This window comes from Felis catus, chromosome B3, assembly GCF_018350175.1.
Source record: "Felis catus isolate Fca126 chromosome B3, F.catus_Fca126_mat1.0, whole genome shotgun sequence".
NCBI classification, from domain to species: domain Eukaryota; kingdom Metazoa; phylum Chordata; class Mammalia; order Carnivora; family Felidae; genus Felis; species Felis catus.
Genome location: NC_058373.1, coordinates 31,166,958 through 31,236,784, shown reverse-complemented (window position 1 = coordinate 31,236,784; position 69,827 = coordinate 31,166,958). Strand labels below are relative to the sequence as shown.

Sequence of the window (69,827 nt, the reverse complement as noted above, 5' to 3'; positions counted from 1 at the left end):
GGTTATCTATTGCTGCATAAAAAATTACCCCCCAAACTCAGCAGGTTGAAACAAAAACATTCACATCTTACACAGTTATTGAGAGCTAGAGATCCAAGGGCAGCTTGTGGGGGGGGGTGGTTCTAGCTCAGGACCTTTCCTGAGATTGCAACCAAGATGTTGGCTAGGTCTGGCAGATCTGCTCCCCTGCTTACTCACATGTTGATTAGAGGTCTCAGTTCCTTATCACATTGGATGTCTCCATAGATGTGCTCATTACATATCAGTGGGCTTCCCCCAGAGCAAGTGATCAGAGAGAGAGGGAATGAGCAGGAAGCCAGGGTGCCTTTTGTAGCCCAGCTTCCTCTGAAGAGAAATTAGGTTTTACTTCTTGAAGGGAGCAGTGTCAAAAAATCTGTAGATACTTCAAAGCCACAGCAGAAAGGGGGTGTTTGGGAGGCAAATTTAGGAGGAGGGGCAATCAGGAATCAATATATTGAAGCAAATATGTGGCAAGACCTTAAATCAGGAAAGCCGGATTTATTTCCTGGCATACAGAGAGCACTTAATAAATTTTGCTAAATGGGTGCATGCATGACAACTTTTCTAAGATCGTTTTCAAGACTTTGGTCATGAGCACAAGAGCAGCCGCCACTTTAGAGGGCTCTCCTGAAGGATGCATGGGATTATAGCTATCAGAGCTCTTTGCAAATTTAACGTGGCTAGGCAAAGAAGCCTGGAGGGGAACTTGGCCTGAGAGAGAGCTCGAGGGCTCTGCCTTGGAGGAGTCCCTGCCCAGGCTGGGTTCCTCTTCTCTAAAATGAGTCTCAAGCCCTAGGGCAATGCTCTAATTCCAGCTTCCCATCTCTGTCTCCCCACCCCCAGCCCAGCTTCCTTAAAATGTCTCATCTCTAGTTATTGCTTTTGCCCTTGGGCCAGCCACAACAGCCTAGGAGTTCCAACAACAGCCAAGCCTCTGCCTTCAGGCTGCTCCTTCTGTGCTGGCTCTGGCCCTACAGACGGAGAATAGGAGTTTGTGGTTCAGACCCAGTGAACATCAACCTTGCATGAAATTCAGTTGCTTTCCTAGCATCAGGCCAAGATACCTGAGTCCCAAGAGGAAGACGAGGAGAGGGGATATGTGGGGCCTAGAATAAGTGAGGAGATAGGAGTGTAGGAGGGGGAAGGAGAAGCAAAAAACCAACAGAGCTGTTTCCCCATCTTCCCAAAAGTTGGATGCTGCCACTACCCCCCCCCCCCCCACCCGCTCCCAGCATCTTCCTTCCAGACTCCAGAGGCAAGTGTAGTATAAAGCCACTCACCTGGGCAAAGTTAAGAGTTCCCAGGAGAGTGAGTGCTGGTCCTAAAAGACTTCCCAAGAGCCTGCAGTGATCCCTGAAATCCCCATTATTGCTTACACCTTTGGAGCAGCTTTACCCTCAGAAGAGAAGATTATACTTCTAAGGGGGGAATTGACCCTAAACCAAAGAAACAGGATGCTTGAGAACCTTGGGGGTAGGAGGAAGGTAGAGAGCTGATAAGGTGAGGGAACAGTTACCAATAACAGCTGACATTTACTTAGCACTTAACGGCGTGCCCGACACCGTACTCTGCACTTACCACATACTAACTCGTTTCATACAAGCAGCACTACGCAGTAGCCGCTACCCATGTCATAAGTAAGGTAGAACCAGATCCAGAGTCAGACAGCCTGGCTCCAGAATCTGTCCTTGACCAGGGCACTTGACCCCCTGCAGGAGGAAGGGCAGCAGGGCTGAAAGCCATCAGCTTTAGGCATCCTAGTTATCCATAACGAAGTTCCTGGAACCCCCCGGGCACGGTTCTGCTCTGCCAGCGCTTGCCTGGGATGGGGGCACCAAGGCTGCTCTTCCTCCTCCAACCTGGAGGTTCTTAGTTTATGCCTTACTAGAATTAAAACTGTCCTTCAGGGGGGCGCCTGGGTGGCGCAGTCGGTTAAGCGTCTGACTTCAGCCAGGTCACGATCTCACGGTCCGTGAGTTCGAGCCCTGGGTCGGGCTCTGGGCTGATGGCTCAGAGCCTGGAGCCTGTTTCCGATTCTGTGTCTCCCTCTCTCTCTGCCCCTCCCCCATTCATGCTCTGTCTCTCTCTGTCCCAAAAATAAATAAACGTTGAAAAAAAATTTAAAAAAAAAAAAAAACAAAAAACAAAAAAACTGTCCTTCAGGGATACACTTCAGGGGTGTGAATTTTTCTACAAATTGCAAAATGCTTGCTCATCTGACACACAGATGCAGCTAGTGCAGCGGTTCAGGGCATAGACTCTGGAGCCCATTCCCTGGGTTTGAATCCCCAGCTCTGCCACTTGCTAGCTGTGCCCTTGGTCAAGTTTGGAACCTCCCTGTGCCTCAGTTTCCTTCCCTGTTAAATGGAAATGGCGATGTTGGTGGTAGTAGTACTTACCTCCTGGAACTGTCGGGTTATCCTCCCAATACTACCATGAGATCATCACTCCTGCTTTTCAGAGACAGGCTAAGTCCCTTGCCCAAACACTCAGCTACTGAGCAATAAAGCTTGTAGGCAAACAGAAGGTGTGATAAAAAAAAAAAAAAAAAAAAAAGAGAGAGAGAGAGAGAGAGAGGCAGAACAAAATGGTAGCCTCCAGGGGCAGCCAGGACTGTTGGGCCCCAGCTGTTGACAGGCAGGAATTCAGGCCCAGTGGTTTTATTTGGCTTGTGTGTGATTTAACGCTTTGGCTTCATTTCAGTGGGGAGTGACTGCATCAGCTTTTTTGCATGCTACATATAGAGAGCACTTCTCCCATCATATCCTGTTGGAGTCAGGCTTATGAAAAACGATGCCATTTTGTTGCTGTAGAGACATCTAGGGTCTGGAGCGCTGGGAAGGAGCCAGGAAACAGTTCTCTCTTCCCTGGGTCACCTCTCTTCCTGGCAATTGCCCCCTTCCTCTCCGTGGTGGTGAGAATAGAAACAGCTCTTTCTACATGACACCCTGTCACCCCATTCCCCTGTCCTACCAGCCTAGAACAGAGCCCCCAAATCAAGCTGGATGAATTGGGGCTCCTTCCAGTTCAGGGAGCTACCTGGTCAAGTCCCTTGATGGCCGTGAGGGTTCCCTGTTCTTACCAGGTAATTAATTTTGTCTTTCCTTCTCTTGAGCAGAAGATGAAGTTAACCAAGTGTGCCTGCTGTCTATTGTTCTGAAGTAAGTCACAAGGTGCCCTGTACATACTGTCCCGGAAGATTAATTGTATATATTTCAACAAGGGAAAGAGCATATTTTGTTTGCAGAATTTCTGGAAGAACTCTCTCTGCCTAGAAATAATGTGTATTTGCTGATTAATGACCTTCCTGGTGAACCTGCCTCAGAAAAGGTAATAGAGTTAGGAGTGGATGTCACTAGCCCCTGTCATTTCTGCCCTCCAGGAGAAGTCATGAGGACAGGCAGATCTCTGAAGCACTTTTTTTTTTTTTTTTAATTTTTTAAATGTTTATTTATTTTTGAGAGAGAGAGACAGAGCACATGCTGGGGAATGATAGAGGGAGACACAGAATCTGAAGTAGGCTTCAGACTCTGAGCTGTCAGCACAGAGCCTGACGTGGGGCTCAAACTCATGGACCGTGAGATCATGACCTGAACCAAAGTCTTGGATGCTTAAGTGACTGAGCCACACAGGTGCCCCTGAATTACTTGTCTTTTGTGCCCACATATCTTCACTGTGGGTTGGGGGTACACACTTTCTGCCCTGAAGTCCAAGTGTTTTCAAAAAAACAAGTTGAGGGGCACCTGGGTGGCTCACGCGGTTAAGCGTTTGACTTTGGCTTAGGTCTGATCTCACCCGTTCGTGAGTTCAAGCTGCGTGTCTGACCCTCCCCCACTCCCACTCTGTCTCTCTCTCTCAAAAATAAACATAAAAAAATAAAAAAACAAGGTAAAAAATTTCATGTTTTTGCGTTACAGTTTCATGTCCCAAAATGTTATCAACCTGTTTCAGCTCCCTATTTCTGGGTAACAAATCACCTTAAAACTTCATGGCTAAAAATAATAATTTATTATTTCTTTTAGTTTGCTTTAATTATTATTATTATTTTTTTTTAGAGAGGGAGAGAGAGAACAAATGTTTTTTTTAATTTATTTTAATGTTTATTTATTTTTGAGAGAGACAGAGTGTGAGTGGGAGAGGGGCAGAGAGAGAGACACAGAATCCGAAGCAGGCTCCAGGCTCCAGGCTCCAGGCTGCCAGCACAGAGCCCGATGTGGGGCTCAAACTCACGGACCTGAGCCAAAGTCAGACGCCCAACAAACTGAGCCACCCAGGCACCCCTAGAGAGAACAAATCTTAAGCAGGCTCCATGCTCAGGGCAGAGCCCAACACAGGAGGGTCCGTCCTTGGGATCATGACCCTAGCTGAAACCAAGAGTCCCACGCTTGGGGCTCCCGAGTGGCTCAGTCAGTTGAGTGTCCGACTATCTCTTTTTTTTCATTTGAGATAATTTATTTTTTAACAATTTAAATGGTTTTATTGTGCCTTTTTGATGCTAAGGATACATAAGATGAAAAAGACATAGTTTTTCATCTTATGTGTGAATGGTTTAAACTGCAGTGAGAGAGATGATTTTTTTTTAATTTTATAATTTTTTTTTTTTTAATTTACACCCAAGTTAGCATATAGTGCAACAGTGATTTCAGGAGTAGATTCCTTAATGCCCCTTCCCCATTTAACCCATTCCCCCTCCCACAACCCCTCCAGTAACCCTCTGTTTGTTCTCCATATTTAAGAGTCTCTTATGTTTTTGTCCCCCTCCCTGTTTTTATATTATTTTTGCTTCCCTTCTCTTATGTTCATCTGTTCTGTGTCTTAAAGTGCTCGTATGAGTGAAGTCATATGACATTTGTCTTTCTCTGACTAATTTCGTTTAGCATAATACCCTCCAGTTCCATCCATGTAGTTGCAAATGGCAAGATTTCATTCTTTTTGATTGCCGAGTAATACTCCATTGTATATATATGCCACATCTTCTTTATCCATTCATCTATCGATGGACATTTGAGCCCTTTCATACTTTGGCCATTGTTGATAGTGCTGCTATAAACATTGCCTCTTCGAAACAGCACACCTGTATCCCTTGGATAAATACCTAGTAGTGCAATTGCTAGGTTGTAGGGTAGTTCTTGTTTTAATTTTTTGAGGAACCTCCATACTGTTTTGAAGAGTGGCTGCACCAGTTTGCATTCCCACCAGCAGTGCAAAAGAGATCCTTTTTCTCTGCATCCTCACCAACATCTGTTGTTGCCTGAGTATTTAATGTTGAGTGTCCGACTCTTGATCTCATGGTTCTTATGGTTCATGAGATCGAGCCCCACGTCGAGCTCTATGCTAAAATCATGGAGCCTGCTTGAGATTGTCTCTCTCCCTCTCTCTCTCCCCCTCCTCCACTCATGCACACACTTTCCTGCTCTCTTTCGCTCTCTCTCTCTCAAAATAAATAAATAGGCATTAAAAAAAAAAAAAAAGCTCAACCAACTGAGCCACCCAGGTGCTCCATTATTTTTAATGCTTCTGTAGTTTGGACTCTGCTGAGCATTTCTTCTGTACCACATCCTGGGGTCATTCACTCCTTTGTGTTCAACAGGGAACTTGACTGGGGCTAAAATACTCAGTGTGGCTTCCCTCACATGTCTGGTGCCTAAGCTGGACTGGTTGGAATGGCTGGGGTGCTGGCTGAAATTCTCTCCATATTGTCCCAAGTGTATTTCTTTAGTGGCTTGATCCCCAAAAGATGAAAATGGGGGCTGCATTGCCTCCCTGGCCTCGACCTCAAAGTCACACAGTATTACTTTCCCTGCATTCTGTTAGTCAAATCAAGATAAATGTCCAGCCTGGATTCTAGCAGTAGGGAAATAAACTGCACCTCTCAGTGGAAGGCCTGACCTGTAGTACAGGCAGGGGAGATGGCAGCCATTCTGTGGACAGTCTACCACATCAACTAACTCATGCTTTAAAACAAGACCTCATGCAGGTCTGTGTGGCCCACAGTTGCAATTTCTACTTGAAACTTTTAAGGAATTCACCTGGAAGTTCTTCATGACCAAGAGCTTTTTTTTTTTTTTTTTTTAATTAAAAAAAATTTTTTTAATGTTTATTTTTGAGACAGAGAGACAGAGTTTGAGTGGGGGAGGGTCAGAGAGAGAGAGACAGAATCCGAAGCAGGCTCCAGGCTCTGAGCTGTCAGCACAGAGCCCAAGGTGGGGCTCAAACTGTGAGTTCATGACCTGAGTCGCAGTCGGACACTGAACCGACTGAGCCACCCAGGCTCCCCATGACCAAGAGCTTTTTTTTTTTTAATTTTTTTTTTTTTAATGTTTATTTATTTTTGACAGAGACAGAGACAGAATGTGAGTGGGTTAGGGGCAGAGAGAGAGGGAGACACAGAAGCAGAAGCAGGCTCCAGACTCTGAGCTGTCAGCACAGAGCCCGAAGCGGGGCTCGAACTCACGAGCTGTGAGATCATGACCTGAGCCAAAGTTGGACGCTCAACCGACTGAGCCACCCAGGTGCCCCAACCAAGAGCTTTTTAATGGCTAGAAGAAGGGGTGAGAATAGCCTGGGAAGGAGACCCTTAGTTTTCTCTTGTGTTTATGTGGCCTGTGTTCATTGGAGGAGAAGAATGTCAGGAACTAGGCACTGCCCATGCCAGACAATTACTACTTCTTATTACCCTGCTTTGGGACTGCTTCCATTTATTAGCCTGAATCCCAGAGCTGCCCAGTCATAACCTGGTGGGAAGAAGGCCAAGTGATCGCTGACATCTTTTCTAATACCTTAGTGGGCTTACCACCTTTGACTTTAGCCTGCTAAATCATTGCAGGATTAAAAGAAAATTTTTTTGGGGGGCGCCTGGGTGGCGCAGTTGGTTAAGCGTCCGACTTCAGCCAGGTCACGATCTCGCGGTCTGTGAGTTCGAGCCCCGCATCAGGCTCTGGGCTGATGGCTCGGAGCCTGGAGCCTGTTTCCGATTCTGTGTCTCCCTCTCTCTCTGCCCCTCCCCTGTTCATGCTCTGTCTCTCTCTGTCCCAAAAATAAATAAAAAACGTTGAAAAAAAAAATTTAAAAAAAATTTATTTTTGCACGTGCACGAGAGAGAATGTGAATAGGGGAGGGTCAGAGAGAGAGGGAGACAGAATCTGAAGCAGGCTCCAGGCTCTGTGCTGTCAGCACAGAGACCAATGTGGGACTCAGACTCATGAACCGTGAGGTCATGACCTCAGCTGAATTGAGACACTCAATGGACTGAGCCATCCAGGCGCCCTAATCATTGCAGGATTTTAATCAGGCCTATATTGATTATATTAGTAATTTGGAAAGGTCACACAGAATGCCAAGAGCCCTCTGTTCTAGTTATCAGTTGCTGAATAACAATTATCCAGAATTCAGTTGTGTAAAACAATCATTTGTTATGCTTAGGAATTTAGACAGGGCATAGTGAGGATGCCCTGTCTTTTCCATGATGTCTGGGGCTTCAGCTGGAGGACTTGAAGGCTGGGGACTGAAATAATCTGAAAGTTTGTTCACTGGCTTGTCTATTGGTTCTTGCTGGCTGTCAGCTGAAAGCCTCAGATCTCCGTGGGTCTCTCCATGTGGTCTTTCTGCTTGGATTAGTTTGGGCTTCCTCACAGCATGGTGATCAGATTCCAGGGTGAGATGCAATGACAGAGACAACCAGGCATAAACCATACTGTGTTTTACGACCTAGCCCTGGGTGTCACACAGTGTCACTTCTGCCACATTCTGTTTATCAAGGAAATCACTAAGGCCTGCCTAAGTTCAAGGGGAAAGGAAGTAGACTTTATTTCCTGATTGGGAACGGCAATGTTCTGGGAGAGTATGTGGGGCTAGAAATATTTCTGTGGGCGTTTTTGGAGAATGTAAACTGCTGTGGCCTCAAAAAGGAACACGAATGATAGTGAAACTCTCATTACCCTTTTGAAATATACCCAGAATCTGAACACTCATCCCTTCTCTGACCTCCTCTCCTACTCCCCCCTCACTCATTCCACTCAAACATCACCAGCTTCTTTGCTTTTCCTCAAACACGATGAACATACTTCTGCATCAGGGCTGTTGCAGTTGTTGCCCCTTCTGCCTGGAAGGTTCACTCCCTGACTCTCTCCCTCATATCCTTCAGGCTCTGCTCAAATATCACCCTCTCCAAGAGGCCTCCCTGACCACCCTAAAATAACATTCCTCGTCCTTCAATCTCTGTTCTCTTCTCTGGTTTTATTTATTTATTTTTGTCATGGCATTTGTTATCACCTGACATAACTATATTTGTTTATTGCCTTCTTTTCCCACTAGAATGTAGGCTCCACGAGGGCAGGGACTTTCTTCGGTCCCCAGCTGCATCTCTGGCACTCAAGAACAGTGTCTGATACTCAGTGCACAGTAGTTGTTGAATGAATGAGTGATGGGCTTCTCTGGATGTGAAGAGTCAGCATTCCACCCCCAGGACATGGTCTAGAGCAATGAGTGGTTCTCAAAGTGTGATCCAGGGGAAGCCTGAGGACTTTTTCTTGGTGGGGGGAGACCATGAAGTCAAAACTATTTTTATAACAATGCTAAGACATTATTTGCCTTTTTCATTCTTATTATTTCATGAGTGTACAATGGAATTTTCCAAAGGTTGCATGAGGTGTGATACTGCAACAGATTTTTTTTAGCTGTTCTTTTTTTAAAAATAGCATTTTTTAATGTGTATTAATTTTTGAGAGAGAGAGAATGAGCGAGGTAGGGGCAGGGAGAGAGGAGGACAGAGGATCTAAAGTGAGCTCCGTGCCAACAGCAGAGAGCCTGACGTAGGGCTCAAACTCAACAAGCTGAGATCATGATCTGAGCCAAAGTTGGACGCTTAACCGAGTGAGCCACTCAGGCGCCTCTTTTTTATTAAGTTTATTTGTTTATTTTGAGAGAGCATGCACACATGTATGCGTGTGTGGGGGAGGGACAGAGAGAGAATCAGAGAGAGAATCCCAAGTAGGCTCTGCTGTCTCACAGAGGCTGAGTCAGAACTCCCATCTCACAAACTGTGAGATCATAGCCTGAGCTGAGACCAAGAGTTGGTCGCTTAACCAACCGAGGCACCCAAATGCCCCTATTGTAACAGATTAAATGCAGAAGCAGATATGGGACTTCAACTGTTTCGTATTCATGCAGACATTAAAGAGATCTGCAAAACTGTAAAACAGTGCCACACTTCTCACTACTTTTTTTGTGTGTTTGTTTTGGAAAATAGAATTCTTTTAAATAAATATATATTTTTATGTTATCATGTGATGAGTTTATTGTTATTTTAAATGACTTTATGAAGAAACATTTTTTAGATTCCCAATTTTAATTTATAATACAGCAAATCTCGGTAAATCATGCTTACAAAGTGCTATGGTGTTAGGAATAATTTTTAAAAATGTAAAACAGGGGCACCTGGGTGGCTCAGTTGGTTAAGCATCTGACATCAGCTCAGGTCATGATCTCGTGGTCTGAGTTCGAGCCCGTGTTGGGCTGTCAGCACAAAGCCCACTTCAGATCCTGTGTCTCCCTCACTCTGTCCCACCCCCACTTGCGTTCTCCCTCTCTGTCTCTCAAAAATAAATTAAAATATATATATATTAACAAATTTAATTGTATTAGCTTACAATTAAGTGTAATGGATTAAAAGAAAAGTAATATTCAACTCATTCAGAACTCATCACTTTCTAATAACTTTATGACATTTTACTATTCATGCTCTTGAATTAATTTATGCTTCTCATATTTGTGTGATGGAAATACTATAGGAAGGTGCATTATGGTGTATCTTTGCCCAACACAGCATTTAGTAACATCATATTGGCAGCTTGAAATCAGCCATGGGAGAAGTACTTACATCACAGAAATTGACAAACACTACAAATACAGAGCTTGGGGGCCCCTGGGTGGCTCAGTTAATTAAGTATCTGACTCTTGATTTTGGCTCAGGTCATGATCTCAGGGTCGTGAGATTGAGCCCCATGTCGAGCCCTGTATCAGGCTCCTTGCTGAACGTGGAGCCTCCTTGGGATTCTCTCTCTCCCTTTTTCTCTGTCCCCCCCCCCCCTTCTCTCTCTTAAATAAATAAACATTGAAAAAAATACAGAGCTTGATTTATTGTTTTTTGTTGCCGTTGTTAATTATCTCTGCTCATTCATCAGTTATAACTGTAGGCTGCTATGGATAAAGGACAAACCAATGAAAGTATTCTGTGAGACTCAATTGGCTATATGGAATTTACAATAAGATTTTATTGTATATTTTATTATGCTTGTTATGTTATACATCCTTTATATCAGTAAAACTTACAATAAATATATATGTACATTTTTTCCCTGAAGAGCTGGTTGTTAAACATTTACCAAACACATGCTCAGCTGAGGTCCCCAGTCCCTGAGACTGGCAGTGGGTCGTGGTGTGCAACACAGATGTGGGCCTGCTCCTTCAGCCCTGGCCCTGAACTCAGTCTGATGGGGAGTCAGAAACCTAGGTAACAACACAGCACTGGGTGGCAGGGAAGGAAGATGCTGAGGTATTTAGTCCAGGGAGGTGTACAGAGAATCTGAGACTCGTGTGGGCACTCAAGGGATGAGTAGGAATCAGCTAGCCAAAGGACCAACATGAGCAATGCCCAGCTGTTGACAGAAACAATAGGGACAGAGGATGGGAAGTTGAGGGACCCAGGGTGTGGTATACCTTCAGGTAGGATAGAAACCTGCAGGCCATGCGAAGGTGGGGAAAGACCAGCTTTTACTTGACAGTGTCTTCTGGAAGAGTAAGAATTTCTGAGCAAAGGAACAAGGATGGGAGTCGGATGAGGGGAAGAGAGGACGGTGTGCGTGTGCTTAGAACTGTAAGCAGTACTGGGTGGCTGGAGTGTCTGTAGGGGAGGGTGTGCAAGAGGTGAGGCTGAAGAAGTGGCCAAGGGTGAGGTAAGGAGGGCTGTGAGCCAAGCCTGGGGAGAGGGTATGTATCCACAAGAGCAGTGGGAAACCTCAGGAGGGTCCTACATAGGAGAGTGGCACGATTAAGATCCCTGTGGCTGCTTGCAGGAGAATGGCTTGAGAGGGTATCAGGTGGAGAAAGACTGGAGGAGGTGATAATTTTGGGGACACTACCACAGAGATGATGGAATTGGGGAGTGGGTGTGAGGATGTAAAAAAGAGAATTGATTCTGAAGGTATGGGGAAGCAGAATTGATAGGACTTAACTTCCAGGGGTCTGGCTTAGAGGACAGAAGATTGGCAGAATCATTTTTTTTTTAAGTTTATTTTTCAGAGAGAGAGAGAGAGAGAGAGAGAGAGAGCGAGTACATATGAGTAGGGAGGGGCAGAAAGCAAGGAAGAGAGTGAGAATCCCGTGCAGGCTCTGCACTGTCAGAGCAGAGCCCGAAGTGGGGCTTGATCTCATGAACTGGGGGCTGAAATCAAGAGACACTTAAATGACTGAGACACCCAGGCAGGTGCACTGCAATCATTTTTGAACACTACTGGTCAGTTATTTTGTAGAATGTCCCTCAGTTTGTTTTTTCTGATTTTCCTGTGGTTAGACTAAAGTGCATTTTTTGGCAAGAATATCACAGAAGTCAATCATATCAGGAGGTACATGATGCCAATATGTCTCATTACTAATGATAGGACCATTCTTGGGGACAGGATCACTGGAGGAAGAACAAATATAGGGAAAGATCTGGGGTTCCAGTTTGGGATAGAGCTGGAGTGCAGAGAAGAATTCAGACCGTAGACAAAACTCCAGGAGTATCAGGCACCACAGATGTGGCTGAGGACTTGGGAAGGGGTGAGATTGCCAGAGCAGAAGGGTCAGGCTGAGGAGGGGGAGGGTAGACCGTGGGGGTAAAAGCAAGACTGGCTTTGCAATATATCTTAGTGGTCAAGCAGGTGAGGACTGGAACAGGTCCTATGGATTTGGCATCTAGGGGCTCAGCCAGAACCCAAGGTCACTACTGCCGAGGCCAGGATCAGGCTGGGATTTGTGAAAGGCATTTTTTTTTCTTTTGGCAGTTGGTAGAAGCAATTTTGGATGGGTAATTCTGTTTTGTTTTGTTTTGTTTTTCGTTTTTATAAATGACAAGATCATGCCCAGGGCCAAAACCAAGAGCCAGCTGCTTAACCAACCTAGCCACCCAGGTGTCCCAAAGTGTTTATTTATTTTGGGAAAGAGAGCACGCATAAGCTGGGAAAGGGGCAGAGAAAGAGGGAGTGAAAGGATCCCAAGCAGGCTCTGCACTGTCAGCTTAGAGCCCGATGCTCGAACTCAGGAACTGTGAAATCATGACCTAAGCCCAAATCAGATGCTTAACTGACTGAGACACCCAGGCGCCCCTGAAAGGGCACTTCTGTTCTAAATTGACAAGTAAGCAGTGGGTGTTGCATGTTCAGAGCTGCTGGCTAGGTTATCAGAGGTGGTGGTGAGAAGATGAACTGTGTGTAGGCCAAGGGGGTACTCAGCACCCAGTACTTACAGCTGCCAGCAGAGCAACCTAGCGGTGGAAAATTAGCTCTTGCAAGTTTTAGTCACTGCAGGCGTGGGTGCCCCCAAGTGGTCTATTGGAGGCACTGATTGTAGAAGGGAAGCACTGAGGAGTGGCTGTTGACTAGGGCTTGTTACACAGCCAGAGGTTGGGGGCTGGGAATCATCCTTGTTTCTTAGATGCAAGCTGCTCCCAGGATCCCCATCTTTTTAAGCTAACAATACTTTACTGAGTTATAATTTACATACAATAGAGTACGCAGATGTTAAGTTTTCAGTGTAATAATTTTTGACAATTTTATATAACTTGTATCTACCACCCAAAACAAGATCAGGAATATTTCCATCACCCTAGAAAGTTTTCTTCTGTCACTTTCTAGTCAGTCTATCTCCCAATCAGCAACCACTATTCTATTTGGATCACATTAATTTTCCCGTTGTTAAACTTCAGATAAGTGGGAATCATAGAGTGCTGTTTTTTTGAGGGGGGAGGCACTTATTTTGCTTCATATAATGTATTTTAGATTCATCCATATTGTTTGCACATATCAGTTACTTATTCATTTTTATCCTTGAGTCATATTACGTTGTATGAATATACAATAATTTGTTTATCCATTCTCTTATTGATGGCTGTTTCCAGTTTTTAGCTACTATGAATAAAGTTGCAATAAATTTCCAAGTCTTTTGTGAACCTATGTTTTTATTTCTCTTGGGTTTATACTTTGCTAGGTCAAACTGTAACTCTATGTTTAACTTTTTGCAGAACTGCCAGACTATTTTCCAAATTGGCTAAACTATTTTACAATCCTGCCCACAGTGTATGAGGGTTCTGATTTCTCCACATCTCCATTAATACTTATTATCTGTCTTTTTGATTATAACCATTCCAGTGGATGTGAAATGGTGTTTCATTGTGGTTTTGGTTTGCATTTCTCTGATGACTAATGATGGTGAGCATGTTTTCATGTGCTTATTGACCATGTGTATATCTTCTTTGGAGATCTTTCTTTCTCTTTCTTTCTTTCTTTCTTTCTTTCTTTCTTTCTTTCTTTCTTTCATGTTTATTTCTTTTTCAAAAATTTTTAATGCTTATTTACTTTTCAGAGAAATACAGAGACAGAGACAGAGTATGAATGGGCGAGGGGTAGAGAGAGGGAGACACAGAATCCAAAGCAGGCTCCAGGCTCTGAGCTGACAGCACAGAGTCCAATGCAGGGCTCAAACTCACTAACTGTGAGAGCATGACCTGAGCTGAAGTCAGATGCCTAACCTACTCAGACACCCAGGTGCCCCTAAAATGTTTATTTCTTTATTTTGAGAGAGAGAGAGAGAGAAAGAGAGTTTGAGTAGGGAGGAGGCAGAGAGGGAGAGAGAGAGAGAGAATGGATCCCAATCCCTGACTCAGGGTTCAATCCCACAAACTATGAGATCATGACCTGAGCTGAAATCACAAGTTGGACACTTAACTGGCTGAGCCATTCAGGTGCCCCTGTGAATTCTTCATATATTCTACATGCAAGTCTTCTATCAGATATGTGATTTGTCAGTATTTTTTCCTATTCTGTGGGTTGCCTTGGGGAGTTTCTAGTCTGGTTGGGGAGAGAAGACAAACACAAGGAGCAGGGTGGTAAGGAGGAGGTGTGGAGGGGAGAGGCACTGTATGGGGAGACCTAAGGTGAATTCTCTGAGTTTCAGGGTTGCCCACCTTTGTAGTAAGTGAGCTTGATGAGCTACTCGGACATTGCCATGGTTCTGGAGGCAAGAATATGTATCATTGTAAATACAGTGCTGTGCGATTAGAAACATATGCTAAGTGTAGGGATTTGGCATCTCACAAGACCAGGAGCATGGAGTGGGATGCGGGGCGCAGGGAGTTCTTTCTTAACTAAGGAGACTCCATATTGCAAACCTCCACAGGACTAATGGCCTACCTTGGAGGAAGCATGATGTGGCTTGAGAGCCAGGAGGACTTGGGTTTACATCTTGGTGGTAGTAGATGCTACTACATAGTGCTGTCTTCATACTTCCTTAACCATCTGATGGCTTCTTACTGAAGGTCCCTGGAATTTTCTGCATGAGGGCTTTCTTTGCTCAGAAGGCACACAGGAAAATCTAGAAATGCCAGAAGCCCTCAACCTTTAGCTCAAACAAACCTCATTTGTCTGGTGGGACAACTGTGTTGTACTTTGCACTGTGTTCCAGAGGTCCCCAGTTGGATGGACCCCTGCCCCCCATTGCCCATAGTGGTAACCTGCTCATTATTGCACTTTGCTTTTATTATTATTGTGGTTGTTGTTGTTATTATTATTCATTTCTTTGTTTCAACTTCTTCCACTCCTCTACTAGTGCTTCCCAGGATCAGCTCTCAAATAGACTATTTGTACTCACATCCTTATCACAGGGCCCGCTTCTGGGGAAACTCAACCTTAGGTATTTTTAAACCAGGTATTTTTTAAATACCGGTTCTTTCGTTTCTTAGATACATCCATTTTGTTTCCTTGGGCATATCACTTTACCTTTCTGAACCTCACTTTCCTCATATACAGATTGGGGATAATAGCACAACTTTATGGAATAGTCATGAGGCTTAGCATCTCATTTGGACATATGAAATGCTATTTATTTAGTAAAATGCATTTATTTAGTAAATTCTAGAGAAGTCCTCTTGTATTTTCAGTTGTTTACTGGCCTGTAACGTATATATTATCCTATATTATCCCAGAGACCCTTTGTTGGACATGCCTCAGCAGCCATAGATGGGCAAGAAAAGACAAGCAGCCTGGAGCTGACCCTATGAGAGATTGGATTATTGCTCCCAGTTACTTTCTCCCTCCCTGCAATAGAATTAGACATCCTCACTGTTTTTCATGCCTTGCATCCTCTAGAGAGAGCATGTCTTTCTGTCTATCATGCATTAGCCATATGACAAGGTTTGGTGAGTGGCATGTGGCATTCACCATATTTGAGAAGAAGCTTTGTATATATTATTGCATGATTTGGCCCAGGCTTTCTCATTCCTGCCCTCAACCATCAGAAAGACATATTCCCAGTGTACACAGTATAAACAAACACTGTAACAGGCACTGTCCGTGTGTTACATGTGTCTACAGGTGTTAATTCATTTCATCATCACAGGAAACCTAAGATACAGGTCCTATTATCACCTGATAATATCACTGAACTAAGTTTCAGTAAGAATGAGTACCTTGATCAAACTAACACAGCTGGGAAAAGCCAGGTAGTCTGCTTTCTACGTCCATATTCTGAACCACTGCACTATGCTGTTTCTCATAGTAGGTGATCAACAAATAATTGTTGAATAAAAGTTTGTTTAAATGATTGTCATTACTGACAGCATTATTCCCTTCCATTTACCCACATTCTAAAGGTGCAATCTATTGGGACAAAGATGCGCTTATGACTTTAGACATGGATACTTTTCTTTCCTTAGTTGTTGGAGAAATTAAATGCCCTTCTGATTCTCCTGACTGGGAAAAAGTCATCTGTGGTCATCAGATGGGAGCCCAAACATTTCTCCTGTAGGACCCACATGAACCACAAATATCTCCTGTGAATTCCATATGCGTCCCAGACATGTACTCTGTGAGCTCCAATGTGGACCTCAGACCTCTCTCCTAAAGGCTCATGGGAATCCCTATATCTTCCCTGAGGCTCACGTGGACTCCCAGAATCTCTCCTGTAGGAGGTTTGACAACCTCCTCAGGTTTCCATTCATCATCTTATTGGGTCCTCCCCACAGCTCTGTAAGTCAGTTAAAGCTTGCATTAAGCAGGGACAGAGAGCAGTGACCATGTGAGTGAACCAGGCACAGGACTAACAGCAGAACCCAGGGTCCTGCCCTGTAGCACATGACTTTTTCCTCCTTATTGGCCTGGTGGCTAGATTATGGTTCCTGCTCAACCCTGCATAGCCCCTGAGTCTCCCTCCCTTCTCTTCCCTCTCCCTCACTATTTCTTGTGTGCTTTTCTTCACGCCTACCCCCTTTCCATCCCAGCTGTGGGAGTGAGGCCCCACTCCCAGCAGGCTAGAGCCAGACAATGGGCCCTTATTCTGGGCAAAGAATCCCCGCAGTGTCTCCCACCCACTGAGGCCCCCTTCCAGGCCTAGGATAGTGTTAGTGGAGGGCACTGTGGAGGGCAGGAGCCATTTTCTGACAGGACAGAGGGTGGCTCTGGCGGTAGAGATCCCACAGGAGGTTTACAATGTAAACACCATTTACAATAAAAGCTTATCTTTCACTCCCAGCCCCACCCTGTCTCTCCAAGTGGGTCTCTCAACTGTCACTAGTTCTGGGTTGTTAAATATTAACCCTGGTCTCTATTCTCTTTAGGTGTTCATCTCTGCCTATCACAGTCTCTTTGATTCTTTATTCTGTGTCTCTCTTTCTAAAGTTCTGTCTTTCTATTCCCTTGTGTAGCTTGCCTGTCCCTATTTCTTTCTCATTTCTTTCTCACTTCGTGTTCTCTCTTTCTCCTATCTTTCCATGTCTCTGTCTCTCCGTGTTTCTATGTCTTTATGCTCGTGACTCTCCTCGTCTATGTCCATCTTTCCATGGATCTATGTGTTCATTCTCCTTATGTCTTGTCTCTGTCTCTTCATGTCTCATCTAAGATTTTCCATCCTCTGTCTTCTCTCTGTCACTTTGGGCCTGCGGATCTGAAGGACCGTCATCAGTTATCCTGCTCGCAAAGCTCTTTCTCTCTCCTCTTTTCTGGTACGTCCCAGCAGCCCCTGGGGTCAGCATGGGAGGTTATTCTTCCCAATTTACAGACTTGTAAGCTGAGGCTCTGGCTGCTGGTACCAGGCTCCCATCTTTGGTTCTTTTTCTCTACGTTCTAGTTCTCCATGTATTCTTGTTCTCTTTGTACCCACCAACCACCTGATCGGCCGTGCCTGGGAACTTAGCACCTCGGACAGTTCCTGTAAGGTGCGGGGGTGGCCAGGCCTTCCTTCTCGCGAGCGCGGGAGGAGCGGCCCTAGAGGTGCCGCGGGAGTCTCGCGAGAGCGGCTGCTGCTTCGGGCGAGGGTGGCGCGGGCGCGTGAGGAGCCGGCAGGAGGAGCGCGCGCGCGCTCCCCGCCCCCAGCCCCGGAGCGGCTCGCGGCAGGCTCCGCGCCGCATCGCTGGGTGAAGCGCAGAGCAGGGCGACGGCCTTTCGGCAGCCGAACGGCAGCGGCGGGTGAGTCCTGGGCCTGAAGGCCGGGGGAAGGGATTTCCAGGGAAGCTGGGCGCAGGGCGAGATGCGGTCACCCACTATCCAGCTTTGTACCTCCTACGCTTCACCTTTGCATGCAGGGGCAGGCAGGCCGAGCTGCTAGAGAGGTGGGGAGTCGAGGTGACCTTCCCTGATTGGGGCAGGAGAAGAGCGCCCCAGGTGCTTCCAGGTCCCTCTAACCCCCACCATCCCCATTCCCAGCTCCCGCAGAGGGAACCTGGGTCTTGGGTGACGTCAGACCCCTGGATTCTGGAGCCTGGGCCTTGGGCCCTCCTTTCCCCCAGCCCCACCTGGTGTTCCCTGGAAACCGGCCTCTTCCCCCTGTCGGGGGGGTGGGGGAGATGTTGCACATGGCCGAGGATGGGGGCGACTGGAGACGGGGTGACAGTGGCCTCCTTTGGGTCCTTTCTCACAAGAGGTCCCTGCAGATGGACCCAGGCTGTGTCCCCTGCCCCTCTCCCGACCTTTAGTCGGCGGGTCCGAACCGCCTAAGGGTTATGGGGGATGGGTACACTGGCTTGATTGAGCCTGGGCTCCACCAGGGTTTTGGGGTAGTGAGTTGGGGACGCAGGACATAGCTCATTCCAATATTGGCAGGAGTTGGCTATGAGGGTGGGGGTGAGGCGTTTGGGAACCCATCCCAGCCCCTACCTCAGGGAGCTCCTGCTCTGGGGGTTGGGGAAACCAAGTAGAGATTTCTACTGAGAATTCATCACAATCTCTGGCGGTTCAAACCGGTAATGCCCCAGCTCCGGGATGGGGAAATCAGCTAGGGCCTGGCAGACTTTCCCAGGGACATAAGGAGAAAGGGAGGCGAGAGCCAGTGAATAGACTTCTGGGGGGAGGGGAGATTTGGATGGGGGAGAGTGAAGAAAGAGCATTCCCTGGGAGTGGTATGGGCAAAGCGGTAGGAACTAAGCACAGCTGTTGGGGAGGCCCCCCTGGGACCCCAGCCATGTGAAGGTGCCCACGGGGTGGCGGAAGTCTGGAGAATTTTGCAGCCTGTGCCCTACCTGTTCTACCTGCACAGGGGCAGGGCTCTGAAAGAGAAATGGTTCTTGTAGGAGCATGACTGACAGATTTTGTTTGGGGCTATACAAATCTTGTTAGTTTAAATTTAACCTGGGCTCACTTGGTGAGCCTGAAGGCAAAGTCCCTAGAGCTGAGAAAGGATGTCTCTGGTAATATGGTCACAGAAAGAGTTTTCGGTGTAGCAAACCTGTGGAGAGTTAGTGGGATCCTGGGAGGAGAGCTCTGGATAGGGGCCTTGGGCTCTGTAGCTGTTTCTTTCACTTTTTCCCTGGCTAATTGGCTGCCTCTGAACAAGTTGGTTCCCCTCTTGGGTAGCTCTTTGCCAGTACTTTTCTCTGGGGAAGAAGTAACAGGACTAAGTACTGTCCTCCCTTGAGGAAGGGACTTGTTCTAGTTTAGAGTGTCCCTCCCAGTTCTTCTAACTTTTCCTTTCCTGCTCCCTCCCCCCACCTCTTCCCCCTCCCCACAGCATTTCCTCTACTGACTCCACTTTGTTCCCTGCTGACAGCCTGGAATCTCTGAAAGTTTCCAGGAGGAAGTGTGGTAGAGCAGGGTTGACAGAGGTTGTGGGCTTAGCCTGACTGGGGGGAGGGCAGCAGGCACTCCACTCTCACCCCTTGGGAGGGTACTCAAATCTTAAGCAAGAACAGGGATTGACTGTGCTCTGTGCCCTGCCCTGTGCTGCATCCGTGTGCTGTGCTGTGCTGCATCCCTCCTGGAATACTCATCCATGAGGGAGTGAGGAAGAGATTGGATGAGAATGAGTGAGCACTTGCTGCCCAATAACAGATTCAGAATTTAAGCAGTGGGATGTGCAGCAGGGATGTCTGGAAAGTCTTCCCAGAAGAGGTGGGATGTGAAAAAATAGTAGGACTTAGAGGGGGTGACAGGGTATGGGGCACTGGAGGCCAAAGAGGTGGCTGGACATGATCTTCTGCATGAAACTAGGTTGTGTCAGAGGCAGGTCAGCCTATGGTGGAGAGGCAGAGGTGGTGGTTTGGGAAGTTTGTAGCTGATTGACACGAGGCCTTGAATGTCAGGCTCGGGATCAGCACGGGTACTGAAGAGTAATCACACGACAGTGATAGCAATGCCAGATGAGTGCTGTTTTCTGAGGATGATTCATAGTTCTGGGACTTCAGGGCTGGGGATGTGGGGGCTGGGGTGGGATAAGGGGACCAGAGGTAGAGCAAGAGGGGGGATCTTCCATCTTAGCAGATAGGCTCTGGACAGGCGGGAAGAAAATGACCATTACTAAGCCAAGGATGAGAGACTCATGCTAGAGAGGAGGGAAGGCTGGTAAGCAGGAAGCCCTCGAACTAGCCCCAGGTCTCTAGCCTGATCTGAGGCCAGGCTTGACTCCCTTCTCTCTGCCATGGACCTCACTCTCTCCACTTGAAGATTTTCTGTCCTCCCAGCTTCATAGTAAGAAATGGAATAAATGACAGTCTGGGTTCTTTGGAACAAAATTCAGGTAGTGTTTGCTATCTTATTAATAACTAAGGAGGTGCTTCCTTAGACCTACATTTTTAGGAGGTATGTAGCACCCCTCTAGCTCTCTATCCAATATTATGAAAACCTCAGTTGAACAACAGATTGTTCCTTCTCCCATTTTGCAGTCTAAGAATTTTGGTTTGCAGAGACCAGTGACTGCAGGCTTTCTCTCTCTCTCTCTCTCTCTCTCTCTCTCTCTCTCTCTCTCTCACACACACACACACACACACACACACACACACATACAGGCTAGCCCTGAAATAAGGGCAGAGTAGCTTAGAGCCCTCCATTACTGTGACCCTAACCTTCCACAGCCCTCCCAATCCTAAATTCTCTGGATTAACAAAGGAAACAGTCTTGCTCTGTCCTCTGGCTTCTCCTGCACTGAGTCATCCAGAGTCTGCTACACTGACTTCTCTGTAACCATGGGCACACCTTTGGGTGACAGCCTGGGAGCAGGATGGGAGTCAGGCTGGAGCAGGGTTAGAGTCTCCTCCTTTGAGTCTCCCACAATCTGAGTTATTACCTGCCCCCTGTGCACACACACCTCTCTTCTTTGTTTTCGTGGAGGACTTTAGTGCTGGACCACCATCATTCACTCCATTGCCTCCTTCTACTACCCTTTCTACCAGCCACATTTGAGTCTGGTCATCATTGGCATGTGACTACCTCTGAAATCTTAAGCTTCAGTCTTCTTGAAGCACAGTTTAACTTCTATTTTATCTGCTTTGTGACCTCGAGGAGACCTCTAGTTTTCTGACATCTCCATTTTCTCTGTCCCACACCTTCCATGTCCTTCCAAGACCCCATGGCCCACTGGCCCACGCTCTCAACAGCCATACAACTTTGCTAGTATGTCCCACTCTAACAGCAGACCCCTCAAATCTGGATTCTACACTCAGAATGTGGAAGTTTCTGGGGGCTGTCACATACCAGAGCAGTCTGGTTCTACTTCAGAGCATGGTCTACAGCCTCAGCTGTCCCTCCGTTACTTGTAGAAACCCTTCCCCTCTTCCCATCAGCTCCCCATTCCACTTCATGGGAGGAGTTTTCCAAACTGGACTACTCTCCTAAAACTCTACTCACAGAGAGGGTGGTTGGTTAGGTATGTGGGAGGTGAAGCCGCAACCATGTTTCCCCATTTCTTGAATTGGATTTCTCAAATCCTAGGGGAAGGAGGGCTCCTAGTCTAATGCTCCTACTCTGCGCTATGGATGCTGGCCCTTTCTGTCTTCTGAGGTCCCACTGGCCATCAGCTGTTTTCCCTTCACTTGTATCTTCAGCCTCTCCACTGTTTTCCATAATGCCTTCCTCCTGCTTCTAAATATATATGCTCAAGTATTCTATCTGGATAAACCTTTCTAACTGTGTCCTCCTCCAGCTGCTGCTGTTGTAAACCTGTTGCTTTGTCCTCTACAAAAGTGATATGAGACCATTGTGGAAATTTTAGAAAATAAAGATAAAAAGAAAGAAACTTTAATTTCACTACCCAGAGATGACGGCTGTTCGTTCTTTGCTTTATGGTGTTTCAGTGTTTTCACTGATAATCTGTGTGTGTGTGTGTGTGTGTGTGTGTGTGTGTGTGTGTGTATTTAAAATTTCAGCCAAGGGTGCCTGGGTGGCTCAGTTGATTAAGTGTCTGACTTCGGCTCAGGTCATGATCTCACAGTTCGTGAGTTCAAGCCCTGCGTCGGGCTCTCTGCTGACCACTAAGAGCCTGGAGCCTGCTTCGGATTCTGTGTCTCCCTCTCTCTCTGCCCCTCCCAGCACTCACTCACTCTCTCTCTCTCTCTCAAAAATAAATAAAAAACATAATTTTTTTTTTTTAATTTCAGCTAAAAGTTTGGAAAAACTAGTCTGCTAGACTTGTTCCTTTCTCTTCCTCCTGTTTTCATTTCTTGGCAGCTGGCCACTACCCCACCCACCACTTCCTGAAACTGTGGCCTCTGAATTGCCAAATCAGCCCATGTCACACCTGCTTCATGGCCGTGATAGCGTCAACCCAGTTGATCAGTCATTAAAAATATTGAGATAACCTGTATTCATTGATACGAAACATTTTCAAGAGATATTGTTGAGTGGAAAAAAACAGGTTATAAAACAGCATGTATAAAATGATCTCGTTTTGGTCATGTATGCTAATATATACATTAAAAACAAAACCCCTGGGGCACCTGGGTGGCGCAGTCGGTTAAGCGTCCGACTTCAGCCAGGTCATGATCTCGCGGTCCGTGAGTTCGAGCCCCGCGTCGGGCTCTGGGCTGATGGCTCAGAGCCTGGAGCCTGTTTCCGATTCTGTGTCTCCCTCTCTCTCTGCCCCTCCCCCGTTCATGCTCTGTCTCTCTCTGTCCCAAAAATAAATAAACGTTGAAAAAAAAAATATATATATATATAAAAAACAAAAAAACAAAAAACAAAACCCTAAAGGTCAAACTGTTAAAGGGGTGGCCTCTGAGAAGGTGGGTTTAGAAGAACTTTTATTCTCAACTTTATGCACTTTGTTTTTTTAAGATTAAAAACATTTCTTTTAGAGAGAGAGAGAGAGAAAGAAAGAGAGAGAGTGAGAGAGCACGAGCAGGGGAGAGGGGTAGAGGGAAAGAGAGAGAATCTTGAGCAGGCTCCATGCTCAGTGCGGAGCCCAGCATGGGGCTCAATCCCACATCATGACCTGAGCCAGAGTCAAGAGCCAGATGCTCAACTGATTGAGCTGCCCTGGCGCCGTGTGCACTTTGTTTTTTATAACTTGCAAATATTTTTATACATAGCTAAAAAGCAACATATTTTCATTTTATAAAAAAAAAAAACAAAACGGTGAGGCTATACAAATATATTTTTACTTTTTATTTAAATTACAATTAGTTAACAATGAGACTTTCTCTCTCTCTCTGTCTCTAGTTCTCTGACACTAAGATTTTGTTTTTAAGTAATCACTGCACCCAACATGGGGCTGGAACTGACAACCGCGAGATCAAGAGTTGCATGCTTGGCTGACTGAGCCAGCCAGGTGACCCCCCGCCCCTATTTTCTTTCTTTCTTTCTTTCTTTCTTTCTTTCTTTCTTTCTTTCTTTCTTTCTTTCTTTCTTTCTTTCTTTCTTTCTTTCTTTCTTTCTTTCTTTCAGTGAGTTTTATGCCCAATGTGGGGCTTGAACTCACAACCCTGAGATCAGGAGTCACATGCTGTACTGACTGAGCCAGCCAGGTGCCCTATCCGGCTATATACATATATATATTTTACTATATATTTTTTAAGTTAATTTATTTTTGAGAGAGAGAGAGAGAGCTCCAGTGAGTGAGAGGCAGAGAGACAGGGAGAGAGAGAGAATTCCATGTAGGCTCCACACTTCCACGTAGAGCCTGAAGTGGGACCTGAGCTCACCTGAAGCGGGGCTCAAACTCATGAGCCATGAGATTGCAACCTGAGCCGAATTCGGACACTCAACTGACTGAACCTATTTATTTATTTTTGAGAGAGTCCCTATATATTTATTTTTGAGAGAGAGAGAGAGAGACAGAGAACATGAGTGGGGGAGGGCAGAGAGAGAGGGGGACAGAGGATCTGAAGTGGACTCAGTACTGAGAGCCCCCATTGTGGGATTCAAATTCACGAATCATGACCTGAGATCATGACCTGAGCCAAAGTTGGACACTTAACCGACTGAACCACCAAGGTGCCCCAAGGCTATATATTTTATTTTATTTTATTTTTCAACGTTTATTTATTTTTTTTTGGGACAGAGAGACAGAGCATGAACGGGGGAGGGGCAGAGAGAGAGGGAGACACAGAATCAGAAACAGGCTCCAGGCTCTGAGCCATCAGCCCAGAGCCTGATGCGGGGCTCGAACTCACGGACCGCGAGATCATGACCTGGCTGAAGTCGGACGCTTAACCGACTGCACCACCCAGGCGCCCCAAGGCTATATATTTTAAAAGAAGAGGAATGTAATATTTCAGTGGCTCACAAGGCTCCTGAGGATAAAGCCCAAATTCTGCCGGTGGCCTTCAAGGCCAGGATGACCTGGCCCCTCCTACCTTTCAGCACTATTTTTGCCTTTCCTTCTCTCCCTTCACTTTGAGCTTCATTCTTGCTCTACCCTTTCAATCCCTTGAATATGCATGCTGTTGCTCTCCTGACCTTCACCTGCTTTCCTATCCTCTCCTGACCGACTCCTATTCATCCTTCAGGATTCAGCTCTGATATTGCTTCTTCTTTGAAGCCCTCTGTGGCTCCTCCAGGACAGACCAGGGAGGTGCTCCTCTGTTCCCACAGCTTTTTGTACTTGTTCTTCCAGGGCATCTCTCAGGCTGTGTTGTAATTGTCCATTGACTTAGCTGGGTTCTCCACCCTTCCCTCTTCCTTCTCAACCCCATCCTGTCTCCTATACAATAAACAAAATTGAGGCAGATACAAGGAGGGGACTCTTACTGTCCTCTCCAGGGTCTCAAGCCTGTATGTGCTTGCATCATGTTCTCCTTCCCATCTGCTAGCTTTGGGGCTTGTCCCACCTCCTTGACCCCGTGCTTCTCCCCTTTTTAGGGGCTTGTTTTTCCGGTTAACCTCTGTGTCTGTTGTAAATGCAACCTTTCCCTTGATCTTTCACATCCCTAGCTTATTTCCATCTTGAACAATCACCAGCTGCAGCCCTCTCTGGATCCCATATCTCACCTATCTCTATTCTCTTCCCAGGCAGGCTTCTTCGAAGAGCTGTCTGTGTCTACTCTCAGTTTGCTAGTTTGTTCAGCTAGCTGTAATTTGGCTTCTACTGCCCACCCCACACATCTCCATGGCCGTCAAAACAATTCTTGCAGGGTCGCAGATGACTTGATGTTTTTGAGTGTTATATGCACCTCAGTGTTCAGCTCTTTTCATGCCAGACTTCGCAGTGGCATCTGTCATATTTGTCCACTGTCTACTCTTGGCTTTGGAGACCCCATGCTCTCCTGGTTTTCCTCCTGCCTCAGTGGCTGCTCCTTCTCATTCTTTGCCAGCTCATCCTCTTCTGCCTTTTTTTGTTTTTTTCTATTTATACATATATATATTTTTTTTTTTTAAAGAATAGGTAATCATTTTTTTTTTTAGTTTTTTTTTCAACGTTTTTTATTTATTTTTGGGACAGAGAGAGACAGAGCATGAACGGGGGAGGGGCAGAGAGAGAGGGAGACACAGAATCGGAAGCAGGCTCCAGGCTCTGAGCCATCAGCCCAGAGCCCGACGCGGGGCTCGAACTCACGGACCGCGAGATCGTGACCTGGCTGAAGTCGGACGCTTAACCGACTGCGCCACCCAGGCGCCCCTATATTTTTGAACAGATAATACATTTACGTGATTTTTAATTCAGAAAGATGTCCCGGGGTCACTTGGGTGGCTCAGTGGGTTAAGCGTCTGACTCTTGATTTTGGCTCAGATCATGATCACACAGTTTGTGAGTTCGAGCCCCGTGTCGGGCTCTGTGCTGACAGCCTGGAGCCTGCTTTGGGATTCTTTCTCCCTGCCCTCCCCTGCTTGCACTCGCACACTCTCTCTCTCTCTCTCTCAAAATAAATAAATAAAACTTAAAAAAACCTATTTCCATAATACTAAGATGTAATGATACCGAAACATGTATAAAAAACTTGCTTTTCCTGGGCTCTTACTTTCCCACATTGCATATTCTCTCTCCAAACTCTTAACAGTGAGAACCCGGGTTCCAACGACATCAACCCCGGACATCATATGTCCTCTCTTAGGGTACACGTGACAAGGTTTCAGCATTGCTACACTATACCAACAGTAACAGTAAAGTTGCTTATACTTCAGGTTTCTTTCCAGTTATTTTTGTCCTTGAGATGTATCCTTTTAAGAGAACACAGAGTGCTCTGATAAAGTTACTTGGCCAGTTCTTTTTTCTGTGTGGTTGTTATCAACTTCCTGTACAGTTAGCTTCATTTGATTTTATTTCACTTTTAGAATTGCTTTTCTTTCTGGTGTACATTTTTGAATATGTAAGATATTATATGTACAAAGTATGTATAAATTTTTGCCCAGGGAAGTCTCACTACTTATCCTAGCTCTTCTATCACATTTTTTGGTGGCCATTTTTTTTTTTTTTTTTTTTTTTTTTTAGTGTCTGGTTTACTTTTCCTGTGCTTCTTTTGCAAAAATAAGCAAATTTGTATGTATATTCTTTCCCCTTCCCCCCCTTTTTGCACAAAAGATAGCATAGTATTTACACCTGTTTGTATTTTGCTTTTTTCATTTAACAGTATATCCTCGAAGTCATTCCACAGCAGTTAATAGAGATCATCTCCATTCTTTTTACATCTATGTAGTACTCCATTGAATGATATACCATAGTTTATTCAAACAGTTGCATTTAGGTTACTTCCAACATTTTGCTATTGCAAAATAGTGTCACATTGAATGACATATGTATTTATTGTTTCTTATTTGTGGGTAAATAACCAGAGTAGGATTATTGGGTAAAAAGGAAAAAACATTTTTATTCTCCTCTCCCCTGCTTTTTTTTTTTCTACTATGAAAGGTAGCATATTGTTTTGACTATGTCTATATCTTTTGTTGTCTAGACTGTTTTATGTCTGTCATTTTTTTCAATGACTAGTAATCATGAAGATCTTCATGTTTTGTTTTGTTTTTTTAAATAGGTGTGGAGCCCAGTGCGGAGCTTAAACTCACTAGCTTGACATCAAGACCTGAGCTGAGATCAAGAGTTGGATGCTTAACTGACTGAGCCACCCAGACACCCCTATATCACTATTTTTTTTTTTAATAGCTGCAGAGAGGGGTTGCCTGGGTGGCTCAGTCTGCTGAGCATCTGACTTCAGCTCACATCGTGACCTCAGTTTGTGAGTTCGAGCCCTGCATCGGGCTCTCTGCAGTCAGTGCAGAGCCCGCTTCAGATCCTCTCTCTCCCTCTCTTTCTGTCCTTCCCCCACTCATGCTCTCTCTCTCTCAAAAATAAATAAACATTAGGGGCAGGTGGGTGGCTCAGTCAGTTAGGTGTCTGACTTCGGCTCAGGTCATGATCTCATGGCTCATGAGTTCAAGCCCTGCATTGGGCTCTGTGCTAACAGCTCAGAGCCTGGAGCCTGAGCTCCCCGCACCCCCCCCCCCCTCCTCCCCAGCTCGTACTCTATCTCTCTCTCTCTCCCAAAAATAAATGAACATTAAAAAAAAAAAAAAAAAAAATAGCTGCAGAGGACTGCAGAACAGTCCATTGTATGACTGTACCATTTATTTAATCAGTCCCCTATTGATGTGTAGATTGTTTCCAATCTTTTGGTGTTACAAACAATGCTACAATGAATGCATCTGTATAAGCGTGTCATTTCTTGTGGCCCTCTTTCATGCCTATCTTTTTCCCTTTTATAGTAGGTGTTGTTGGGTTTCTATATAGGTATTTGATTTAATATCACAAAGGGGACATTAAAGATTATAACTGCCCGGGGCGCCTGGGTGGCTCAGTCAATTGAGCTTCTGAACTTACAGACTCCTCACTTACTCCTGAACTTACAGTTCCTCAGTTTGAGCCCTGCATCAGCCTCTGTTGACAGCCTGGAGCCTGCTTCAGATTCTGTGTCTCCCTCTCTCTCTGCCCCTACCCCACTCGCACTCTGTCTCTCTCTTAAAAAAAAAAAAAAAAAGCATTAAATAAAAGATTATGGGGCGCCTGGGTGCACAGTTGGTTAAGCATCTGACTTCAGCTCAGGTCATGATCTCACCACTGGTGAGTTGGAGCCCCGCATCGGGCTTTGTGCTGACAGCTCAGAGCCTGGAGCCTGCTTAGGATTCTGTGTCTCCCTCTCTCTCTGCCTCCACTCCCCCCCCCCCGCCCATGCTCTTTCTCTGTCTCTCAAAAATAATAAATAAAAACATTTAAGAAAAAAAAAAAGATTATAACTGTCCAAACCTTTAGTTGGATCCAGAGGAATTTGACTGGAACTCTACGAGGGTTTTGTTTTTTGTTTTTGTTCTTGTTTTTTATGCAAACTTTTAATTTCCTAACACACAGGAAAGTGCACAAATTGTAATCTCATGCTTGATGAATTTGCGCAAAGTCAACACTATGTAACCGGCTCCCAGACCCAGTAGCAGACCATTACCAATACTTCAGCTTATGCTCCCTGCTCCCTCAATGGTAACACTATCTTGGCTTTATTTATTTATTTATTTTTTGTTTCCCTGCCTCTTGACTTTTAACACCATAGATTCGTTTTGCCTATATATATATATATATATATATATATATATATATATATATAATTGTTTATTTATATATTTTGAGAGAGAGAGAGTGCATGAGAGCAGGAGAATGAGAGCAGGGGAAGGGCAGAGAGAGAGGGCGGGGGGAGAGAGAATCCCCAGCAGGCCCCGTGCTGCCAGCACAGAGCCCTACATGGGGCTTGATCCCATGAACCATGAGATCATGACCTGAGCTGAAATTAAGAGTCCAACATTCAACCAACTGAGACACCCAGCCTCCCCTTGTTTTGCCTATTTTTAAGCTTTATAGAACTCTCTACCCAACTTTTAAGTGTTGCATCACCTTGGTGCTTGGTCATAGACCATTTTCTGATTTTGAATATTCCCAATGCCCACAAGGCAGCCCTGGACTTAGCATGTCTGCGAGGCAGCAGCTTCTTGTATTTCTTGGGACCCTGTGCCTGTTCTTTTGGTTTCTGCCCATGATGGAGATCTCAGTTAATAGCCCCACCATCATGCAATCAGTGGTTTAAGCTGGCAGGAAGTCTTCTTGATGGTGTCACTCCCCCCACTCCCCAGAGCCACCTCTGAGCCCCTTCAAACTTGCCTCCTAAGGGCCTCAAGAATCATTCCCTGCTTCCTTCACCTCCCCTCCAGTCTCACTCCTGCTGCTTCCCATTTGTACTCTTTGCTTTGGCCAAGGTCGCCCTCTTTCCCATAAAAGTGTGAGACTTCTTCCTGCATCAGAGTCTGTGCTTGCCTTCTGCTGTGCCTGGAAGGCTGCCTTGCTCTGGGCAACTCCTCTGTATTCTTCAGGTCTTTGCTCACTGCTTACATTGAATTTCCCTGACTTCCCACACTGGGTTAGATCACCTTGCTCTATATTGTGCATATTTTCATGGTGGCCACCCTTCCCTTTTAGCATAGGTACTCCACAGGTTATTGACTGTTTCATGCAGAGGGCAGGAACCACATCGTGCTGTCTCCCGGTGCCTAACATATTACAAATCCCCAGTAAGTGAACAACTGACGGAAGGCAAAGGCAGGAGAGTGGGGAGGCCAGCCTGTGACTGATGCCAGGTCTGCCATGTTCAGGGTCAAGGAATAGAATTTTCTCTTTCAGAGGTCTCTAGTTTCCTCAGGCCTTCTCTGTCATTTGCCTTCCCTCATGGGGTCCCCTCCCAGGTTTGTTTCTGAAGATAGACTTTATGCCTTCAAACAAAGGGCAGGAGTGCTTGGAAGGAGGGCTGGTGGCTCAGTGTGGGAGCTGCCTCCATTGGGTTCATCCCACTGTGGGGGTTACAGCCCAGTTCTTCCCTAAGGAGCTTCTAGCCCTACCAGGGCTGAGAGAGGGACTGGGTTGGGCCAGGCCTGATCTTCATCCTTCTCTGGCTTTTCTTTCCTTCCAGGTCAAGACAAAGAGGCGTGGGCAGGCCTCTGGGCCAGCTGGTGCCACCCGTGCCATCATGGCAGGTAAGGACAGGGTCATGTGAATAGGATATGCAGGTGAGCACAGAGTGGGTGGCCCCCTTCCTAGTTTCCTTATCCCTTTTAGTTTTTGGAGGTCAAGTTGTTTCTGTCCTCCCCAGGCTTTCCCTGGTCTCCCCCTGAGGCTATCTATTTGAGACCCTCAACATGACATTGTCGAGCTCTCTGTCAGATCTCTGACCCTGGGGACCAGAGATTGCGCACCCTGATGCCTTGGTCCTGCTGGCCATCTGAGTGATAAGCAGCAAGGGTGGCTCAGTCCCTGTCCCCTCTGTCAGTATTGCTCTTTAATACTCTGAGACCCTTTCCTTCTGATTTCTGAGTTGTTTGGTTTCCAAAGGCTCAAACACAGTGCCAGAGCTGGAGGGACCTTTAGAGACTATCTAGCTCAAGCCCTCCCCGACTGGATAAACGGAGGTCCTGGGAGGGGTGGTAACTTGCTCCTGGACATGAATATTGGAGTGGACACGGGAACTCCTGTCTCCAGGCTTACCCATCCTGCTTCATCTGCCTGGAACTGGCTCCCCCACCATGGAGGCAGCTGTGCCCCTGATGGACAGTATTTATTGTTTCTCTTCTGAGAGACAGCAACACTGCCTCAGGGCCTTTGGTTATTTTGGGAACCTTGTAGCAGACTTGAGGAAGCAGGGATGGCTGTGTGGGGATAGCAAAGTAGCCTGTGACCACAGGGGCCGGGGTACAGCTGAAACCAGGGCAAGAGTGATCACACTGGGTCATCGGGGAGGGGGACGTTCATGGTGATGCTATGTGATGTGCTTCACCCACAGAGAAAGTGAACAACTTCCCACCATTGCCCAAATTCATCCCCTTGAAGCCATGTTTCTACCAAGACTTTGAGGCAGACATTCCTCCCCAGCATCTCAGCATGACCAAGCGCCTCTACTACCTCTGGATGTGTGAGTGCTGTAGGATGGGGGTGGGCCACGGGGGCGGGGTGGGGGAGGGAGGACGGCTGGTGCGTGCCAGACATCAAGGTGGGGTGCCTGCAGGCTTGGCTGTCCACCCTTGCAGCATCTGCATGGGCCACCTCCCAGCAGGTTCTGCTCATGGGTTGACTACCCATCTGGGCCCTAGTTTCCCTCATCCTCCCTGCCCCCCATCTAGGCCTCTCCTCCCTTCTCTCCCTACACTTCCCATTCACAGAGCATCTAGGTGAGGGGCTCTGTCTGTAGCATCATTTCTCTTTTTGCTCTCCCTTCCCCTTCCCCCTGGAGTGGGTCTCCAGGTGGCTTGCCAGGACCTCCAGATTCTGGATTTGGAGAGGAATCCTTGTCTCAAAGCCACATTTGTCTTGCTTTCTTTGGAAAACTGCTCAGAGAAAAGAACACTGACTAGAAGTTGGGAGATACAAGATCAAATGGGGCTGGTTGCCCTATTTCCTAAGCCACAGGTTCCTCACTTATAGGAAGAGGGTGTTGGCTCAGTGATCACTGTGGTTCCAAGGAGTTCTGTGTTGTGCGGTCTGTACTTCTCTAAGAATCTAGAGTTCTGATGTTCTACAATGTCGAGATCCAGAGTTTAAAGACTCCAGTTGCTGGTGGGCTGTGGCAGGTTGGTGGAAAAGTGTCATCTTAGGGGGATGGGACTTTGCTCTGCCCAGGCTGGTCAAAGGTACCTCTTAGGCAGGTACACGCAGGGCAGGCTGGTTTTCCTGTGCTGGGTACTGGCCTCAAGGTACCTTAGACCTGCCGTGTGACCACAGCAGGGTGTGTCAGGTGTGATGTTGCCTTGAGTCAGGCCTGCACTTAGCTGCTGACTTGGGGAGGTGATTGCTTGTGCCAGGAAGGTGGTAAAGAATGCTGTCTTTGCAGCAGGTCCTTCATGGAGTGATAGAGTGTGGGGACAGAGAGACTCAATTTCAAGCCCTGGCTCAGCCTTCGGGCAGAGAAGGAATCTTTCCCTGTGTAACATGAGAGGAGGAAGAGATGGGGCAGGTGTGAGAAGGTCTGTAGATGTTGGGAAGAGAATGAGGAGGTTGCCTCTGATGGCTTCTGTTTCTTCCCATCAAATGTGATGTAGAAGTGAGGATGGGAGTTTTGAGGAAAGTGGGATTAGAATGATAGCATTTGTGGGCAGAGGGTGAGGACATTATCTGAAGACACATGACCCTGAAGACTTCTGGGCCATGCTCAGGGTCTCTTTGGGGTTGGCCGCTGTGAATTCTTAGTCCTACCAGGCTTCTCCGTAGGCTCCTTCTTTTCTAGCAACATTCAGCTCAGATGCAGGTGGGCATTGTGTTCATCAAGGGTGACTGTGATCAGAAGACCAGGCAGGGGAGGGAATTAGAAAAAGTGTGATGAATTATGGAATCCAAGCTTGACAGAGAGAGAAGTGGAGATAGAAAAAAGCTGATGGTTGGAGAGAGAGTAGCCAAGTCAATGGATGTCTGTTCCAAAGAGGTAGTGGAATAATTGCAGCAGAGGCACTAGATCCGGGGAGCTGGGGAGAGATGGGATCTGGGAAGAGAGATATAAACCAATATAAAAACAAGTTAATATCTGTTCTATGTAAAGAGCAAATAAAATCAGTAAGAACACCAAAGTTGAGGGGAGTTGGGGGGCAATACACAGAGATGGAGGAAATACAACTGAAGTGGACAGGAAGAAATGCTCCAGGGTGTTAGGAGGGGCCCTGAGATGGGTTTTCGTGCCCAGGTGACAGCATTGTCAGAGCAGACTTGGGGAGCACCCCACCTGACCCTGAGCTCTGGGAACTCTGCCCCTGAGAAAATCCAGGGGCTGGATTTAAGGGCTATAAATATCTTCCTAAGTCCTCACCAGGCACCTGCCAGATGCTATGCTCCCAAGGAAATGTATATAACCCTTGAGATGCTTAAGGGTTCTATTCAGAAACCAAGACCAGATGTCTCGTGTTTGAGGCCACGAGTGAGCCCGCCTGCTTTTGTTTATTCAGCAGATCTTTGTGGAGCCTTGAAGGGACTCAACTTAACGTTTGAGGAAGGGAGCACCCTGAGGTCAGAAGCCCTGTGTGTGAGGTTTCTGCTGGCTGTGACTCAGTGATGCTGTGATTCTGAGTTCATCTAGAGTATATGGACACAGAGGAGAGGGAGCCTGGATCCTGCTCTTGCAGAGCTTCTAGTGTGGTTGATGGGCTGGGATTTGTACTTGGGAAACCATGCATGAGAGCAGCCCAGGTCTGAAAGAGGTCAGAGGGATGGGACATGAATAAAGTTGGAGTAGTGAAGGAAGGCTTCTTGGAGGAAGTGGCATAATAGTTATCTAAGAAATGAATTAGATAGAGATTGAGATCCCAGCCACTGCTGCATGCCCTATTTTTTTTTTTAAATTTTTAATGTTTATTTATTTGAGAGAGAGAGAGAGAGAGCGCGCGAGCGTGAGCAGGGGAGGGGCAGAGAGAGAGGGAGACAGAATCCAACGCAGGCTCCAGGCTCTGAGCTGTCAGCACAGAGCCCAATGCGGGGCTCGAACCCACAAACTGTGAGATCATGACCTGAGCTGAAATCGGAGGCTTAACTGACTGAGCCACCCAGGCGCCCCAATGCATGCCCCATTTTAAGAGCAGGGTAGATGGTACAATGGCTTGAAGAGATGTTTCCACGAGGCCTTTTACTTTCCACTTTTTGGACCCCTTGCAAAAGAAGATGTAAGGGTTTCCTGTGCCTTGGGCTTGGTGATTGCTGTGAATATGGGAGGGCCAGCAGCTGAAGCCATTCTTATAAGAAGAGCATTTCTACCACCTGGAGGCTTTGGGGGCCCTTTAATAGGGCTTGTTGGGCTGAGGCTCTGGGTTCCTGCTCTGGAGACTCTTTGTTCTCTGGATTTCTCAGATCTCTAGGAGTGGGTGTGGGGAGGGGAATGGAATTGGTCTAAGCTTCCAGTTTTCTTTCTTACAGTCTGTACTCCCTCTGTGTGTGTATGCATGTGTGTCTCGTGTATCTGTGTGTATTCACTGATGTGCGTTGTGGATGTGAATCTCTGTAAATGTGGTTTTCATGCATGTTTGTGTGTATCTACCTCTCTGTGTATATGCTGTTTCCATGTGTTTGATTGTGGGTCTGTTATGTGTGTGTGTGTCCATGTCTGGGTGCTCACATATCTCTGCATGGGCCTGGGTGTCTGTGTGCGTGTCTGGTGTTTGTCTCTGTGCGTGCATGTACTCCTGGGTCTGCAGTGAACAGCGTCACGCTGGCCGTGAACCTGGTGGGCTGTCTCGCGTGGCTGATCGGAGGCGGGGGAGCCACCAACTTTGGCCTGGCCTTTCTCTGGCTCATCCTCTTCACACCCTGCTCCTACGTCTGCTGGTTTCGGCCCATTTACAAGGCCTTCAAGTAAGTTGTTGGTGCTGACCCCAGCTCCTAGCTCTGTCTCTTTGCCCATCTACCTTGTCTCTTCCCTACATATTTTCTCACTTTTTTTTTTTTTTTTGACCACCCCCTAGACTCACTTTCACTTCTGCACCCTCAGCTCAGACTGCCAGGTAGGACTTGGGCTGAGAGCTCAGTGCTGGGAGTCAAGAGTCTTAGTTCCTTCCTTTCCCACCCCTCACTTACTTTCTCACTTCCTTGGGTGGGCACCACATAGATATCAGGCCTATTTTAGTTTTGCCTTCCCCAGGCAGCTGTATGTTAAGTTTTGCCAATGGGACCACCTGTCTTGGTGAAGTTGCCCGTCTTTGTGCCTGTGGGGCTAGCTGATTTGGCACCAGGTGGACTATCTGCCATTTGCTAATGGAACCAGTCATCCAGGTACTACTGACACTATGTGCTAATGATGTCATCCAACTCATTGGATGCTAAATGTGCTAAAGGGAACACCCATTCATGTACAAGTGGGGCTAACTCTCTTGGTGCCAATGGGTGTCTACCTTGTGTAAAACAGACTTTCTGTCTTGGTGCTAATGGGACTATTCATCTATGTACCAACAAGGCTATCTGTCTTGGTGCCAGTGGAGTATCAATCTCAGTGCTAATGGGGCCTCAGATGTCTTTGCCAATCAGATCATCCAACTGTATACCAATTAGGCTACTATTTGGTGCTAGTAGGGTTCCATTCTTGTACCAACGAGACTTTCTGTCTCTGAGCTTAGAGGAATGTCCATCCATGTGCCAGTGGAGCTAGATATCTTGGTGCCAGTAAGGCTGTCCATCCCCTTGACGATGGGGTTACTTATTCCTACCATAATCGACCCATCTATTTCTATGCCAATAGGGCCAACCATCCATGTACTGTGAGGGTCCATTTATGAGGAGATCTCTCCCTATGTAATGTTGCACGCACAAGATTAACACACGGAAACTTACACACGGAAACTTGCAAAGATCCTCGTAAACACTGTCCCATTTTTGCCTCTCAATTAAGGCCTTTGGGTCTCTTCTGTCCGTTGCATACTCATTTAAACTTGGAAGGGCTTGGGGGTCCTGAAGGCAGGGAAGCCCTGGCCCTCTTCCCAGGTGATGGGAGTCATCTCCTTTGGTGCAGGACTGACAGCTCCTTCAGCTTCATGGCATTCTTCTTTACCTTCATGGCCCAGCTGGTCATCAGCATCATCCAGGCTGTGGGCATCCCAGGCTGGGGAGTCTGGTAAGAGACCGGGGTGTCTGGGATTGACCCAGGGCTGGTATGGGTGGCACTTCGGGTGTGTCCATTGTTTACCTCTCTGTGTTAGCTGCCTAGCCTGTGAGAGGATTCAGGGTAGTATAGTTGTCATAGTGACATACCCATAGCATCAGAGGGGAAGGAGAACCTCGCAGTGGCTTTTGGGGGTGCTAAGGTGTGTCAGGCATCATGGGAGAACCCAAGGGAAAGAAGCCTTATGCCTGAGGAGCTTGTGTCCTGAGCCATGGGGAAGGATTCTTCTGAACCACTGACACAGGCCCTTTGGATGGTCTCTTTGCATCCAATGATATGGCCCCTCCTTGTGACATTGAGATGGCTCCTGGCTGTGGTGGGGTGGCTCCTGGCTACCCGTCACCATGCCGGCAGCCCCACAGCTGGCCTCTTCTTACAGCGGCTGGATCGCCACCATCTCCTTCTTCGGAACAAACGTTGGCTCAGCAGTGGTGATGCTCATTCCCACCATCATGTTCACGGTTGTGGCTGTGTTTTCCTTCATCGCTCTCAGCATGGTATGTGGTCACCTCAAGGTTGAGAGGGTGGCTTTGGGAAGGGGCTGCGATCTGTAACGACCCTCCTCCAAGTTACAGGAGGACCCAGAGGTCTTCCAAGGGACTCACTCTAGAACGGCTTGGTGGACTTTGCTCCTAGTACACAGGGCAGGTGTGGGAGGGAGGATTGGTTTTTACAGGGACTTGTCTCTGGTTTCTAGGTCTTTCCTGGAAGGTCTGCCCCTTCCCTTTGATTAACCCTTCCTTGTGCTCCTCCTCCTACAGGTTCATAAATTCTACCGGGGCAGTGGGGGGAGTTTCAGCAAAGCTCAGGAGGAGTGGACCACGGGGGCATGGAAGAACCCACACGTGCAGCAGGCGGCCCAGAATGCAGCCATGGGGGCGGCCCAGGGTGCCATGAATCAGCCGCAGACTCAGTATTCCGCCACCCCCAACTACACATACTCCAATGAGATGTGAGCCAGCCACGCCTACCAGGAGGGCAGGGCTGGGGGTCAGTGGGATGGGGACTCAAGCCACATCGTCAGTTGTGGTAACCAAGCAGGGTTCCCCCCCTCCCTTTTCTCCTCCCCCACTTTGTACAAAGAATCAGAGTTATATATATATATACATATATATATATGTATATGTCTCCCCCCTTTCCCCACCCCTCTGGATTTTGCTCTCAGAACTCTGAGAGCTGTGGGCTGCACGTGGAGCTGTCCCGTGCAGTGGTAGCTATGTCCATGTCCCCTTGTGAAATAGTACACAGTGGAGGTCTCTGTTGTTGTGGTGCTAGATGTATGTTTAGAACTCAACCAGCCCCCACCCTCCACCAGGGATCTGCCCTTGGCCCAGGGATCCCTTATGGGCCAGGGAGGCATAGCAGAAAGCCTGGCCCCTCCCCAGGGTCATGAGCGGAAACTGTCTCCACTTTTGGTCTTACTGGGAAGCAACAGTATTTAGCGCTCATGGGGGTGGTAGGTAGGAGGGTAGGGACAGGCCAGGGATCTTCCTTTGCTCCTTCTGATCTGGTCTCCCCTACCTCCCACTTCTCTCCTCTTTTCCTGGTGTCAGATTCCCTGTGGCTTCTTTTCTTGCCCAGGGTCTCTGTCTTTCCCATGTGGCTTTTCTTTGTCTTCCCCAAGGCTGAGTGTTCCAGTTGTGTCTGCTCCTGAGACTGAGCCCATTCCCAGATCAAGGAAGTAGACAGGAGCTGAGCTTTAGTGGTGATGTGGGAGGGCACGCAGCTGGAGATGCAGAGCCCACCTGGGAACCTGACTCCCAGGGAGTGGAAGTGCAGGGTCATCTCCTTGATTCTCAGAGTGTGGCCTACAGGGGAAGTCTCCTCTCTTCTCTGTCCTGCTTCTCCTCCTTCTCTTTCCAGAGTCCCCTTGAGCCCCTCTGCCTATGTCACTCTCCTCGTCCCATGCTAGGTGGCATCTGCTACCCATGAAGGCAGATTCCACTGTCTTCTGAAGAGCTGGGTGGTGTCCAGGTGATTTGGGGGTATAAAGGTGCAGCTGGAGCAGAGGGTATGCAAATAATAATTGGTCTTTGAGGGAGATCTGGCTGGCCCAAGCCCATTGGGCAGGTGCCAGGTGTCTCTGAAAGACCATTGGATTTCTGGGAGCTATAGCTGTTGTTTGGGTCTGGTAGAGGGGCAGGCTCAGAGGGCTGAGCCTGGACGGAAGATTGGAGGAGAAGGCAGGCAGGGCCCAGTGAGAGGAGAGGGTGTGTCTTCTCACCCCAGCTTGCTTTTGGTCACAGAGCACTTCTGGGCTCTTAAAGTCAGGGCCCAGGAAGAAGCACATGCTCAGTCCTATCCACAAGCACAATGAATGGCTGGAATGGGATTTCAGGGTAGACCGGGTGGGAGGGAAAGCCCTCTGGCTTTTTTTTTTTTTTTTTTTTCAAATCAAGATTATTTGCTCCTTTCTGCCTACTAGACTTGGTTTTTGGCCCTTCCTCACCCTGTCAGAACTCCTTTTCCCTTGCAGGGTGGTGATTTAAGTCTTGTGGGGCTGTTCTGTTCTAAGCATCGTGAAAATGTTGCTGGTGGAGGCCCTGGCTCTTTCTGAGGCCTGGAGGGGAGTGGATTCTCAGCAAAGGAGCAGCCACCTGTTTTCCATCCTCCCTTCTGCCTGGGCTGTTTAGCCTGAAAACCCAAACCCAGCTTGGTCACTCTGGGCTGGAACCCAGCACTTGGGCTTCCAGGTACCATCTGAGCTTTGAGCTCCAGGTACTTCATTTTCTGTAAGGGGAGCCAAGGGCTCTGGAAAGTTCTCTTCGTAATGGTCCTTTAGGCTTGGGCCAGAGTATGATTGGCTCTCTGCTCTACCATTTTCTCTCTGGAAGGCAGAGCCTTCTAGTCACAAGCCTCTAGTACCTAAAAAGAGACCCTAGGTCTAGGTTTTCTTCATTTTTCCTCTCCCCTACCCTAGACCTCTGGCTCCCTTTCTCTTGGTCTCTGGTAGCTCCAGGAGGGCTGTGGTGGTTCCCATTCCTGTTGGATGCCACCTGTGGTCGATTTGTTGTCCTACCTGCCCCTCTTCTTTCCTGGCTCAGACCTATATGGCTATGCCCTGGCTCTGCTCTTGGGAAGGCCTGCTACCTGGTTGTTGGCCCAGCTTGTCCAGGCCCTGGGATGCTGCGTCTCCAGGCAACTATGCACTTTCCTAGGGTGGGAACCGGTATGAGAAGTGGGGGCTGGGCACGAACTTATCTCTGCTGGATGGTCTGTCTTGGGGGAGTGCTGGAGGAAGGCCCAGGTCAGTTCTGGGAATCCTCAGGTCTGGCCAGCCAGTGACCTGCTTTTGCATTTTGCTGGTGCCCGTTGCTCCTCCTTGTTTCTGGGGGACACAGACCATTGTCCAACTGGCAGTTGACCTGCCTGAGCTAATGTCTGTCTGTGGTAACTGAGTGAACCATAATAAAGGGGAACATTTGGCCCTGTGTGTCCTGCTGCGTCATGTGTCTTCATGTGGGCCTGTGTGGAGCTTCACTGTGGGCTGTGGGACATGGAGGTAGGGTGGGTCAAGTGGGTCTGTGGCCTGTCATTCCCAGGGCCCAAAAGTCACACATCTGTTTGTGGTTCTTTCTCTGAGGCAGCCTTGAGTAGGCCTTGAAATTACCACAGAGGCCTCCTGCCTGTTAGAAGGAGGAGTTCTGAGTTGCCTGAGGAGGAAGTAGAAGCCTGGATTAACGGGTGAGGGGTGGTTTGGTCCAGATGGTTGCTGCAAGACAAGGGCAAGGATAGAACACAGGGGGTCACCTCAAGTCTCACTGATGGGAGACTGGCAGCTGATTGAGCAGCCTCAACAAACAGGGCTTATGGGGGTCTGGGTGCCAGAGAATGAAGAAGGCAGTGAAGTGTACCCAATATGCTTTCTCATGTTGCTTCCCCTTTGCCAAGGCTGTGCCCTCCATTTGGGTTGCTGTGCTGGCACTTTAAGCTTCTGGTCATCCTTCAAGATTCACCTAGAGTACCTCCTCAGAGGGCTTCCCTGCCTCTGGTTGTTTAGCCCCTATGCTTCCCCATGGAGGATCTTATTCTGTAATTCCCTGTGTTCCTGCTTGTCTGGAGCAGGGACAGGTCTGATTTAGCCTTGTATCCTGTACACCTAGCACAGGAAAGCCTCGGCAAATGTTCAGTATTAAGTGCCACAAGGATGAACAGTGCGTATGTGTGGTATGAGGGTGTGGGGTGAGGTCAGACAATTAGGCTTGGCCCAGGCGAGAGCACCAGCAGTATCAAAAACAGCTAGCGGACGTCCGCGGAAGGATTCCTTCGAATGGACTACAACTACCAGAAGGCAGAGAAGTAGACTACAACTCCCAGAAGGCGGCGCGAGCACGTAGACAGCCGGGTGCTCTCGTGAGACTACCTGCTAAGCGGAAACGGCGGGAGTGGCGGCTGAGATCTCGCGATATTTGGGGCTGCCCGAGACGCGCCTGGTGCTGGAGAGGAATCTCAGGGTACTTGGAGGTTGTGTCCTCTCGGCCGGGTGGTAGGGAGGTTCGAGGAGCTTCGCTTGATTGTGTATCTGCGACTGTCCCTGCGCGCGTGCGTGTGAGTGTGAAGGATGTGGGTCTGCAGGTGTGTGTGTGTGACCTCAGTTTCCTATCTATGCCGGGGAAGCTCTGCTCGCCACTGTGGATTAGCCGCTATGTCTGCGTAGGGACTGTTGAACCTTTGGGACTGAATTTACCTATCTGCCCGTGGGGCCGGAGCATTAGGGACTTCTTTCTGGCTCGAGTCTGGAGTGGGGGATTTGTATCTGTGCGTTCCCACCCCTGCTTTTTGCTGCACTGCGATTGTTTAGTGCCGTTTAACTAAATGCATTTAGTGCCCTATCGGTTCCTTTTATTTTATTTTATTTTATTTTATTTTTTACTTTTAGTGTTTATTTATTAGTTTTGAGAGAGAGGGAGACAATGCGAGTGGGTTAGGGGCAGAGAGAGAGGGAGACACAGAATCCGAAGCAGGCCCCAGGCTCCGAGCTGTCAGCACAGAGCCCGTTGGGGGGCTTGAACTCACGAGCTGTGAAATCATGACCTCACGAGATGTGAAATCATGTCCCGAGCTGAACTTGGGTGCTCAACCGACTGAACCACCCAGGCGCCTCTCAGTTCCCTTTATTTTAAAAGTTAGTAAAATAGAAAATGCAGAGCCTTGGCATGTTGGAATTATATCCCCTAGATCCTCCTAAAATTGCTGAATGGTATTTAAAAATTAGAGTGAGGCTAAATTTTGCCAGAAGAAAACTTCCTACTGTCTTTAGAAGTGTTTAGAAGCCTGTACCAGAGGATAAGTAGGAGACATTCCTAAGTAGGGGAAGTGGTGAATGTCTGGGGAGCAGGGTTTTTCCCACACATCTCTTGTAGTGGCTGTAACCACCTTGCTCCTAGCGTGTATGTGTGAATATGTTACATATGGTTTAATGTAATACAAATATATATAAAATATGTACAATGTAGCATATAATATACGTATATATCCCCAACACGCGGGCTTCAGGAGTGCCTAAATGGGATTTCAGAAGCTGCGGAGTCAAGCATCCCTGCCTCTAGTGAGCGAGAAGAGCAGTCTTAGCAGAATGCCAGCCCCTTGAGCTCTCTCTTGAGTTCCTTGCCTTACGTTGGAGCCAGGGATTTAAAGTGCCCTGTGGCCTTTTAATGTCTTTGGGTTTGGGAGCAGGGTGACATTTGGGGGAGCTAGAAGTTGTTCATTATTATGGGGGCAGAGAGTAGAGTGTGTTGACTGGTGGGGGAGAAGGCCAGAGCAGAAGCCAGCAGTGAGGGCATCCTGGCTCCCTTTCCCCCAACCCCCCATGTTTGGTTCTGCTTTGTCCTAGGCTCCAGCCCCTCACTGTTCCTGTGTTGAGCAGGGTTCTTACTCTCTGGCCCTTTTTTTAGCCCTGGTTCTGTGTGGCTCCACACATGCCCCTTTTGTGACTGGCAGATATTCCTGAAACCTTTACTTTGCCCTAATTACACTCAACAGAGGAGGCTTACACATCACAAGCTTGCCACAAGCTGAGGCTCTTTATTCTGGTCCTGTCTTTCTAAAGGGTAGATAGAGAACCTGCCATTTTTCTTGCTGTGGCTTACCTGCATGACTGATGTCCTGGGAGCTTGAGGCTCAGTAATCATAGGCTTCAGTCCTACAACCTATCTGCCTGCCAACTCTTCCTGCTGCTCAACAGTTCCTGTGAGTCCAGCAAAGCTCAGAAGAATCAAGCACTGTCAACAGCTACCTTGGCTGTGTAAATAGGTGGTTCCAACAGGAACTAACTAGAGTAATGGGCCTACTGGTTTGGGATTTGATCTTTTTTGAGTGTAAACCTAAAGAACTGCCAGCTATCACCCTTCACATAACTGTTGGGTCGAACCAATTTGACCTCGCCTTCAAACGGTTAAATTATCCACTTTCTATTCCTCAAGTACACCTGCCCCCCCCCCCCCCCCAACCTGCAACACGCACACACTTTTCTAGAAAGGTAGGTAGGCTTTGGCCCTTAGCAAAACTTGCTCAGCAGGCTAAGTAGTAAATCTCGGGCTATACCACCTAACTGTGAGGAAGTAGTTGAAGTCGCCAACATGCATTTGTGCCCTAAGTTTAGCTGATTACTTTCAGTAACATGTTCCTTGGGAATGATCATCAGCTTGATGTAGAGGAGGTTAAGGGTCTGCCAAAACGAAGTTCAGTCTCTGGTTTGGCACCAGTTGGCTGGGGCGGGACAGTGTCAGGGTTTGAGATCTGGAAGGTAGGTTTCCCTGGAGAGTCAAGAAATGTGTTTCCATCACCTACTGAGGGTGCTAATCAGCGTGCTGGTTAGACCTGGGAAGGAACTTGCAGATAAGCCCTCTAGACCTTGCCAGTTGCTAACAGGGCTCCCCAAGCTCTTTAGTAGACTCAGTTCTGCTCTGGGCAAGCATGGCCCTGGCTGAGGCCCTGATGTAGAGCAGAGATTGAAATTACTGGCAAATGGAACTTTGGAGGAGTCTTGCTCTAGGGAACTGGCCTGTGCTTAACCTCCTGCTGATTAACCCCTGGGTCTGGGCCTCTGGGAGACCTTTCCAGTAGGAGTGGGATAATAGACCCAAATATGATCCTCAGCTCATGTGGGTGTGTGCTTGAGTCTCGAAGGCAAATACTGGGCAAAGAGACCCTAGGGAGTCAAGGGGTCGGTGGAGTGAAGAGGAAGACCCTTTGGGTGTGCAGTCACTGAGGTAGCCACTGCGTGACTCACAGATGCTTCTCCTTGGAGTTGGCCTTGGTGTCCCCTCTTGCTGCTGATTCTGCCCATTTTGAGTGCATCTGCCAGGACTCTGCTACAGAGAGTCCTCACTGCTGTCTTTTATACATTGACTCAAGTTTCAGCTGGAAGGAGATCACCTGGTCCTACCTCCATATTTTTCAGATGAAGAGACAGGTCCACAGAGGGAAGTACCCAGAACTGAGGTCACACACCAACTCGGGAGCCCAACCATGGACAGGGCTTAGGGCTCCTGCTTCATCAGCCAGACTTCTGTGCCCCACCTTGCTTTAGAAAGTGCAGTTTATTATTCATCCAGCAGGTGCCTGGTGGTTGACAATTAGACCTGGTCACAGTGCAGGGAGCTTGCTGGTGGCAGCAGTGGTGGTGGAGAAGTATAGAGGAAGAGGCAAGGAAACAGATGAACAAATTGAATCACTGATCACCAGAAAGGTGCCTCCCAGAATAGGGCCCATCTCAGATGATTGCAGGTATGACACCTGTCTTCTCAACTCACTTCTGGAAGGCAGTGGCATGTTTTCCACAATTCCTTTGCCCAGTGCTAGATTTCACTGTCCCTCAGTGATTGTCCTGATGGAGCGGGTACGTTTTGCTGGCCCAGCTTGTAGAGTATAGGTTTTGGTGTGTCCATCAGTCATATTATCGTGGGCACTGGTTTCTGGCAACATCTGAGGGCCAGAGGAAGAGACTAAGCAGCTGGTCTCATGGGGGTGGCCAACATCCCTTTTATGCTTGTTTCTTCCTGGACTTGGATTTGTAGGGTTTGAGATACCGGGTCAGTGACAGAGAGGCCAATCTCTCAACTGCCGGGAGCACCCAAGTCCCCTTGTTGCCTAGGGTTTTACCACCTCTCAAGCATCCCTGCACCTGTCCCATCCCGCTACTCCCTTCAGTCAGCCCAGCCTCCTCCAATCTCCACGTCCTGGGCCCCCTCCACAGTCGGCGCCAGCACTGTTTTTCTAAAATGAAAACTCACCCTGGCCCTCACTGCCCTTGACCTAATTGCAACCTTACCTCCTGCTACCCCCAACCTCCCATCGCACTTCAGTCTCATTACTAAGCTTCTCCTTGTTCCCCAAACCTGCCGCCTTCCTTAGGCCTCTTCACCTTTGTGAGATGGTTCCTTCTTGCAAAGTTATTTTCTTCTGTCTCTGGAAAATGTACTCGTCCTTCAGGACTCAACCTGAATGTCATTTTTTTGGTCTCTGACTTTCTCAGACAGTTACTCCTGGACAGGCACTCCTCGGTATAGATGTTCTTCACAGCACTGGGCTGTGTTACATGGTGACTGACTTGTGTCTGGTGAGGGTATCTGACCTCATTAACTTGTGTTTTCCCAGCAGCCGGGACTGCTGACCCCTCTGCAACCCCAGCATCTGGCCCTAGGTACTCTGTACATTTTGGTCGAATATATGAATGAAGTGGGTACCCCTTGTTCTGCTTGTAGATTTTAAATCCTGATAGAGCCCTCTGGAGGCCAGTCCTGGCAGTTTCCCAGGATTCGAAGCTATTAGACCCCACATGGAATCAAGTGCGTCATGTCCAGCAGATGCTGCACCCTTGGCGAAGAGACAGTTTCGTGTCCTCGTGGGTGTCACTGGGAGTGTTGCAGCCCTGAAGTTGCCTCTTCTGGTGTCTAGGCTTTTGGACATTCCTGGCGTGAGTATCCTTATTAGACGGGCATGGCAGCCTCTGGCCTGGGAAAGCTGCTGCTCCTGGAGCCAGCCCATTTTATGCAGTGCTTGGGGTTTTTGTTAATGGTGTTTGTGGAAGCCCTCTGTGTGCATTGGTGTGTAGGGGGTCCCTGAGACAGTCCAGTATAACCCGGAGCTAGATTAGCAGGTGTGGACAGAGCGTGAGGGGAGGAATGCTTTGCTAGTGGAGGGTTTGTGTTCCCATATGTTGACCCTGGATCTCTGAGGTTCTGGCGGGGGAGGAGGCTGGCTGCAGAAATGTAGCACATTCATCGGGTCCCCTTGCTGCATTGGACTCCCCACCCCTGCCTCCACTCCGTCTCGAACACTGCAGCTCTGTTCTCCCTCTTTGTTAGACACCATGGCTGTCCTGTCAGTCCAAATGCACTGGAGCCTTAGGGGTACCCCATTGCCTGTGGCTCTGGTTTTAAACTGTTCTTTCATGTGTTCAGAGATGCCTAGGGGCCACCACAGTGTACTGGGGAGGGGTACCTCAATTTTGATTAGTTTTATGTTTTTATATATATTGGGCTTCTGGGGCAGATTCTTCTGTGGGGAAAGTTCAAGGCTTTAGACCGTGTGAAAGCCAGCAGGTAATAAGCTCATTTCCTTGTCTAGTATCTAAGGTCCTACGTTTGTCTGTTGAACGCCCACTGCCTATACTCCACCCTGATGGCCTTTGCTTTGGCCTGGCCCTGCCAGGCTGTGCTGCCCTCCTGCTCCTCTGCCTCTCTAAATTCTGCACAAATACTTCACAAGAAAGCCTTCCTGGCCTGCCTCAACCCCTGTGGCTTTGGTCTGTTCCTTTTCAGACTCATTTGATGAGGGGTGCCTGGATGGCCAGTTGATAGAGCACACAACTCTTGATCTCCAGGTTGTGAGTTCAAGCCCCAGGTTGGGCATAGAATTACTTAAAAATACATAAAATACTGGGGATACCTGGGTGGCTCGGTTAAGCATCCGACTCTTGGTCTTGGCTCAGGTCATGATTTCGTGGTTCGTGAGTTCGAGCCCTGTGTTGGGCTCTATGCTGACAGTGTGGAGCCTGCTTGAGATTCTGTCTCTGCCTCTCTCTGCCCCTTCCTGGGTTGCATGCTCTCTCCCTCTCAAAACAAACAAATAAACAAACAAACAAACAAACTCATTTGATGCATTAAAGAAAAACCAGGGTGACTCCATCCGTTAAACATCTATCCAACTCTTGGTCTCAGCTCAGGTCTTGATCTCAGGGTTGTGAGTTCAAGCCCCACATTGGGCTCCATGCTAGCCGTGAATGCCTACTTAAAAAAACAAACCATGGAGCGCCTGGGTCACTCAGTCAGTTAAGGGTTCGACTTTGGCTTGGCTCATGAGCCCTGCGTCGGGCTCTGTGCTGACAGCTCAGAGCCTGGAGCCTGCTTCAGATTCTGTGTCTCCCTCTCTCTCTGCCCCTCCCCACTCATGCTATGTCTCTCTCTCTCTCAAGAATAAATAAGCATTAAAAAAAAAAAAAAGTTTTTTTTTTTTTAAAACCCAGAGATGGGCAGTAGTTAGAGTGGTAAAAACAGATTTTGTTCAGAAAACCTATCACAATACGGGAAAAGAGGCCTCAGCATAGAACTAGGTTTTGATTACAAATACAAGGAAGAGTGGGGATTTATAGGCAAGGAGCCAGGTGGAGGGCAGTGGATGGGAAATTACTCAGAGGAAACATCAGGAATAAGGAGGGTTCTGGCTACACTGCCCTGACAGGATTCTTGGTGCAGGCAAGCCAGGGTGATGAATCACCGGCGGGGGGGGGGGGGGGGGGGGGGGGGGGGGGTTGTGGGATGAAGAGCCTGATGAGCTGTCCAGGCTGGTTAGACATTGAGGGTGGGGGATTCTGGCTAAACCCACTTAATGGGAATCTTGCTCTTAAGGACCAGGCCCCAAGATGGCCCTAGTCAAAAAAGGGACACATAGGAGCCTGACTAGAGTTTGACCATATCTTGACCAAGATATGGGACCATTGGTTGCCTTTGATATTGTTCATGTTGTTGCCCATTGCTTTTGTGTGTACACTGCTGGGGCCCAGGCTGTGCTTTTTCCTTGTATCTGCCCCATAGCTTAACGTGTGACACAGGTGCATGTACCCAGTGTGTCCAGCAGGGGGCAGTGCTCACCTGCAGATGACCATGTCCGCACGGAAGGCAGGGGTGAGAAATCTTTCATTTTTTTTTCTTCTTACTTTCCACAAACTTCTACCCAGAAAGTCACCCCCTCACTCCACCCCTCATGCGGAACAAGCAGTGAAAGGCAGCCAGGGATGCCAGCCAGGTCAGAAGGGGGAAGGGAGGTGAGTCTCATGGATGCTCTGAGGCCAGGTGCTGGTACTGCCCAGAGCACCACCTGTGGCCTCCCCCACCCAGACACATGCCCAGCACCTTTGGTACAGCTGACTAGCTACACCCGGAATGGAGGGGAGGCCTGGGGCCTGGAAAGGGTTGTTGCAGCGGTGACAGCCTCTGCCCCCTCCGGAGGGAGGGAACCATACAGTTCCCTTTTCCCATAGCCCCAGAGCAAGTGAATTTCCGGACTGGGGGTGAGTGGGGGCAGGGCGTCCTATCCCAGGAAACAGATGGGCAGCCTCAGAGCGGAGGGAAATGGCAACTCCACAGCTTCCTGTCATCCCACACAGCCAGCATTTACAGGGGTGTGAGGAAAGGGTTGCCTGAAGTGGGGAGGCTCTCCAGCCCACCCCAGGCCTTCTGGCCTGGCCCACTGTGGGGACAAACCTTGTGTGGAGCAGGAACTTTGCTCTCCCTCTCTGGCTGGAGTTGAAGCTGAAAGTCAGGCAGCAAGAAGGGCACTGACCTAGGAGAGAGGACTCCATGACTTGGCCTCTTGGAGCCTGCCTTTCTCATTTATGTTTGTTTTTTTGTTTTTTTTTTTTAACATTTATTCCTTTTTGAGAGACAGAGTGTGAGTGAGGGAGGGGCAGAGAGAGAGGGAGACGCAGAATCCAAAGCAGGCTCCAGGCTCTGAGCTGTCAGCATAGAGCCCGACGACGTGCAGCTCGAACTCATGGACCTCGAGGTCATGACCTGAGCTGAAGTTGGACGCTTAATTGAGCCACCCAGCTGGCCCCTGCCTTTCTCATTTAAAATAAAGCTGATTGGGGCACCTGGGTGGCTCAGTTGGTTAAGGGTTACGCATCTGACTCTTAAACATCTGACTCTTGATTTCAGCTCAGTTCATGATCTCGAAGTTCATGGGTTTGAGCTCCACACTGTGCAGAACCTGCCTGGGATTCTTTCTCTCCCTCTGTCTCTGCCCCTCCCCTGCTGGTGCTCGCTCTCTCTCTCAAAAAATAAACTTTAAATAAAAAATAAAGCTGATTGGGGCGCCTGGGTGGCGCAGTCGGTTGAGCGTCCGACTTCAGCCAGGTCACGATCTCGCGGTCCGTGAGTTCGAGCCCCGCGTCGGGCTCTGGGCTGATGGCTCGGAGCCTGGAGCCTGTTTCCGATTCTGTGTCTCCCTCTCTCTCTGCCCCTCCCCCGTTCATGCTCTGTCTCTCTTTGTCCCGGGAAAAAAAAAAAAGTTGAAAAAAAAATAAAGCTGATTACTGCCACCCATCCCCTCAGGCTTTTGTAAAGGCTTCAAGAAGGGATAGAAATAAAAGTTTCTCATCTTGTGCCAATAACTGGGTGCAGCTCCTGGCACATGGACGCACTTACCAGTGTGTGTTTCCTCTCCTTCACCCTTTTCTTTCCCCTTGCTGTCATGTCCTTTGGGCCAGGCACGTGGTGGGGTTGTTGGGTTGGTGAGAGACAGCCCATGTGGGAAGAGCCGTGGGAGCCACAGTCCATCTGCTCCTGTGGAGGGGCCTGCCACCTTTTCACCTCTTCCTGCAGATAGAACAGCTCTCCAGAGAGCCTGGGTTTGCTTGGTGGAGTCCTTATGAGGTTTTGGTAACCAAAGGGGGATCCTTGCTTGCCTCGTGTTGGCCTCGATGCAATGGCTTTCCCCCTCGTCCTACCCCCCGCACTCCCCTTACTCCCTGATGGTACTGATCTCCCCTTTGCCGTCTTTCTGGGTCACCCCCAGGAGCAGTCTTTGTCACTTGGAAAGGTCCTTCTCAGCCCTTTGCCTACATCGTGAATTCATATGCTTGGGTCTTTTCTGAGCTCCCTGGGCATCGCTAGAGTTTGACCAGCAAACAAGCAGCTGAAGTGTGGGGTGCAGGGAGCTGAGTGAGTCTGCAGACATGGCTCATAACTATAGGTATACTTAATTTAATTGTGCTTTGTACATAACTGAGTTTTCTTACAAATTGAAAATTTGTGCCAACCCTGCATCGAGCAAGTCTACTGGTGCCATTTTTCCAACAGCATTTGCTCACTTTATGTCACATTTTGGTAATTCTTATAATATTTCAAACTTTTCCATTATTTGTTATGGTGATCTGTGATCAGTGATTACAACTTGCTGAAGGTTCAGATGAGTTAGCCTTTTTTAGCAATAAGATGCTTTTTAAAAATTTACTTTTGAGAGAGAGAGAGAGAGACTGGGGGAGGGGCAGAGAGAGGGAGACAGAGAATCCAAAGCAGGTTCCAGGCTCAGCTGTCAGCACAGGGCCTGATGCGGGGCTCAAACTCACGAGCTGTGAGATCATGACCTGAGCCGAAGTTGGACACTTAACTGACCAAGCCACCCAGGTGCCCCAGCAATAGGGTACTTTTAATTAAGGTATTGTTAGAAGTGGGTGAGAGAGAATAAAGTATCCTCCAGACTGAGAAGGCACTTTGAGCTACTCCATACCGTTTATAGAGATTTATTCAGGGTAACTTACTGATGAATGGGAGGGCAGGCAGGTTGGGCAGATGATGACCGAGGCGCTATGCAGCTATTCTCTGCAAAGTCTGGACCTTAATCCACAGCTTCTGTAGAGTGCAGGTCATTGTGGTGAGGTCAGAGTAGTTTTCTAATGTGGTGCCCTCTGTGCGCAGATCTTCTGTGGTGGTTTTCTAAAGTGATGCCCTCTGGGGCGCCTGGGTGGCTCAGTGGGTTAAGCGTCCAACTTTTGGTTTTGGCTTAGGTCATGGTCTTGTGGCTCGTGGGTTCAAGCTCCGCATTGGGCTATGTGCTGACAGTGCAGAGCCTGCTTGGGATTCTCTTTTTCTCCCTCTGTCTCTGCCCCTCCCTGCCTCTCTCTCTCTAAATAAACTAAAAAAAAAAAAAAAAAAGCTTTAAAGTAATGCCCTCTGTGTGCCTGTCATATGTATGTTACCTCAAGTGGCTCCCTCTGTCCAAACAAACCTTCCTGCATTCTGGTCAGGGCGTACATACACGCATCTGCGGGGAGGTCATTGCACAGGATGAACAAGATGGAGAGTCCAATATGGAGTCGGTGTTGTCAGCACTCCTACAGCACAATCCTGCAGATATGCACGTTGCTTTTTCAGACATAATGCTCTTACACATGTAAGAGACTACAGTGTAAACCTGACTTTTATATGTCCTGGGAAACCGAAGAAAGTTTTACTGTGATATTTGCTTTATTGCAGTGGTCTGGAACCAGACCCACCATATCCCAAGGTATGCCTCTACTCCTGATTCACCAGTGTGCCCAGGCATGGCTAGAGCCAGACCAGGGAGATTGTGAGGGGGTGCTGGAGAGGGGTGGATTTGGCCTCATGACCCATATACCAGCATTCAGGAAGAATGGTCCTTGCAAAGAAGCCTTGGAGCCTTTATATGATCGGGGAAGTTGGATAGTGGGGGTCAGCTGTACCTCAAGAGAGGCAGCTGAGCAAAAGGATTCTGGGCAACTTAGGTCTTCATATGTCCCTATTTTTCTCAGCCCTGCAATGAAGGGGTTGGGGGGGAGTACTAAAATGATCTGTCTCCAAGGCCTCTTCTGGCACTAGTGGTGGAAGGTTCTAGATGTGAGGGCAGAAAGGAATAGGACCTGAAGGCAGCCTGGGAGAAGGTCCTGGGATTCAGGAGCTTCAGGGCGCTTTTGCAGTTCCATAATTGTCATGTTAATTGGGCTGCAGTTCTGTCAGAGCACTCTTCTCACTTGGGAGAAGACAGACACCTCTTTAGCTTTTGCCAGGGCAGAAGTCAGCAGGGCTGGAGCCGGAAGGGGATTTCTGAATTTTTTTTTTTAGTATTTTTTTAAGTTTATTTATTTTGAAAGACCACATGCAAGCAGGGAAGGGGCAGAGAGAGAGGGAGAGAGAGAATCCCAAGCAGGCTCCACACCATCAGTGCAGGGCCCAACACGCGGCTCGAACTCACGAACCATGAGATCATGACCTGAGAGAGTCAGACACTCAATTGACTGAGCCACCAGGCACCTCTGGCAGGGGATTTCTAAAGGTGGAGAGAGTCTGCCATTTGGGGAGTTGGCAGGCCTTGGGCTTAGAGAAGGTTACGTTTCTAGAATGCCTGTCAGGACATTCAGGGCTGTCAAGGGTGAGGGGAAGAAGTTCCCACTCACGTGCAGGATGAAGTGAATTCTGCTTCTCTGGAGGACCATTTGACAGTGTCTGGAGAGGTCAAAAGAGTTCATAGCTCTTGATTCACTTGTAGGATTGAATCCTATAGTGTGCCAAAATTCACCATATGTAGGAGGATGTTCATTGTAGCATTGTTTATAATTTTAAAACAAAAATAAAAGTGGAAACAAAACATCCAAGGAGAGAGAGAGCTTTGGTGCAGCCTCACAGTGGACGACAGGCGCCCTTCAGAACAATGGCTGGATCTCTGTGTTGATGTGGGACTGTCCTCAAGATAGAAATGAAATGAGTTTGGTACAGGAATTAGCAAACCATGGGCCACAGGCCAAATCTGGACTCATTACCTGCTTTTGTATGGTTTGTGAGCCAGGAATGGTTTTTATATTTTCCAGCGGTTAAAAAAATTTTTAAAGAATATTTTGAGAGCACCAAATTACGTGAAATTCAAATGTCTGTGTCCATAACGTTTTATTGGAACACAGCCACACATTTGTTTAAGTATTGCCCGTGACTGCAGTCTTGCTACTACAGAGTTGAGTAGTTGTGACAAAACCGAAAATAGTATCTGGCCCTTTATAGAAAAAAGTTTGCTGACCGCTGGCGTATTGTCTGGTTCCTTTTATATGTTCACATATCTGAGTTACTGCCTACAGATTTTCCTCTGGAGGTAGTTACCTTTGTGCAGAAAAGGGGGCAGGAAAGGAGACTCACATTTGGTATCATTGTGTTCAATCTTAATTTTCTAACCTCTGTGTATATTTTTAAAGTCAGTGGGACTCTTAGTGGGAATATTATGGAACGTTCTTTGTAACTGTATGCTTTTTTTTTTTTTTTTTCTTTAAATGCTCGCTGAGGAAAGGAAGCAGGAGAAACAGGACCTGGTTTGAGGTTTTCCTTTCTTTCTGGGCAGGGCCCACCTGCCTGCTCTGTGGTAGTGTTGTGGAAAGGGGTGTGTTCAATAGCAGTGGTCTGAGGCACTTATCTGGGCTTCTGCTGGTTTGGCCAGCCCCTTCCGTCCTTGGCCCGCTCCTCCAGGGAGTCAGCTCTGCAGTCTGCCTCTCAAGTTCTGTTCTTGAGAATTTTCTGTAGTTGGGGAAGGGCACAGAGGGATTGGCAGCCTGGTCTCACTTGAATGGCAGGAAGGGCTGGTGAGACCAGAACACCAGCTCCCCCAGGAGGCCCACAGGGAGGCCCAGGAGAGAATGGCTCCCCCCCCCCCCCCCCCCGCCCCCAGAGCCTGGTGGGAAAGGGCAAGGGCCACAAGAGGGCTGGGACAGCATAGTGAGCTGGATGGGCCCCTGAAGGCCATGTGGTTTAAATGGCTCATGGCTCAGAAGGGGAAACCGAGGCCAGAGAGGAAGGGGATTCGCCCAAGACCACCTCCCCCCACCTGGCCCCCATATATATAGTAGACTCAGTAAATGTTTGACAAGTCAAGGCATCATTATGAGCTGGAACATTATAAGTTGGGACACCCACTCAGCCAACCGGAACACTCTGGGGTATTTGTTAATGAGGCCGCCACTGCCACAGCTCCCCAGCCTATGTGCTAACTGCTCTGGGCACCAAGGGTCCTTTTTCCTAGAGTATACCCTCCCACCCCTGCCCCCATGCTCAGGTTTGGGTCAGCTTTTTGGCTGCTCTCCAGGCCCTGGGCACTGCCAGTGTCAACACCGGTCAGCTCAGTGTCAGAGTCTCTGCTGTGTGTGTCAGCCCAGAGGCCTGAGCCAGAAAATCTTGCAGGTTAAATCATGGCAGGTGCTTCCACTTTAGAATCCTTACAGCCTCCTGTGGAGCCATCATCACACGCCCTACTAGAAACACCTGCTCTTTTGGGGCCACTCAGCTGGGGGTTCCCACTGGGTCTCTCCTTTACTTCTATATGCCAGAGCTGTGGTATCTAATACAGTAACCACTAGCCACATTCAAATTTAAATTTAAATTATTAAAATTAAATAAAACCAAAACTTCAGTTCCTCAGTCACTCTAGCCACACCTCAAATGTTCAGTAGCCACATGTGGCCAGAGACTGCCATAGGGGACAGCACAGGTATGACATGTGTCTATCGCTGCAGAGTTCTATTGAATAATCCTGCAGCGTGGTCATTCTCAACTGGGGCAGTTTGGCCTCCCAGGGGACATTGGACTAGGTTCAGAAACATCTTTGGTTGTCTGAACTTGGGGAGGGGGTGCTGCTGGCTCCTGGTTATAGGTAGAGGCCAGAGATGGGATTGGAGGGGGAAAGTCAGGCCATGGGATTTGTCTCAACCTATGGCCGTGACAGTGCTGCTTCCCAAGATCCTTTGGTAGTCTGCCCCAGAGGCAGCCTGGGCCAGACTCGGGGCCTAAAAGTCAAAGTGGAGGTTTCATCCCAAAATCTGTTTCCATTTCCCCTCTCTGACTCTCCAGGAACCCCAGATGGGATTGCTAACGTACCTTCGGCAGAGAAAAGGAAACTAGACTTGCCAACTGGTTTCAGGAAGGAACCTCTGTAAATGCCAGGCAAAATGCAGACAGCTTATATAATAAAGTCTGGCCAAACCTCAATCGCATCACACAAAGAAGTTCAGGTTTTAAATATTAGATATAAAAACTCTTGGCAGGGGTCTCACTAGGGGACCAAGCACAGAGCTGCCTTTCAGGAACTCTCTAATGTGGGGGAGATTGTTTTCATCCCAGCCCTACTTCTACCAGAACCCAGGGAGGGTGTAAGAGAAAAGAGGGTTCCTGCCCCTCCAGGGCTCCTTGGCATTTGCTAGGAGAAAGGTCAGGGTGAATGAGTGAATAGTCTGAGTTATTTAGTATTTCAGAAGGTAACCCAACATGTCCCTTTTTTTTTTTTTTTTTTTTCCCTTTTAAAGTGTGTGCAAACCCAGGACCTAGCCTTTGGCTCCTAGGACATTTGGCAGAGTAAATGAAAATGAAAGAACAAAGCCCATGGGGTTGATGAATCAGATCAAGTGACATCCTTCTAAAACCAGAAAAACTGGCCTGGGCCTGCTGGACAGCCTGGGGGTCAGGGTCACTGCCAAGGAGAGGTAGCTGCTTCAGTGGGGTCAGGGGACGGGCAAGGAGAAGGTTGGCCCATCACATTCTCTTCATTTGAGGTAAAGACATTGACCCCGGGACGCTCCCTAACAATGACTATGTAACCTGGGAGGGTAGCCAGAGAAGGAATTGATTTAGAGACTGGGGGAGGAGCTCAGAGGAATAATTCATGCTGGGGCCCAGAGTGGGAGGCTTACCTGGCCCCCTGGTCAGAACTCCCTAGGGGCCAGGGAAGGCAGGGCTCAAACCGTGAGTGGGGATGTAGGCGTAGCTGAGAGGGAGGAGGGAGCCCCAGAACAGGGCCATTACCAAATTGGGAACGTTTCTGAAGGCTGGCCTTTGGCACAGTCCTCACTTGAGAACTGGCAGGCAGTTTGGGAGTTAGGGAAAGTAGGGGAACTAGATCTTCAGGAAGCTGCTTTCTGTATTTCAGGATAGAGGATGAACTGGAATATTCCTTTTTTTTTTTTTAACATTTTTTTAAGTTTATTTATTTTGAGAGAGAGGGGAGGGGAGGGGCAGAGAGAGAATCCCAAGCAGGCTCTGTACTGTCACAGTGCAGAGTCTGATGTGGGGCTTGAGCCCACAAACCATGAGATCATGACCTGAGCCGAAATCAAGCATTGGTTACTTAACCGAATAAGCCACCCAGTTGCCCCAGAAAGGATCCGTTTTTGATTCTTTCCCATCATCTCTCACCCCCACCTTGTGGACCTTGTGGAAGAACTTTTCTCTTGACCTTATGTTCAGGATTTGGATTCATGTCTCAGCGGGGCTCCTGATGGTGGTGCTAAGAGGACTGAGATCTTAGGAACTCTCTGTGGGCCTCCTCTGGAAAGTGGGATTTACCAGAGAAGCGTGACGGACCAGAAAAGTAGCTGTGCACTTATAGGCTGGGGTTTGTGGTTTAGCAGCAACAGGGGTGAGAAGAACTCTTTTGAGTTTGCTGATTGCAAACTCCGTATATGTCAGCAGGAGGATGTTGCTTCCAGAAGAGCTGGTGTGGGCTCAGGCTCCGTAGGCAGACACTCAGTGGGTGCCAGGGACTTTTACTCCAGGTCGCCTGAGCCTCACCAAACACCGGGCAGGCAGAAGAGCTGTCTCCCACCTCTGAGTTCTTCAGTTCTGGGAAGTTTCCTTTAATTTCTCTCATAATTTTCTCACCTCCATTTTTCTGTTCTTTCTGGAACTCAGATTTTGGACCTCTTGAATTGATCCTCTGACTTTCTCATCTATTTTTCTAACATTACCCATCTTTTTTTATCTTTTCTGTTCAGCTTTCTGGAAGATTTCTTCTAAACTTATATTGAGTTTTTTATTTTCCTGTTTATAATTTTAATTTCCAAGGCTTTTTGTTGTTGTTGTTCCCTGAATGTTCATAAAAAAACATTAGCATCTGATCTCATCTGATCTCATCTTATCTTCCAGAGTGTTGACATGTCTTAATTGCTGGTTTCTGGGTTCTTTTTCTGTTTGTTTGTTTTCATTTTCATTTTTTTATTTTTTGGTCCTCTTTTCATTCTTGATTTATATCATTAAAAAAATCCCTTTACTTTTATTTCGTTGGGCTTTTGGGAGGGAGCAAAGTTGAATCCACATTATTTAACTGAAAGTTTATTCTTTTGTTTAACATTTATGTATCCTTTTTTAAGATTTTATTTTTTATTTTTTAATTAAAAAATGTTTATTTACTTATTTTGAGAGAGAAAGAGAGAATCCTAAGTAGTCTCCACACTGTCAGTGCAGAGCCTGATGTGGGGCTCAATCTCATGAACCATGAGATCATGACCTGAGCCAAAATCAAGAGTCGGATGCTTAACTGACTGAAGCACCCAGGAGCCCCTATTCTTTTTTTAATTTTTAAAAATGTTTTATTTATTTATTTTGAGAGAGAGCACGAGTAGGGAGGGGCAGAGGGAGAGACAGAATCCCAAGCAGGCTCTGTGCTGTCAGTGCAGAACCCGACATGGGGCCCGAACTCCAGAACTGGGAGATCATGACCTGAGCTGAAATCAAATTGGCATGCTTTACCAACTGAGCCAGCCAGGCACCCCAATATATCCTTTTGTTTTAAATGTGTCTTTTTTGGGGCGCCTGGGTGGCGCAGTCAGTTAAGCGTCTGACTTCAGCCAGGTCACGATCTCGCGGTCCGTGAGTTCGAGCCCCGCGTCAGGCTCTGGGCTGATGGCTCAGAGCCTGGAGCCTGTTTCCGATTCTGTGTCTCCCTCTCTCTCTGCCCCTCCCCCGTTCGTGCTCTGTCTCTCTCTGTCCCAAAAATAAACGTTGAAAAAAAATTAAAAAAAAAAAAATGTGTCTTTTTTGATGTGATTGATGAATTTTAAAACTCCAATATGAGACTCTGAATTTTGATCAGAGAACTCAGCTCATTATATATTACTATTCTATTAGGGCTAAACTTCTGCCATCTTATTTAATGCTTTCTACTTGTCACGTGCCCTCTGCTTCTTGTTTTCTCTTTCCTCTCCTTTATCATATAGATTGAGCTTTCTTCTGCCGGTTTGAAAGTTGCCTATTCTTCTTCTGGTTACCTCTGACTTACCATTCCCATAACTTACCTTGTCACTGTCTTGTGTCTTGAGAGTCTCAGCACCATTCTGCCTCCCTCTGCTCTCCCTATCTGTGCTGGGCCCATGGGCTGAGCTCTGTGGACAGATGGCAGCCCTGTTCATCTGCCATTTTTTTTTTTTTTTTAAGTAGGCTTCATGCCCAGTGTGGAGCCCAGTGTGGGGCTTGAACTCACAACCCCGAGATCAAGACCCGAGCTGAGGTCAAGAGTCAGATGCTTAACTGACTCAGCCACCCAGGTGCCCCACTGCCATCTTGTTCAGAGCTGTCCTAGAAAGGGCTCCAGTGCTCAGTGGGAGTTTGGTTTAAATGACCTTTAAAAAGGTCACCGAGGTTTTGTGCAGGTTCTGGGGATGCTAGGTTCTAAGGGGAGTGAGAGAGAACGGACACGCCTGCGAGCTCTCCAGCAGAGCTAGGAGCGGCAGACCTTCTGAAGTTGTGCACTCTGTCTCTCTGAGACTTCTGCTGCCTGCTGCCGGCTTTGCTCTTACATGCTATGCAGAATGCTGTCGCTTGGTAGGCAGGAAGCATGAGGGGGGCCTCAGTGACACGGTAGGGAGGGTTGGGGGACCAGAGTTGGCACGGGCACGTCCCATTCCGAGAGGCGGCCGTTACACGATACCTGCAGTACCACCAGTATCAAGTAGGAATGTGGGCTGGGCCGTGCCAGAGCTTTTAGTTTTCAAGAGAAGCCAGGAAATTGGATTTTCTATGTGAAATCTCCCGATTTGTATATATTGGCTCAAAAATGTTTATAACCTCATGCAGGCCAAATAGCATGTCTGTAGGCTGGATCTGGCCTGCATGCCATACGTGATTCCTGTTCTAGTCAGCTGATGATCCTGCCCTTGTCACCCTTGACTGTTCTCTCTCCTGGATAAATGTCCCCCAGAGATATCTCCTTCGCCTCCCAGCCGCTTCTGAGCCCCTTTACTGTGCCATCTTAGTTTAACATCTCATTTTACAAATGATGGCAACTGGTCTGGCGCTGTCCACACTACGTGTGCTGTTTCTCACAACCGTTTGTTCTGAGCACCTTAGCCACCCCCCCCCTTGTTTGCTTTATTAATTAGTTGTGAATGAGTAGTGTGGAGGTGAACTTCATTTTTGCCCCATGAGTGAAGGGCACACTTCCAGGCTTGGTTTTCCTGGAGTCTGTCTGCAACCAGCGCCCACGAGGCCTGGTTCCTAGAAGTAGAGAAGGGACCGACCGCCTATTTTCTCTCTGGGGCTTGGATGCAGCCACTGCAAGCCAGGCCCCAGCTCCCTGGTACCTTGGCCTGCAGAGGGCGGGGTTGCGGTGTGGATTAGAGCTCAGGACCTGTGAGCCTCTTTGAAGTGGCCCCTCCTGCCTTCTGCGGCCTTCTTGCCCTGCATTCCTTCCCGGCTGCCTCTGTCTTTCTGCCTGAGTGGCAGGAGCCTGCAGCTTTATATGCACTGGGCAGTTGGTGACTCATTCCTCGGCAGCCCCTCAAATAGGGAAGTGAAACAGCCACATCTGGTGGGGCCTGACCTTTGGGTGACAGCGGAAGTAGCTATGCAAACATGGGGCTCCCTGCCGAGGAGGGAGAAGTCTCCACAGCCAGGCCCTGAAGAAAGCACTTGCCTGGCCTGGCCCTGTGTGGCATCCAGGCCTGTGGCTCTGGTAACAGTTTTCTTTCCCTCTCTCTCCCCGCCTCTATTTTTTTTCTTGGTGACAGCTGGAAGTAGCAGTGGTCACCACCGAGAGAGCCAAACATTTCTACAGCCCCCAGGACATTCCTGTCACTCTCTACAGCGACGCTGATGAATGGGAGGTCAGTGTTGGGGGCCCCAGGGCTGAGTTCCGTCGTGTTTCCACCAACGGGACAGGAGTGTCCTCCTTGCAGTTCATAGTCCTGGTGGCCAGAGCAGACAGGCTGGGCTCAAGTCAGTGGTCAGGGCCCTCTGGGCAGAGGCGATGAGGAAAACATCTGTCTAGCTTCTGGCCTGCGGGAGGCCTGAAGTCTCCTCCCACCCCAGGCAGAGCTCAGCTTTGGCCCTGTGCCTGAGGTGGAGTGTCCTTGTACTTATCTGGGCTGATGAAACCACAGAGGAGCTCTGTTTCCCACCACCCTTGTCCACGTGGCTCTCAGTGTCAGGCCTGTCGAGAGCGCCTCACTTCCCACGGCCACTGGGCTCTGCTTCTCCTCTCCCGCAGAGGGGCGGGCACCGGCCGATTCACCAGACGTCGAGTGTGGGCCTCACAGGGGTGCCCTGCCAGGCATTTTTAAACATTCTCAGCCTAGAACATTTCTGGCTGGCCTGTCTTCTCCACCCCACCCCCTCCATTCTCACCGCCCCAGAGCCCTTCCACTGGCTTGGACAACCCAAGCATCCGCCTCAAGCAGACAGGCCAGGAGTTCCCTGCCAGATGTCAGTTCTCTTGAAAACCAAACCATAAAGGGAATAGCTTGGAGAGACAAGGGGCGTTTGTTTCCTCAGGCCTGGTTTCTCTCAGGCGGTTGGCTCCACAGCCGGTGCTCACCGGCTTAGCTATGAGAGGAACAGCAGTGGACTCGGGCCGGGGTGCTCAGGTGGTCTTCCTCGGTTTCTGACTTAGTGCACCTGGCCTGCGTTGCCCCCCCACGGCTTCCTCCCTCCATGCCGAGAGAGTAGCTAGCTCAGTGACCCCATTTCCTTCCCTCTGCTAGATGTGGAAGTGCCGATCCGACCCCGTTCTCCACATTGACCTGCGGAGGTGGGCAGATCTCATGCTGGTGGCTCCTCTTGATGCCAACACCCTGGGGAAGGTGGCCAGTGGTATATGTGACAACTTGCTTGTGAGTGATTCTGCTTTCTTCCTCCCTGGGCCTCACTCCCAGTGTGCTGAGCTGCAGGACTGCCTTTGTATGGGATGCTTGCCTTGGAATTCTTTATGGTGGGCTGGTTTGCCCCCTGGACCCCCTGCCCTCCACCTGGTCTCACCTGTGTTCCGGCAAGTGGGCACATGGATGGACTCAGCTTGTACGTATTCTCTGAGGGCATCCACCTCTCACCTGCCCCTTGACACTTTGTCCTTCGTTCACGGGCTACCCTTCACATGCTCGTCCGTTGGTCTCCCTGCCTGGCCCCATTGCCTGTCCCCCTTAGCTCTGCCTTCTCTCCAGGATCTGGACATCCACATGTGCAATCTGATAAGAGTGTTTACTTCCTCATGGATCTCTTGTGCACACTTATCTCTCCTGTAGCATTGGCCGCAGAAATGTGGTTTTCCTGTATGTTCTGGAAAACTTAGAGAGGAAGAGAGGAGCAAGGGTGAGAGGTGCCAGCCGGTGGATGGTGGAGGAGAGGAACAGAAGTCCAGCTACACAAAGTGGGGATTGTCTTAGGCCTAAGGGACCTCCAGGGAACTGTTGTCCTTAAAGGCCTTGTTTATGTGATCATCCTGGGAGGAGCTAGGTGTGTGATCTCTCTCCCCTCCTCCCTCTCCATTGTTATCCACTTCCCTTGTGCACTGAGCTTTTCCCTATCATGAGCCGGCCCCGTGCTGAGGGACCCACAGGACACTTGGAGCTCTCAGTCTGGAAGGAGAGGGTTTTTGGTTACCCGTACAGGTGAGAAGGGAATGTGCTCTGGTGTGTGGTACAGCCTTAAATGACCCCAGTCGGTCCTTTGACAGTGGAGTCACCGCTTTGCACAGTTCTAGGCATATAGTAAGTGTTCAGTGAATACTGTATGTACGAGGTAATTATTCTACTTTGGCAAAGAGCAAAGAGTTTTTCAGAGTTTAATGTGATAAGCTGGGCCAAGGTTTTTGGTGGTCAGACAGGAACTTAGTCTCCTTGTATGCTTGTTGATGGGTGCATAAGGCACTTCTCGAAGAATCTGCTAGTGACTGAAGCATCATTTGAATAAGAGCACAGGATGACCAGAAGAAGAGCAACACACAGATTGTGTGGCAAGGAGCAGGGGTAGGGGAGTAGAGAGAGGGGCGAGCCTAGGGGCAGTGTTATCAAGAAGGCTTCCCAGTGGGGCTGGTGCATGGCTGACCGGGCAGTAGGAGCAGGTGAGGCTCTTGGCCACTTTCATCTCAGTGGGTCTGGGCTGTGTGTGACCTCTGGGCTTCCCACTGGCTGGCCAGCACTAGCTGGTGGGATGAAACACACTGGCCTCTGGGAGTCATGCCCTGGGCTGGGCTGGCTCTCCGAGGGCTCCTTTCTTCCTCTCCAAAGTGCTGCTTCCTTTTTTTTTTTCATCAGAGCTGCCCCTACTCCCTGAAGTCTTGGGGGTTCCCTCCTCCCGACTTGGCTGAGCAATGTAATATGTTCCCCCAGGAATTTTTTTTTTTTTTTTTTTTGCCTCAAAAGGTTTCACTTGAACACACAAATATTTCAGGCAATTAGAAATCTCATAAAGTTTAAATTGTCATCATCCTTGCTCTGTGGCTCTGTCCTCACTCCGAAGATATTTTGTCCTTTTATCCCTGAAAAGATCACCCTGCTGCCCCCTTCCTTCAGACCTTGTCCCTTTTCCAGGACCCAGAACTTGTGGGGCCTTTAGAGCAGCATGCTACCTGTGACCTGTGACCTGTGCACCAGGCCTCTAGGCCCTTGGCCTGGGTGCTGTGCATCTCCATCTGCCTTCTCACCTGCGTGGGTCCCGGCCCCTTCTGTGTGCTAAATAGCCCAGCAGAGGGGCACCTAGCTGGCTCAGTCTGCAGAGCATGCAACTTTTGATCTTAGGGTCAAGATTGAGCCCCACGTTGGGTGTAGGGATTACTTAAAAAAAATTTTTTTTTTTTAAATATCTAAGCAGATCTAGAAACAGGAGGTGACTTCCCTGGGTCACCAGTCAACTGGGAGCTGGCCTCCTGATCAGAATCTAGGCCTTCTCTCCACCCAGGTGGGTTCTCAGGGGCAGAGCCTGAGGTACTGAACACAGCACTGGCCAAACAGATGTGACTGTAGGAACTGACACCTCCTTTCATCCCTCCTGCTGCCAGAAGGTTCAGAGGAGCTGTGGTTTGTCCAGGAAGCACTGAACTTCGAGATGAGGTGGGAAAGCTAGAGAGGCATGAGACACGGACATACTGGTTTCTTCTCTGTTGGTGTGCTTTGCTTTGAAGACACTCAGAAACCCCAGCCCAGCCCCCACTGTACTTGACACTCAGGGGGCTCTTCTAGGTATGTTCGTGACTTTTGCAGAAGCCGCAGGTGGCATGGGGCCAAGAGGAAGTGTGACTGAAACTGTCCACTCAGCCCAGTTGCCAAATTGGGAGGACTTGGTGGGAAACAGACGCTGGTGTCTGGGACTACACAGGCAGCCAGATCCTGAGGCTGTGTGCTGTCCCACTTCCTTCCTATCCCCAGGAGGGGGCAGGGGCACTGAGAGGGGTAGGCATCAGCTCTGGCCTGTTCACGGCATTGTCTTCTGGACTCCCCCATCTTTTACCAGATGGGTTGCGCTTCGGGGAAGGGCTGTGTTGACCACTGTCTCCCCAAGGGGCCCACAGCTGGAAAGGAGGTGCTGGAGCAGTGAGGGCCCAGGGGAGCACGCTCCTGCGGGCCCCAAGGCTTATTTCTCTCCCAGGCAGCGCCTGGTCCAGGGAGCCTGTGCCTGTAGTAATCACAGGAGCTACTGTTTCTGGAGCCCGTACTTGAGGCCAGGCCCTGTGTGAAGAGCCTTAAGCATGTTCACCTTCTGTGCTCACAGCCATCCAGTGAGCTTTTGCAGAGAGGAAGCTAAGTCTCCTGAGGTTAAATTATTCATCCAGGTTCTCACGGCTAGCAGTAATCGTACATAGCACAGCCAAGATTTGAACCAAGGTCTGTGTGATTCTGCAACTCACTGAGCCGGTGGGTCCCTCTCACAGCTGCTCTGGCATGCACGTGGCGGGATGGCCTCGGCGGAGGATCACACTGGGTGGCGTGCAAACCTTCATGCCCCGGATCATTGTCTCCGTGGGACTGTGGGGAGTGCAGCTTCCCCATCTGGGAAACAGGACAGCACCTTCTTTGCAGGGTTGCGGTGAGGGTGCATGGGATAATACATATGAGAGAGTTTTTGTCACGTGGCAGGTGTTCTCATTGCCCAACTCTAGTCAGCCTCGAAGTAGAGCCTGTGTTGGGGTAGGTGAGCCGCACCTGATGAGTGGTCTGAGCCTTCGCTTTGGGAGGTAACTGTGAAGCTTGACTTCTGCTCACCTGGCTGCTTTCTGTCTGTGGCGTGTGTCCCACAGTGGAGAAGGCTTGTGGTTTGGCTCAGAGGCACCTTTCTGCATAGGAGTGGAGGTCTGCGTGGGGGTGGCTGGGCCATTGCGAGTGTTGGAGGACCTCCTGTGTGTCAGGCCCTGTGCCAGCACCTGTGGAGAGGGGGAGAGGGGGAGGAGATTCGAGGTAGGGGGATACAGACAAGTGTCACCCGGTCATCCCAAGCTGGCTGCGACCAAGAGGATGGTGGGTAGGATTTGGGAGTCCAGAGCAGCAGGCACCCACCTGCCCCACTCCGGCCCTTCTTCACAGACCTGTGTCATCCGGGCCTGGGACTGCCGAAAGCCCCTGCTCTTCTGCCCGGCGATGAACACCGTCATGTGGGAGCATCCCGTCACCGCTCAGCAGCTGGGCCTGCTCAAGGCCTTCGGCTATGTGGAGATTCCTTGTGTGGCCAAGAAGTTGGTGTGTGGAGATGAAGGTGGGCATCTGGCCAGGCTCACAGCCCAGGGTCGCAGAAGGGCTCAGCTCTGGGGTCACACCCCAGTGTGTTGTGACCTTGGGTAAAACCATTCTGTGAGCTCAGCTTTCTCATCTGGGAAATGGAAGTCCTAGTTCCTCTCAGAGTTGGTAAGATTAAACGAGGTAGTGTTTGTAAAGGGCCTGCGTTGTCCCTGGCACGCAGCCCATATACAGTCATGATGCTCCCGTAACTGTTACTGGGTCCTGTCCTGGGGGTGCCTTGGAAGGGATTTGATGGGTCTGGCTCATGTAGAGGTGGCTCTGGCCTTCAAGGCTTTGGGCTTTGGGTGGAACTCTCGGGGGGGGGGGGGGCATTGAGCAGGGTGGGTGGGGGATGGGCCCTGCCTCGGTCTGCAGGCCACAGCAGAACTTTGCTCTCTAGGTCTAGGGGCCATGGCTGAGGTGGGCACCATTGTGGACAAGGTGAAAGAAGTCCTCTTCTGTCGTGGCGGCTCTCAGCAGAGCTGAACCTGGGATTTCTGTTGTTTGTGTCCTTCTGCACCCTGCGTGTTTTCAGGCCAAGTCTATGAAGAAGATGGACATCGGCAAAATACGGTGAAGACTTCTGGGTTTACTGAGTAGGGGTGTAGCCTGGGCCTGCTCCAGAGCCTCCCCAGGGGCCTCACTTGCCTCAGATTAAATTAGACCAAAGGCCCAGATCTCAACTTCTTTCCAACTAAGAGGTGGCTGCATTCTGGGCCCCTCCCCACCTTCTCCTGGGATAGGCATAGCAAGCTGCTGCTGTGTGGCCCTGTGCTCTGGGAAGGGAACTGAGGGAGGACTGAGAAACCTTGATTCTGCATCGTGCAGGGGAGCCGCTTCAGCTCCTTGGTGGGGTGCCCAGCTGCCATGCAGAGAGTCAGGGAAGCCTGTAAGTTGGCAAGATGCCGAGTTTCTCCACAGACCATGCCGTGAGATCGGGGCTACTGGGGAATAAAGAAGAGTGACTTTTAGGAGACTGTGTCCTTCCTTTACCTGTGGCCTCGGAGATCAGGGGCATTGCTTGGGGTGGCTGGGGGAGGGTCTGGGCTGACGACTGACTGGCCAATATCATATGGTGGTTAAGGGCAGAGGGCTCTGAAGCCAGACAGACCCTAGTTCAAATCCCAGCTCTGCCATGTGCTAGCAGTGGACCTTGGCTCAAGGCTCAGCCCTTCTGACCCTCACTTTCCTCATCTGTATTATCCTACCCTCATGAAGTTTTTGAGAGGATTAAATGAGATAATGTGTGCAAGATACCCTCCCTCCCCCCCCCCCCTTACATAGTAAATGTCAAAGGGAAGTTAAAGCTAGGTATGCATTCAGGCCAATGAGTTTTTCTAACATTGACTGAAATAGACCCTCTCATTTTGGGAAAAATAAAATCCCCAGCCCTAGGCTGAGATGGCCTTTTATGCAAATAACAGGCACACAGACAGCAGGGTTGGAACCCACCTTGGAATCCAGGCCCCTTGCTTCCTGATGTCCTCATCAGCTTTGCTGCACCTAGGACTGGGAACCTGGGTGTCTCTGCCTCCCCTCCAACCCCACCCAGTGGCACCTGTGATTATGGGAAGTAGACTCCAGAGAGAAGCATGTTCTGCCCTAGAAAACCCCACCACCCTGCCTTTGACCTAATTGCTGTTTGGTGGCTGCAGTGGGGAGGGGCTTGTTTGCCTGTTTGGAGCTGAGGTTGGGTCTGATTCCTGCTTTCCAGCCCACGGGTGAGTCGTCACTCCATGCATGCTCTTGGACCACTGATGGTGGGAGGTACCTCTGAGGGGCACCAGGAAGCCTGCTGGCTGGGACCAAGACCTCCAGTAGCCTCCAAGAGCCTTTGTCTCTACAGCGCTTGACTTAATCAAAGTGGCCCTTTGGGATGAAATTGCCAATAAAGAAAATATAACTAAAGTGGTAGCACCACAAACCAACCTCTTGACAGGTTTGAAGGTTGAGGTATGGGGAGGGCCTAGATAATTGAAATCCAGAGACAATCCCAAAGTTCCATTTAAATGGTTTCCAACTCCCTTCCTCATGTCCACATTGCCCTGTCTTTTCCTCAGCAATGTGCTAATGAGTGGTGAGGCTCTCCAATATTAACAGAAACTGCTACCATTTACTGAGTGATTATTGTGCGCAAGGCTTTGTGCTGGGCATTTTAGGAAGACCTGCTACATAATGCCTGTTTTATTTTTTATTTTAAGTTTATTTTGAGAGTGCACATGCGCACACACACACACACACACACACACACACACACATGCACGAGCAGGGGAGGGGCAGAGAGAGAGAGGGAGAGAGAGAATCCCAAGCTGGCTCCATGCCATCAGTGCAGAGCATGACAATGGTGCTCGATCCCCCAAACCCTGAGATCATGACCTGAGCCCCAAAAAGCAGTCGGACGCTCAACAGACTGAGCCACCCAGGTGCCCCCACAACACCTGTTTTAAAAGGCCACAGGAGCAGAGAGGTTGATAGGCCTCTACCTAATATGTCTGCAAACGGCTGTGACTCCTCAGAGCAGGACTGAGCCTTGTTGGCTGGAAGGGAAGAGATGTCCCCGTGGGCGTGGGCCAGCGAGAGGTTCCGTCCTGGGGTCCACCTCTCCCATCACTACAGTCCTGATCCCTGTTGCCCATTTTGAATGAGGGTCTGGATGAATGGGCCTGGGCTGGAGCTGAAGAGCCCAGTTGTCCCCTGAGCCTTAAGGTTGGAGTTAAGAGGAGAGGGCAGTTAGCATCCAGACTGCATTTAGCTGGCGCCAGCTGCAGAGGAATGCTGAGGTGGGAGTAGTGGCCACAGCTTTCCCCACCAAGAGTCAAAGCTCTTAAAGTTGTCAGCATTTAAGTTCAAAGTGTTTCTCAGAGAAGGCGCTAGTTTCTCTGATTATTTTGATAGAATTCTGGAAGCTTGACAGAACAGAATACTTGGGTCTAAAAGTCACACTCTTGTTTGGCACCCTGGAGCCTCTCTAGGCTCCTGTGGCTACTGCCGGGTGAGAGGCAGAAGTTTCCAGGCCAGGGCCCAGCCTCTACACTGGTCTGTCTCTAGCTCTTCTGATGCCTCCCCCTCCACCCCCCACTGACTCCTGGGCAGTACACAGCTTGGCCCTCCATGATCTGGCCCCTGCCTACCTTTCCAGCTTCACCCCTATTACATGCCACCATGCAAGGCTCCCTGTCTTCTAGCCAGACTGGACAGCCTTGACTGAGCCCTGTAGCTTCTTACCTTTGCACTTGCTGCCACTTTTACTGGAAGGCCATTCTTCACCCAGCTAACTCCTATTCATGCCTCTGATACACCTGGGTGCCACCTCTTTTGGAAAGTGGTCCTTGGCCAACTCAGGCTAGATTAAATGGTCCTTATTCAGGCCCTATTATTATCCACTGAAATTGGGATCTGGAGGGCAGGAGTTGTCCTATTCCTCACAAAGCCTGGTAAGTCATTCCAAGCTTCTTATACTGACAAAATAAAAAAAGGTGTGTGGGGGGGGGGGAGGGAGGGGGAGTCTGTTCCTTTCTGAGAAAGACATACAACCTAGGAGCCATAAAAGCAAAGGCTGATAAATTTGCCTACAGAAAAATAAACAATTCCGCCTAGCAATAGCCCATAGGCAAGGTCAAAAGGCAAACAAATGGGAAATTATCTGCAGGTCATATAACAAAGGACTAATTCCCTTAGTATATAAAAAGCCATACATTGATTAGAAAAAGACCAAGAATGGGGTGCCTGGGTAGCTCAGTCGGTTAAGCATCTGACTCCTGATTTCGGCTCAGGTCATGTTCTCATGGTTTGTGGGGTTGAGCCCTGTGTAGGGCTCTATGCTGACAGTGCGGAGTCTGCTTGGGATTCTCTCTCCACTCTAAATACATACATACATACATACATACATACAAGAGACCAAGAATATAAAAGAAGTGAGCAGAGGATAAAAAATAGGGTCCACGTGTGTATGTGTGTGTGCATGTGCGTGTATGCGACACATGGCTCTTAAACATTAAATGCTACTCACAGGGCTGCCTGGGTGGCTCAGTTGGTTAAAGGTCAGACTCTTGATTTCACTCAGGTCATGATCTCACGGTTTGTGAGTTCAAGCGTCATGTCAAACTCTGTGCTGGCAGCTCAGAGCCCGGAGCCTGCTTTGGATCTTGTGTCTCCCTGTCTCTCTGCCCCTCCCCTGCTCTCTCTCTGTCTCTCTGTCTCTCTCAAAAATAACTAAACATTAAAAAAAAGAAGAAGCTCAACCACATGCATGGGAGAGGGGTGCAAACCAAATGGAGACTGCACTTCGAGGGAGGTTCTAGTAGATCAGTGAGGGCAAGGGCGCTGGCACCCTGCTGCATTGCTAGTAGGAGTGCAGATTTGGTACAACCTTGTTGGAGAACAATCTGGAAATACCTATCAAAATTACATATGTACTTTACCCTTCGACCCAGCAATTCTACTCCCAGGGATTTGTCTCACAGATACATTATGTCTGAATAAGGCTATTCATTGCAGCGTTGTATGTGGCAGTAAAAGGCTGGGAACACCCTCACTATCTCAACAACTGGAGCTTTGGTTACATAAATTAGAATTGTTCTTACACTGGACACTACGCAGCTACAAGGTAAGTGTGACGGAGCTCTCTAGGCGTGGATGGAGGATGCTGTCTGAGATACATTGCTAAGCAGAAAATGCAAGACGCAGAACAGTGTCATTGCACGCTAGCTTGTGTATTTAAAAAAAAAGTGAAGGGCGAGAAGGAGGATATATTTCTATTGGTTTGTAGATGCATCAAACACCTATTGAAAAATGAACAGGAAACCAGCCCAATTGTTTGCCTGTTGGCCGCAGAGCTGGGTGGTTGAGAAATGTGGGAGGCCGACTTCATTCTAAGTTGTGAGGCAGATGAATGTATTATCTACCAAGACAGTGGTAAATACACATTTTTAAAAGGGTTCCTTCTGTCCTTTAGCCAGAAGTTCCTAAAAATGACTTGGCAGGGAGCTAATGCAAAAGACTTGGCAGGGGCGTTTGGAGATTTCCTTCAAGGCGTTTGGAGTAGAAACGGATCTGTTTTTCTTGTCGTGAGCTAATAGACGACAACTTTTGAATACTGGGTGCTACTTACAAGCCTTTGAGGCCCCTGATCTCAAGGAGCTTATGGGAAGACGATCTAAGGCCTTAAAACAATCAAATGACAGAATCAAACACCAGACTGTGTGGTACAAAGTGTGATGTTCAGAATCAAGAAGTAGTTAGGGCGGGCCCTTTTGGAGGGTGGGGAACTCAGGCCCATGTGTACTGGAGGACCAGTGAAGTTAAAAGTGGGTGTGAAACTGGGGTACCTGGGTGGCTCAGTCGGTTAAGCGTCCAACTTCAGCTCAGGTCACGATCTCGTGTTTGGTGAGTTCAACCCTACATTAGGCTCTCTGCTGTCACTGCAGAGCCCGCTTCCGATCCTGTCTTCCTTTCTCTCTGCCCCTTCCCAGCTTGTGCGTGCACGCGCGCTCTCTCTTGCTCGCTTGCTCTAAAATAAATATTAAAAAAAAAAAAAAAGTGGATGTGAAGGGTGAATACATGCTGCCATATGCTTCATGTGGGGTACCTGGATAGGCACGTAGGCTTTGTGTGTGGTGGGACATCGGGAACTTCAGCAGGGGAGCAGGACGAATGGGGAGTGTGGCAAAGATCAGCTGTGTGATTCATGGGACAGAATGGAGGACTGAGACCCTGGAGTCAGGGAAGAAACCAGATGCGAAGCCAGGGAAGCAAGGCCGTGCTGAAGGACTTGGTCAGACCTGTGGTTCTGGAAAGGAAATGGAGTGCAAAAGTGAGTGATGATGTGAAGAAAAGTCAGCATGATCAGAAAGTATAAGAACCACTGTCCTTGTGGCGAGGCTGCGGGGGTTACTTAATAGCAATTATGTGTGTGTGTTACTGTAAGATTTATTAACAGTCCCCAGTGCCACCCACTAAAAGGAATTTTGCTTTGCCTGCCACTGTTTTTTCTTTTGGGATAATTTAGTCTGCCCTCATGGTTCCTGGGCATTTTGTGTGTAGAACTGGAAAAAGCAGACTGAGCTAGAGAACTGGGGAGATGGGAAGAAAGGGAAGGGAGGGAGTCTTACTTTTGGGGTTGTGTCTCCTTTGTGTGGTACATTCTGGTACTGGGTAAATGGGGACAGAAATTAAAGCCAGGAGCAGAGACTTGAGTAACTCCAAAATAGCTGAGTGAGACTCTCGTGAAAGGCCATGCAGGCTGGCCGGGAGTTGGGGTGCAGTTTGTATGTTAGCTTAATAGTTTTTGAGCTGCTAGGGGGCACAAGAACCTGGAGGTGGGGAAAAAAGGGATTTTTTGAGGGATGTTGCTGAGTGATGAGGTTTTTTGGGGTGACATTGGGGTTCATGGGGTCCAGAGCCAAGGACCAAGAAACAATTCTTGAAGATGTCTTTGGTGCAAAAAGGGGATTTTATTAGAGCACCGGGACAGGA

At 48.6% G+C, this 69,827-nt stretch overlaps 2 protein-coding genes across 9 annotated transcripts; both read left to right on the top strand.

Moving 5' to 3' along the window:
* The first annotated feature begins 17,576 nt into the window (after positions 1–17,576).
* On the top strand, positions 17,577–39,044 carry SCAMP5 (secretory carrier membrane protein 5). Its single transcript, XM_019832034.3, has 7 exons — positions 17,577–17,732; positions 29,903–29,966; positions 30,770–30,898; positions 34,155–34,311; positions 35,462–35,563; positions 35,991–36,108; positions 36,373–39,044. Exons 2-7 carry the CDS (start codon positions 29,960–29,962, stop codon positions 36,565–36,567), a joined length of 708 nt encoding a protein of 235 aa, XP_019687593.1. The 5' UTR covers positions 17,577–17,732; positions 29,903–29,959; the 3' UTR covers positions 36,568–39,044.
* A 768-nt stretch (positions 39,045–39,812) lies between these two features.
* PPCDC (phosphopantothenoylcysteine decarboxylase) lies at positions 39,813–64,324 on the top strand. Of its 8 annotated transcripts, none has more exons than XM_006932363.5 (6): positions 39,920–40,065; positions 44,317–44,528; positions 58,380–58,475; positions 59,352–59,480; positions 63,162–63,330; positions 63,754–64,324. In XM_006932363.5, the coding sequence occupies exons 2-6, from the start codon at positions 44,391–44,393 to the stop codon at positions 63,837–63,839; spliced, it is 618 nt and encodes a 205-aa protein (XP_006932425.3). In that variant the 5' UTR covers positions 39,920–40,065; positions 44,317–44,390; the 3' UTR covers positions 63,840–64,324. The 8 variants fall into 8 exon arrangements, with proteins under 8 accessions (XP_019687596.3, XP_011281276.3, XP_011281277.3 ...); XM_011282973.4 differs by having other exon boundaries at positions 39,955–40,075; XM_019832035.3 differs by lacking the exon at positions 39,920–40,065 and adding an exon at positions 40,139–40,159.
* Positions 64,325–69,827: the final 5,503 nt, after the last annotated feature.

Bases quoted from the DNA above. Each gene is read 5' to 3' on its own strand.
- SCAMP5 (XM_019832034.3), top strand. The intron at 30,899-34,154 runs GTGAGTGCTGTA...CTGGGTCTGCAG, and splicing joins CCTCTACTACCTCTGGATGT to TGAACAGCGTCACGCTGGCC. The intron at 35,564-35,990 runs GTAAGAGACCGG...CTCTTCTTACAG, and splicing joins ATCCCAGGCTGGGGAGTCTG to CGGCTGGATCGCCACCATCT.
- PPCDC (XM_006932363.5), top strand. From the start codon at position 44,391: ATGGAATCAAGTGCGTCATGTCCAGCAGATGCTGCACCCTTGGCGAAG. The intron at 44,529-58,379 runs GTGAGTATCCTT...TCTTGGTGACAG, and splicing joins GGCTTTTGGACATTCCTGGC to CTGGAAGTAGCAGTGGTCAC. The intron at 63,331-63,753 runs GTGGGCATCTGG...TTTGCTCTCTAG, and splicing joins GTTGGTGTGTGGAGATGAAG to GTCTAGGGGCCATGGCTGAG.